At 30.5% G+C, this 52,365-nt stretch overlaps 4 protein-coding genes and 1 non-coding gene across 13 annotated transcripts; 3 read left to right on the top strand and 2 right to left on the bottom strand.

Annotated features, from left to right (window-relative positions):
* The first annotated feature begins 3,316 nt into the window (after window positions 1-3,316).
* Window positions 3,317-10,425, top strand: LOC127243944 (protein LUTEIN DEFICIENT 5, chloroplastic). Its single transcript, XM_051264189.1, has 16 exons — window positions 3,317-3,586; window positions 3,678-3,810; window positions 4,375-4,591; window positions 4,678-4,749; window positions 4,885-4,995; window positions 5,193-5,384; window positions 5,489-5,650; window positions 5,924-6,019; window positions 6,092-6,193; window positions 6,452-6,484; window positions 6,584-6,664; window positions 6,769-6,851; window positions 7,284-7,415; window positions 8,424-8,484; window positions 8,641-8,706; window positions 9,750-10,425. Exons 1-16 carry the CDS (start codon window positions 3,484-3,486, stop codon window positions 9,936-9,938), a joined length of 1,833 nt encoding a protein of 610 aa, XP_051120146.1. The 5' UTR covers window positions 3,317-3,483; the 3' UTR covers window positions 9,939-10,425.
* Window positions 10,426-17,071: 6,646 nt separating this feature from the next.
* LOC127243947 (brefeldin A-inhibited guanine nucleotide-exchange protein 5-like) lies at window positions 17,072-33,909 on the top strand. 5 transcript variants are annotated; one of them, XM_051264195.1, is made up of 34 exons: window positions 17,072-17,170; window positions 17,390-17,508; window positions 21,952-21,997; window positions 22,719-22,893; window positions 23,177-23,298; window positions 23,377-23,435; window positions 23,739-23,796; window positions 23,869-23,953; window positions 24,047-24,241; window positions 24,377-24,435; window positions 24,716-24,785; window positions 24,872-24,940; window positions 25,429-25,551; window positions 25,636-25,689; window positions 25,784-25,866; window positions 25,939-26,035; window positions 26,115-26,213; window positions 26,302-26,502; window positions 26,640-26,750; window positions 26,827-27,011; window positions 27,184-27,774; window positions 28,240-28,657; window positions 28,861-29,097; window positions 29,168-29,291; window positions 29,376-29,524; window positions 29,725-30,072; window positions 30,256-30,422; window positions 30,487-30,638; window positions 30,717-30,892; window positions 31,350-31,469; window positions 32,083-32,219; window positions 32,299-32,533; window positions 33,138-33,233; window positions 33,562-33,909. In XM_051264195.1, the coding sequence occupies exons 2-34, from the start codon at window positions 17,403-17,405 to the stop codon at window positions 33,622-33,624; spliced, it is 5,010 nt and encodes a 1,669-aa protein (XP_051120152.1). In that variant the 5' UTR covers window positions 17,072-17,170; window positions 17,390-17,402; the 3' UTR covers window positions 33,625-33,909. The 5 variants fall into 5 exon arrangements, with proteins under 5 accessions (XP_051120152.1, XP_051120151.1, XP_051120153.1 ...); XM_051264194.1 differs by having other exon boundaries at window positions 25,936-26,035; XM_051264196.1 differs by lacking the exon at window positions 21,952-21,997 and having other exon boundaries at window positions 25,936-26,035.
* A 2,224-nt stretch (window positions 33,910-36,133) lies between these two features.
* Window positions 36,134-38,470, bottom strand: LOC127243872 (uncharacterized). The gene is made up of 3 exons (XM_051264090.1): window positions 38,340-38,470; window positions 37,949-38,228; window positions 36,134-36,755 (listed from the first exon to the last, which is right to left on the bottom strand). The coding sequence occupies exons 1-3, from the start codon at window positions 38,403-38,405 to the stop codon at window positions 36,238-36,240; spliced, it is 864 nt and encodes a 287-aa protein (XP_051120047.1). The 5' UTR covers window positions 38,406-38,470; the 3' UTR covers window positions 36,134-36,237.
* A 5,388-nt stretch (window positions 38,471-43,858) lies between these two features.
* Window positions 43,859-43,965, bottom strand: LOC127244000 (small nucleolar RNA R71). The gene has a single exon (XR_007837077.1). It is a non-coding gene; the product is annotated as a small nucleolar RNA R71 (small nucleolar RNA).
* A 66-nt stretch (window positions 43,966-44,031) lies between these two features.
* Window positions 44,032-51,503, top strand: LOC127243824 (uncharacterized). Of its 5 annotated transcripts, none has more exons than XR_007837040.1 (5): window positions 46,143-49,946; window positions 50,150-50,200; window positions 50,445-50,496; window positions 50,930-51,048; window positions 51,269-51,339. XR_007837040.1 is itself a non-coding variant. In XM_051264009.1 (5 exons), the coding sequence occupies exons 2-5, from the start codon at window positions 49,803-49,805 to the stop codon at window positions 51,457-51,459; spliced, it is 438 nt and encodes a 145-aa protein (XP_051119966.1). In that variant the 5' UTR covers window positions 46,146-47,255; window positions 49,772-49,802; the 3' UTR covers window positions 51,460-51,503. The 5 variants fall into 5 exon arrangements, 3 of the variants coding, with proteins under 3 accessions (XP_051119966.1, XP_051119965.1, XP_051119964.1); XM_051264009.1 differs by lacking the exon at window positions 50,930-51,048 and having other exon boundaries at window positions 46,146-47,255; window positions 49,772-49,946; window positions 51,269-51,503; XM_051264008.1 differs by lacking the exon at window positions 50,930-51,048 and having other exon boundaries at window positions 46,146-47,304; window positions 49,773-49,946; window positions 51,269-51,503.
* The last annotated feature ends 862 nt before the right edge of the window (window positions 51,504-52,365 follow it).

Genomic DNA, 52,365 nt, shown 5'->3' with positions numbered 1-52,365 from the left:
AACTCAATAAGAATATACTTTTAGCATGGAGATAATATAAAAATAATAAATATATGTAGTATATTAATTTTTTGCAATATAATGAAAAATTTTGGATAAAAGAACAAAACTCTAATTCTTTAGAATTCAAATAATAATAATAATAATAATGACAAATTTCCATTATTCAATGCGTTTGACTGTTTGTCACTGAAAATAAGAAATGAAAAATATATTTTTCATTTTTTTATTTTTTTAATTCTCTCGTAGAGAAATTGGTAGAATTGAAAGTTGTGAACGGTGAGAGGAACTACTATTTTTGTCCCAGGAAAAAATATTAATTATTATATTAGTATAAATTAAACAAAAAAATAAAAATAAAAAATTTAAAATTTTTTGTAATATAAATATAATAATATTTGTAAAGTAAATTATACTAAAATAAAAATATTTTTAATATTAAAGACAATCACGACAAAAAAAAAAAAAAAACACAAAAAAACTATTTTTATGAGACAAAAATAGTATAGTTACTGTGAAACTGTGTTTTTAATTTAGTAACTAATCCCCTTATCATTTTAGTCTCGTAAATAGAGTTTGTCGCAAACTAGTCTCATAAGTAAAAAAATTTCGTTGTTTTAGTCCTCCGGCGTCGAAGGCGTCCGCGTAGCTCGCCGGAAGCCATGTGTCCGTCAGGTATCGTTGACACGGCAGACAATTTTATTTTATTTTTTTCATTATTTATTTATTTTTTAAAAAATATATTTTTAATTTATTTTTAATAAAAATTAAAAAAATTAAAAATAACATACAAAATCTACGTGTCCACTAGGTGTCGATGACCTGGCGAGGCACCTGGCGGATATGTGGATTCCGGCTAACCACGCGGACGTCTACGGCGCCAGAGGATTAAAACAGAGAAAATTTTTTACTTATAAGACTAATTTGCGACAGACTCCATTTACGAGACTAAAATAATAAGAGAGTTCAATTAATTAGACTAAAAGAACAATTTACCTTTACTATTATTGATTTGTATGTTTTTAAATTATTAATTTATATATTTTATTAAATATATATATATATATAGATACTCATAATAAATAATATTTGATCATATTTCTCTAAACTGAATTTTTTTATTTTACTAAAAAAATTAATCAATTATCAATTTTCCAAATCAATTTCTTTCATCTACAATTTAATTTTTTTAGTATTTCTTTACAATTTTATTTTCTGTAACTAGTACATTAAAATTTTTGAAATTTTGAAAATTTTAAAAATAAAAATATTAAATATGTATTCAATGTGTGAATAATCTTATTTTTTTATTTTATTTTATATATAATTAATCGGAAAATGTGTCCACTAAATTTTTATGGAATAACAAACTCACCTTTTTTTTGTTTTTAAATAGGGTAAATTATATTACACCCCTGTGTTTTAGTAAAAATGCCCAAAACACCCTATATTTTATTTATTGCGTAAAATTCTCTTGTGTTATTGTAAATTTTGCACGAAACACCCTTCTTATCCAAAATTAATATTTAGTTCTAAATAAATCCCTAAATTACGCAAGTTTTATACAAATAAAAAGCGCAAAATATTTTAAATAATTTTTTTACATTAAATAAATAAATAAATAATTTATTAATCCTTCATTTTATAGTTTTTGAAGACAAATTATAAAAATTATAAAAATAAATGATTGATCAATTATTTATTTATTTATTTTATTCAAAAAAAATTATTTAAGATATTTTACGTTTTTTATTTGTATAAAATTTAAGTAATTTAAGTCTTTATTTCGAACCAAACATCAGTTTTAGACAAGGAATGTGTTTCATGCAAATTTTCCATTAACACAAGGAATTTCACGCAATAAATAAAATATAGAGTGTTTTGTGCATTTCTAGTAAAATACAAAGATGTGTTATATAATTTATTCTTTTAAATATTAAGATTGTTCAAATAGAAAAAATTAAGAGGAGAAAAAAAAGAAAAGAGTGGTTTGATTTTGATTTAAAATAAAACCTTTTATTTAAATTTTAATTTAAATAATATTTTATAAAATAAAATAATATTATATTTTTTATAGAATATTTTCTTACATAAAATAATATTATATTTTATCAGTACAAATTAAATAATTCTAATAATTTATGTTTGAAGTTTGAACACAAAGCAAATACATTAATTGGAATCGTTGTTAAAATTGGGCCAAATGAAATTTATTTAATCCAAAAATAATTATTCTCGTTTAATATTATTTTTTATAAAAAAATAAAGTACATATTATATATATTAAAAATTGTGTAAGTAATATTACAATATAAATGAACAAAGTCATTTAAAAGAAAATAAAAATGAATCAAATATTACTTTTTTATATATATTTCTATTTTTATATATTACTTTTCCATCAATAAGTTGTTTACCATTTGTACGTTTTAAAATAATAGTATCATTTTCATAAATAATCATATCACTATAAAATTACTATTACTTTTTCATTATTATTACACAATTGCCACTATTTTTTACACTAATATTTTCACAAGGCAGAAAAGTCATTTACCAGCACTTTTTACCTATTATCTATATAATATCAATATTTTTTAAATTCTGTCTCAAATACAATTTAAACTATAGTTTCGAGGAGGAAATATTATATTTCTATATAAGGCCATCTCTAACCCATCATCTCCATTTATCCAATTTTAACTCTAAATATGCAGTTGCTACAGTAATTTTACTCCAACCATAACTCTAATTTTTTACTATTATTATTCAAATATTCAAATTTTCCTATTATTTTAAAGAACTTTTTATTTTTATAATTTAAAATAAAATTTAAAAAAAAATTAAAAAATAAAATAAAATTTATAATTTTTTTAAAAATTTTTTTTTTTAAAAATAGTGTTTGCTTGGTGTTACACTGTAGCAAATTTTAAATTTGGTGTTGGGAATGGCGCTGGATTGGAGCAGTTCGACGGCAAAAATAGTGTTGAAAGGCAAGAGAGCATGGTTGAAAATGCTCTAATAGAATTGGAAAGAGTATAATTGAAGTGGTAACCAATAAGATCCTAACTTTGTTCGTTAGTGTAAAAATATTTTAAAAACTTAACCACTTTTGTTTCGAGAACAAACCACCCTTAGTATAAATATTATAATCAAAATAGTAATAATAATAATAATAATAAATAAAATAAAATAAGTGAATAAAATATTAAATGTGACCAGAACTAACGTATCCTCCATTTGCGATAATAAAAATGCCACCACCGAACGGATACCATCATTTGTATGTTAGTGGGGACGTCCCTGTTCTGCTATTGCCACTCTATATTTCGTAGCGCCACTCTCTCTTACGCTTGAAACAGTAGTACCTTTTGCATCAGAAATTGTACTCCTGTCCTGGAAATAGCAAAACACCTTCCCGTATAGTCCTCCACGTTGCTATATTCCCACACGTTATCGTCTACGTCTCTGTCTGGTGCGACCATGGCGGCCAGCTTCTCGATCCTGCAGTTTTCGCCCCAAGGTCTTCAGAGCGTTGATTCCAGGAGGAAATTAGGCGGAGCTGTTGGTTTGAAGTCCAATGGTGGTACGTTATCTGGAGCACTGAGTGCGGATGTTTGGCTTTGTTTTTTGTTGAGTTTTGAGGATTACTGGTGGTGTGAAATGTGTGGGTGCAGTTAGGTGTTTGTATTCGAGGAATGGGAGAGGGAAGCCTGAGGATGACTTGAAGGAAGTGGAGAGGATTCTGGAAGAGAAGCGTCGGGCGGAGCTGTCTGCTCGCATCGCTAATGGCGAATTCACGAAGTCTACGTGAGCAATGTGATTGTACTTTGTGCTTTCGTTTTTTTACCTTTACTGGTAGGAATGATCTTAGTGTGGAGTGTGTTCATTAGTTAAAAAACTGTTAGTAAAGTTTGGATGTGTTTGTTATTGCTTTGGGTTTGATTTCTTTTTTGGAGAGAATATGTGTTGAATTTGATGTTTTGTTTGGAGTTTAGAAGTTTTGAAAATGATGATTTCTGCTGAAATATGAAATGCATCAACAAACTGTAAGAGATTCAACATTAAAAGGTTGGGCAAGTTTTGTAGCATTTGGGATTGTTGGACAAGAAAATGTATGTGTTATGTACCATGTTTATATTTATGGAATATCGAAATGTTTTGAGTGTGTTTGTTTTTGCTTCATTTTTCGTATCTTTACTTCAATATATGCTGATATTTTACTTAATTGGTAGTGTTGATATGTTTTCGTTGCAACAATTTCGTCATACATCCTTAGCGATGTTTTTGTCATTTTTCTATTTTATTGTGTGTAAAGTGAGCTTTTCTTACCGTTACAACAACATTTATTTGCATGTTTGTTTGCAATCTTAGCTTTGCTGTGAAACTCAAAGATGGTTTGTCAAAATTGGGCTTGCCGAAAGAGGTGCTTCAATTCATATCCAAATTCAACGAAGGTATGGAAGACATTTTAAAGATTCCAGAGGCTAGAGGTTCAATCAGTTCTATCAGAAAAGAACCCTTCTTTAAGCCCTTGTATGAGCTTTACTTGACTTATGGTGGAATTTTCCGGCTAATGTTTGGTCCTAAGGTTAGTTTGTGTTCTTTACTCTTGTCCTCATCTCCATTTAAGTTCGCCCTGCTTGCTGACTGACCAGTTTGATGTTTCTGTTGTAGTCCTTTATAATAGTATCGGATCCATCTATCTCAAAACATATATTGAAAGACAACCCGAAGGCTTATTCAAAGGTACAAGATTTTAAGATTAATTCTCTTGTGTATAATTCCTATTTGTCAACTAGTGAATTCCATCATTGTGGACCTAGTTGGGAGTTAGATATAGTGTTGTTTTCTATTAATTCAACTTCTTGGATTATGTCACAGGGGATTTTAGCTGAAATTTTGGAATTTGTAATGGGGAAAGGACTGATACCTGCTGATGGAGAGATATGGCGTGTCAGACGACGAGCCATAGTTCCTGCACTGCATAAGAAGGTATTGTATGTACTCAACCAACAACTAAACTTACAACCACCTCTACAGAAAAGTAAATGAACAAAAAAGTAGCGTAAACACAACAAAGTGTTATGTAAGCTGTAATCCAATGGTTGGAAAGTTTATGTGCTGCCTGCAAGCTCCCTCTCTCTCTCTAAATGTGTTTATTGATTTTGATTCATAATATTTCCTTTTAGTTTGTGGCTGCAATGTTTAAGCTGTTTGGAGAAGCTACTGATAGACTCTGCAGAAAGCTTGATGCTGCTGCATCTGATGGTGAGGATGTGGAGATGGAGTCTCTATTTTCTCGTTTGACATTGGATATCATTGGGAAAGCTGTATTCAATTATGACTTTGACTCATTGCAAGTCGACACTGGAATTGTTGAGGTATCAGCTTTTAACTTCATTGTCATGTTGTCATTTTTTAAATTTATGGTTACTGCAGTTTTATAACTAGGCAACTCTGTGGTATGCAAATCTTTCTGGTTCAGGCAGTGTACACTGTCTTGCGAGAAGCAGAAGATCGAAGTGTTGCGCCAATTCCAGTTTGGGAGATTCCCATTTGGAAAGATATTTCCCCGAAGCTGAGAAAGGTTAATGGTGCTCTGAAGCTGGTTAATGAAACACTCGATGATCTGATTGCAATATGTAAGGTAAATTTTGTTCTGCATCGTGCATTAATGCGGTCATGTTCGTTCTTTATATCTCCAGCTATGACAAACAATAACATGTTATCGATGAACTAAATCATGAGCATGGGGATCGAATTTGAGTTCTTTACCATTATCTCCTGAAATGTGGTTTTTCTGTTGGTGGCAGTCTAAGATAATTCTGACTGGCTAGGTTTTTTTTTGACAATCAATGTGATGTGCAAATGAAGTTATTGCCAAAAAAAATAAAAATTCAGTAACCAATTGCATTTGCAGAAAATGGTGGATGAGGAAGAATTGCAGTTTCATGAAGAATACATGAATGAACAAGACCCCAGCATTCTTCATTTTCTATTAGCATCTGGAGATGATGTATGTTGTCTTCTTGTAATACCGGGCAAAAGGATGGGTTTTCTGGTGAGGTCCTCATGCTGTAATTTGTAGGTTTCAAGCAAACAACTACGTGATGATCTAATGACATTGCTCATAGCTGGACATGAAACCTCTGCTGCTGTGTTGACTTGGACATTTTATCTTCTTGCAAAGGTATTAATGCATGTTACGATGTCATTATTGGGGCTATAATGCAAACACTTATTGGATTCAGTTCATGGAAAAAAAGAAATTATTGACTTAGGCTTATTTATTATTCTTTTAGTTAGTGTCAGATATGTACCTTGACTAGCATACCCTTGCCAAATACTATGCAACTCTTTCAAATTTTATCCTCCTATGGCTTCACTTACTATCTTAATCCAGTATTCTCACTGTTTCTTTTAACAACAATACGTTATTGAATTCCAGGAGCCAAGTGTCATGGCCAAGCTTCAAGACGAGGTTTGTTTTGAGACCTTTTGTTGGCTGCATCTTTGCATATTTTAGTTTTCATTTGAATAAGATTGACGTATTAATGTGTTCCTATTGTCTACTGAATAGGTTGACACTGTACTAGGCGATCGATTTCCGACAATGGAAGACATGAAAAACCTCAAGTATACAACTCGAGTGATTAATGAAGTGAGAGAATATCCTAACAATTCACATACTGATTTTATATAATATTTACTTCTCACATCTCCATTTTTTAAGTATGTTTGTTATCAATATACCCACCTTTACAGTCATTGAGGCTGTATCCACAACCGCCTGTTTTAATCCGCCGGTCTCTTGAGGATGATGTACTTGGAGACTACCCAATTAAAAGGTTAGGCAAATATTACCACCGAGTATACTAATATCTTGCTTGTGAATTCTCATCTCTTGAGAAGGTTTCCAGGAATTACAAGTTTATGTAACTTTGCCTGCTCATGAAATTGATCGATGGCAGCTCAAATTATATAGAATGCTTACCCATTATCTTCTATATGTTCTAGCTTAATCTGGAGAGAAGGGCAGTTCAAACAGAACTTGGCTTGTTTGTTCCCTTTAGACCTTAACTTTAGCTTATTCATGAAAGCTAAATATGTTAGGAATGGAACTACTTACCCGAATTTCTTAGCAATGTATTGCAGGAAATCAAGTGTTGGGGTTTTGAAACATACCAGCATGTCATATATTCCTGCTATTATTTGCTTTATTTCCAGATCTTCATCCTTGAATGGACAAATCTTATCACATATGCTCATTTGGTTTGTAGTGGCGAAGATATTTTTATCTCTGTGTGGAATCTTCATCGCTGTCCTAAGCATTGGGAAGAAGCTGATCGATTCAATCCTGAAAGATGGCCTTTAGATGGTCCAAATCCAAACGAGACAAATCAAAATTTCAGGTTTGATTCTTTGCTTACAATTAGTAACTTCGAACCAAAATAATATATTTTTTATCCTTTGTTTATGCTTTAACATGCAAAGATTCAACTATTAGATTCTGACTAATCAGGGAATTTATTACTGGTTCATGAACTACTTGGAAAACATGGGTAGGATGGTTCTCCGATTTTGACTATTAGATTTCAATTGATATGAGAAAATTCTTCACTGTTCCTTAAAAAGACTGGCAGGCTACCACATGTCATATATTGACATGTTAGACTCCATATGGATTGATCTTTCATTGATAGAGTTCAATTACAGTTCTCTGTGGTAAATTCGCTAGAATGCCAAACAAGTAGATTCCCAGCACAGAAGTAACATTACTACTCTTCGTGCTACATAAGTGTTTAAGGGGGTTTTCGAACAGTTCGTAGAATTGAGTATGAAAGCACTTTATAATTGAAGTATTAAATGCAAAATTAGATATGGAATGACAATAAAATCTTAGAAGCTCCATAATTCTGAATTCTATTAAGGAAATTAATTGATACAACTAAGTCTAAAAAATAAGATACGACGTACATTAAATAGATGGATTCGTAACAAAGTTAGTAATTTAAGCTTTTAGGTGATAGCGATACAGTCATTTATATCATCTAACATGGTATCTGAGCCTCTTATTTTGGTAATCAATATAATACAATTTTTCAATTTTCATAATTTATTTTAACATCAGAGTTTTAGGTCACGAGTTCGAGTCCCACCGACCCCCATTTCTCGCTGTTCATGTGCAAATTTAGTTTGGTGGCGTTTATCCTTCTTGCCGTGAGGGGGCGTGTTTGGTGGCGTTTATCCTTCTTTTTAGATAAATAATTAAATGATGTCGTGTATCCTAACAATTTAAACTTTTAGATGAGACGGTCATTTATATCATCTAATAGTAATATTCTGACCAAAACACACTACTGAGTAATTTTTTTAGCACGAGCTGATGGTGTAAAACTCCGCCTGCTTTGCCACTGCAGTTACTTGCCTTTTGGTGGAGGACCAAGAAAATGTATTGGAGACATGTTTGCTTTATTTGAGGTAAGTTACTTCAAACTGTCAATCTAGATTATATATTTAGGTGCTTCATTGGTGATATTGATTATCTTAGTTGACAACGTCATGAAATATGAATCTTCTCAGCTTAAGTACGAATTGTTGGAAGGTAATTTGACTGTCTTGAATTGGTGTTTGCAGACTGTTGTAGCCGTAGCAATGCTTGTTCGTAGGTTTGACTTCCAAATTGCACTTGGAGCACCTCCGGTAAGTAATTTTTTTCTTGAAACTTGACATCATACTTGTTCTGAATCATTTTGGTACAATTCCTGCAAAGATATGGAAATTATAGATATCCATTTGTTTTTACATCTAGTTCTGAATCCACTTATTGTTTATGTGTTTGGTTGCAAGTTGGGGAAGTTCAGTTTTATGGTTGAGTAATATGATGTTGGTTAGTGGTAAATTGTGCCTATGATCTAATATAAATTTGATTAAAATTAAATTTAAAAATATGCTCCAGATGTTCTAAAAACTATACTTATAATATGAATGTCATGTCGAAAGGGTAAATTAAATTTTTAGTCAATTTTATATTTTAGTTCCATAATTGGAACTTATCGCAAACTAGTTCAATAAATGAATTTTTTTTGCAATTTTAGTCCTCCGGCATCGGAGATGCTTACGTGACATTCATATGGCTCACCGGAGGACACGTGTCCGTCAGGTCAGCGACACTTGGCGGATATGTGGATTTTTTTTTTAATTTTTAATTTTCAAATGTTTTTTTGAAAAATTTTAATTTTTACAAAAAAGACAATAAATAAATAATTTTTTTAAAAGAAAATTTAAAAATTTCATGTGTCCACCAGGTGTCGCTGATCTGGCGGACACGTGTACTCTGGCAAGTCGCACGAGTGCCACGTAGGCATCTCCGGCAACGAAGAACTAAAATTTCGAAAAATTTTCATTTACGAGACTAGTTTGCGACAAACTCCAATTACGGGACTAAACCCTAAAATAAATGTTTATATAATATATATATATGTCTATTTACATATTTGTACATAACATAAATTAGTTTATAGCAAGTAGAAAATTTCAAATGTATACAAAAATCTTCGTTTATTTATGATAGAGGTAGAAATAGGAAAATAAAGTGGATCCCACTATAAACCTTTTGGTGAAATACTCGAAATGAAAAATGTTTGAAGAATACATGCCCTCTATTTTTCTCTCACAGGGACTGTAAAGTGAAATGTCGTCTTATATATATATATATATGTATATATGATCATGATACCCTGCAGGTTAACATGACGACCGGAGCAACAATTCACACAACAGAAGGTTTAAAAATGACAGTCACACCGAGGAGGAAGCCTCCCATTATTCCGAATTTGGAAATCCCAACTTTGCAGGTAGACTCACCATACAACATACCGGAGGTGAAACCTGTCTCGGATTACAAAGATGAAGTCCCGTCTGCGCATCCGTAATTGTTCGGTACGCCTTTATATCACATTCATTAAAATAGGTATATAGCTAAATAAGTAGTTACACATGGCTATCATCTTCACTAAACTACATAATGCGTGCAAGAGTTGCCCGAGTTATACGTCGCCTGCCTTAGATTTATAGTGTTGCATAATCTACATATATATATATATATATATAATCAATGGAAATGAGTGTTTAATTGTTCTGTTTCTGTGTCTAGACATAATTTGCCGTCTTCAGTGAATAAATTGAATTATTCTTTACTATGCCTATTTATGTGTTGCAAAACAAAATAGTCGAGTCTGGTGTATATTTATTTTTCACTTCAGGTCGCATTTTCTTCGGGTTTTTTTGTTTTAATTTTAAAATTTTACTATAGTGTATGTGAATGGATACTACTACCATGAGCTATTGTTTGTAATCTATGAATGTTTGGTACCTAAGAGATTTTTTTTGTGCATATAATGAATATTTTGATGTTCCATAGAGTTTTTTCTACTAATACATTTTGTCACTCCTGTTTGTTTGTAGGTTTAGATTTTTTAATCGGAAAAAATTGAATTTAAATAGTTGTCTAATATGATATAAATAGATGTTGCGAATTGTGAATGTAAAATAGATCTGTAGTATAATATTCCATCAGTCCCACTTTTTGTGTGCAGTTTTCTCTTGACACAAAAATTTAGGTAAAATATACTCCCGTCCCAATACAATAGTCTTGTTTACTATTTTTGTCCATAAATAACCATAATTTTACTCTAATACAAGGGCAAAATGTTTTTTACCTATATTTTTTTACTCAGTATCAATATAATATCAATATTTCTTAAATCTCGTGCCCAATACAACCAAGACTAAGACTATAGTTCCGGGACGGAGGAAGTAATTAGTAAGTATATTAGTAAAAATAATTGTTCTATAATAAAATTAATTATAAATTAAAATTAAGATAACTAAATAGTATAGTTAAAATTAAAAAAAAATTATACATTATGAAATTTAAAATGCAATTGAAGTGTATAATTATATATTTTTTTAAAATGAAAGAACAAATAAGGTGAGACGGACGAAAATAGAAATAGAGGACGAAAAATGTAGGAGTATAAAATAAATAATGGTTTGATTTGATATTTTTTTTTTTTAGAGAAAACAATTGGATACAACCTTGTGTTTTTGATTCAATATTTTTTTTAGCTCAATAAATAAGAATTTACATTTTGTTGTTTAGTATTTTAATTTGATGTATTTTTTTAGGTGGAGTATAAAAGATTTATGTCGATAATATTAAAAATAATATTTTGTGTTAAAATATTGATTTTTTTGTGAAAGAATAGAATATATATATATTATATTGAGAATGGTATCAATAGAATTTTGATTGGATAAACAAACCCTCAATATATTTATAGTTTCAACAAATTTACTTTGGACTTAGGTTTTGTAGAGTTAGTATCAAGTTTTGAATATTAAAATTTTAAATTGAAATAATTATTATAATATAAATTTGTATTAATGTAATATTTTGAATGTAAATTTTAATTTTACTTTTGATTTGGTTGCTTTTGTTTGAGGGTTTGAATGTTAACATTTTGGAGTCATGCATGCCCCAGAGAGACTTTTCAAATTTAACTTTAGAATTCTTTTAGTAGGGCTTTCGAAAAAAAATATGCACATCGTTGACATGAGTAGTTTATTCAATACATTTAATCTAGGGTAAATTATTTTTTAGTCTCGTAACTATATTCCCTTATCATTTTAATCTCGTAAGTGGAACATGTCGTAAACTAGTTTCATAAGTGAAAAAATTTCGTTGTTTTAGTCCTCCGGCGCTAGAGACGCTCGCGTGGCTCACCGGAGGCCACGTGTCCGCCAGTCAGCGACACTTGGCTGACACGAGGATTTTCTTTTTTATTTTTCATTTTTAAATTTTTTTAATTTTTTTAAAAAAATTTTACTTGTCTTTTTTAATATTTTTTATTTGGTCCAATTGAAAAAAAAATTAAAAAATAAAAAAAATAAATAAAATCCACGTGTCCGCCAAGTGTCGTTGACCTGGCGGGACACGTGGCTTCCCGCGAGCCACGTGAACAACTCCGCCGCCGGAGGACTAAAATAACAAAAAAATTTCACTTATGGGATTAGTTTGCAACAGACTCCACTTAACGGAATAAAGTGATAAGAGGGTCGATTTACTGGACTAAAAAAAAACAGTTAACCTTTTTAATCTATATTCAACTCTGATGGCCTAGCACCAATTCATCTTAGTTATTTTAGAAAGTAGAGATTAATTATTTAATGATTAAAATAAATTTAAAATATATATTTAAATATTTTTAAAATTATATCCCAATAAAATATATATAATAAGGATATAATTTTGTAGAGTATAAAATTTTATATATTACAATTAAATAAAAATAGTATATTTATTTATCATTACAACAAATTAGTTTTATAAAAGAATGAAGAGTTTTAAAGGTAAATAAATATTTATTAATTGAAGAGAGAAATAAAAATAAAAATTTTTTGAATGAGTCATAGATTAAAAATTTAATTAAATTGATTTATATTTTTTAAATGTGTTTAAAATTGTTAAATTTATTAAAAGTAGAAAGTAGTTATTTTTTGTGTGACGGCTAAAAAAGAAAAAGGGTTTATTTAGTGTTTGAATTTGGGTTTTTGGTTTTGTAAGTAGTGAAAAATTAAATTAATATAGTTTTTTTTGGTAATTGCAAACTAAAATTAATATTCATTTCGTTCGGCTGTAAGGTCATATTTATTTTTTGCGTGTTTATATTTAAATATTAATTATAATATCAAAACTTAGTACAAATTAAGGTAAAATGACAAAAATATTTTTATTAGTGTCTCATGATATTAATATAATAAGAACTGTACAAAAAATTATACAAATATAAAAATATTTTAAATAATTTTAGAATTTGACACTATTTATTTTCTAAAAATATCACATCAAATAATTTTATCTTATAAAACTCCATATTAATTATTAATTATTAGAAAAAAATTATTTTTAGTCTCTGTCAATTTTGGTTTCAATATAACTAAAACTTATCTTTTTTGGTTCCAATGTAACCAAAGCTAATCATTTTTGTCCCAATATAAATTTTTTATCAATTCTAGTATCAATATAACTAAAACTCATCATTTTTTATCTCAATATAATCAACGGGGTGTTTGGCAAATAGCTTTTTAAATAGCTTTTAGCTTATTGAACAACTTTTAGCTGTTTGATCAGTCAAAAAACTAATTTAGGTGTTTGGTAAATTAGCTTTTTGGAATAGCTTTTTGGATCCAATAAACTAATTTCTAAAAAGCTAACTTACCCAGCATTTTGAAATAGTTTTTTCTGTAAAATTTTTTTTATTCCTTATATGCCCATAAAAATTTATTATACATTTTACACAAATAAATATATTTTGATCATTTATGAATTATATTAGAATATTTTATTATATTATAGTTTACTTTTATAAATTTAAAATAATTAATTTTTATATAAAAATAATTTTAATTGTAAAATATATAAATTTATTAAAATAAACATAAAATAAAAAATATAAATATTAATAATTTATTTTTTATTAAAATTACATTATATAAATTTTATACTAAATATAAATTAAATTTATTAAAAATTATAAATATAATGAACTAATCGATAACTAACATAATAAATATATACACGAAAAATTTGTTATTTTATATTTTACATCATTTTCAATAAAGAAACTATTTATATATTTTAATAAAAATATATTATTTTTTAAATCTAACTGTAATAAAAATAAATACTTTTATAACACTTTTAGAATTTTCAATAACTAATAACAAAAAATTTTTAAACATTTTAAACTCAAAAGAATATAATTGAATATATTATAAACAAGAATAAAATAGAAATGTCCTCAATTGTCATTTTACATATAAACAGCTAATATCAAACAGTTTGTTTTACCAAACATTTGAATACAAACAGCTAATCGAATCAGCTAGTCAAACCAGCTAATTGAATCAGCTAACAGCTAACAGCTATCAGCTAATTGCCAAATACGCCCCAAACCTTATTTTTTTGGTCTCATCGTTAACAAACCGACGAAAAATGCTGACGTGGACTTGCAAGTCTTCAAATATAAATATAATGTTTGATTTCTTTTCACGTCAGTATTTTCCGTCGGTTTGTTGACGGTGGGACAGAAAAAAAAAATTATGTTTGATTATATTGAGATAAAAAATGATGAGTTTTGGTTATATTATGACTAAAATTGATAAAAAATTTATATTGGGACCAAAAATGATAAATTTTGGTTATATTGGAACAAAAATGATGAATTTTGGTTATATTAGAACCAAAATTGATAAAATTTTTATATTGGAATCAAAATTGATAAATCTTAGTTATATTTGAACCAAAATTGATTTTTTACCCTTAATTATTTATTATTTTCAAAATTTCAAAATCCCAAAATTCTCGTAACTCCTTTAAACAAATCTTATAGTAAGATGGGTGACCATTATTGAAAAGACTTCGGTGTTGCACTATCTCCAGAGGCGAAACATTCTTAACATGACTTATTATTATTAAATATATATTTTAAAAACATTATATTTAAGTTATTATTTTATTTTAAAAATATTAATTATATAAAATAAAAATATAAGTAAAAATATTATGGCTTGTCCACTCGACGTATTTTTAATGTTATGATCCTCGGTAAATATTATAAAAAATATACAATATATATTAATACAAAATACATAACATATATTATATTTTATTTAGTAAAAAGTCAATAATTTAATAGAAAATAATATTTTTTATAAAATCGACATAATTCTCTATATTTAATATAAAAAGATACATTTATTTAAAAATACAAAATTTCTTTTAAACATAGAATTTTTAAATTTTAAAAAATTTTAAGAATAGTAAAAAAAGTTAATATTTGATTTTATTTTCAATAAGGAAAATAATGGATTTGTCCATAAATTTTCTTCGAATTCTCAATATATATTTTATCTTCTTACAAGAGTTCATATTCAATATAAATTATTATTATTATTTTTATAATGTAAACAGTTTTTTTATTATCGTAAACGATCATTTTTATCATTTTAGAACTTTAAATGAACCAGGTATAAAAATAGTTCCACAAGTAAAAAAACTTTCACTAAAATAATCGTCCGATGTATCACTGACACGACGATGACATATGAGGCGCATCAACGCCACATTAATAACAGTGGGCCAATGTGACAAATTTGACACCAGATGACTATTTTAACAAAAAAAATTTACGAAACTATTTTCAGACATTTTAAAGTACTAAAACAATAATAATAATAATAATAAAGTTAGATACGAAATTATAAAATAGTTTACATTTTTTTAATATTAACAATATAATTTTCTATGCTTATATAAAAAAAATTCAAATTAAAACACAGGCGTGTTTGTTTGAAGGATTTGAGGGGATTTACACTATTCATGCAAAAATTTTCCACCGAAAACATCAAATCGAACATTTATTTTTTATTTTTATATTATACTAAAAATCAATTTTACATTCAAAACATCACATCAATACTTATTTATATCACATCATACAACTATTCAAATTCAATTTTTTTACTATTCAAATCACACTCCAAAATCCAAACCCCCGAACAAACACAGTATATTCTGACCATATAAAGAAAGCCATAATTTCATACCAAGCAAGCTTTGACCCTTCAACGTGAATTTATTTGTATTTTTATTTATATATTTTTTAATATACTCCTATAGTTTACCATATATAAAAATAATATTTCATTTATCTCTTTAGAAAATATATATTTATTTTTCTACGAATTTTAATATATATTACTCTATATTTTTTTTAATTCAAATTGATATTATTCTTATTTTTTAAATTGTCATAAAAATATTTTTGTATTTTAGTAAAAGAATACATCGAATATTTATTTTGTATATTTTTTTTTATAAAAGACCAAAATAATAATTATTATTTATTTTTATTAAAAATCAGTGTCCAAATTACATAATTAGACAACATAGTGAGTATAATTTAATGATAATTACTGATAATTTTGCTATAAAATTTTTTATCTTTACCTCCATGATGGATAAAGTTCATATGAGTGCTTTAATGTAAATAAAAAATATTGATTATTTTGTATAATAAAAAATGATAAAATGTTTGCTTACCAAGTGGACAAGTAAGTAATTTTAAAAATAGAGAAAATATTATATTTCCTCCGTCCCAGAACTATAACTTTGGTTGTGTTGGGTACGAGATTTAACGAATATTATTGATAGTGGATAAAAAGTATAGGTAAAAGACATTTTTGTCCATGTGAGTGTATTAGTGTAAAATGTAATGACAATTGTGTAATAATAATGAAAGAGTAAATGTAGTTATATAGTGATATAATTATTTATTGAAATAACACTATTATTTTGAGACGGACAAAGATAGTAAACAAGACGGAGGGAGCACTTTCTTTTTCTGGCTATTGTGTTCAGATTGTCGTATTGTGTTTAGATTACCTTAGACCCAACAATTTAAAAAAAATAAAATATAATTAATAAATAATTAAAAATATACTAATAAAATAATTATCTTATAATATAAATAATTAAAAAATTAAAATAATTAATTAATTTAATTAAAAAATTTAAAATGAAATTAATATATACTCTCTCCGTCCCATTGAATGGTCGTTATTTTCTATTTCCGTCCGTCCCAAAACAAGATTATCGTTTACTAATTTAGTAATTGTACTGCTTACTTATCGTAATAAATACATTTTTAATTTTGATATTATATTAATACTAATAGAGATATTTTCGTTTTTTTCACTGCAATCCATTATAATACTAATATTGAAAAAAATAAAAAAATAAAAAGCAATTAATCGAGGGAATATAATAATTTTCAAACAAGTAATAGAAGAACAGAATTAATGAGAGGTTGATTTATATATATATATATATATATATAGGATGCGCAATGAATGCATTAATTGTGATTACTAAAATGAAGAAAATCCATTTTCAAATTAATATTAATATTTAATAATAATACAAGTCAAAATAACGTCTCACTTCGCCATTTCCAGAGTCTCCCTCCGCTCCCAAGAGTTTCCCGGCGAAGATCTTTGGAACGCCTCTCCTCTGTTTCTCCCAACGAAATCAATCATCGAGGTAAAAACCTATTTATTCGTCGACATTTTTAGAGGTTAATTTGGATGAAGAATCGAACCGCAATTTCCTGCCTTCAATCATACTATACGTGTTTAAGTTTTCTCCTTGGCGATAATTGACTGGAAAAAAAAATTAAAAATAAAAATCTGTTGTATTGTTTGTTTATATTTTTTATTTTTGGAGGAGTGATTAAATTAGATTAATTAAATTAAAATTAAGGTGATTGCGAGGAATGGCTGGGGATGGATTTGTGCGGCGGGCTTTTGAGGCGTTGCTGAAGGAATGCGGCGGCAACAGGAAATACAGCGTGCTGCAGTCGGCGATCATGGTCTTTTTGGGTAAGTTTCAAGTGTGCTTTTATTGGGTTTTGGTTTTCTGGTTTCTAACATATGTGAATAAAATATACTACCTATGACCCACATTGTGGGTGTCTTGGTTACTGTAGATACAATAATTTATGATAAATATAATTAGTAGATAATTAAAAATATAGTAGTGAAAATAATTAATATGTAATATAAGTCAAATTATAGAATAAGATTAAGATTACTAATTAATTTAATTAAAAAAATTAAATTAAAAAATTTAAAATGAGATTAAATGTTTAAATCATTTTCCAAAAAAAAGAAATTGACATGAGATGTGGTACCGACAAAACCGGCAACATGGACATGGTAGGTGGGACGGAGGGCATATATATATATTATTGTATTGGTTGGTTCTGACATTTTGGAAAGTTTATGAATGAATTAATGAAAGTGATAGAAAAGTTTTGGTAGATATAATGTAAGTAGTTGTGGTATGTTTGTAAATAAGAGTTATTTATCTGTAGAACAAACAAAGAATGAAAATATTTGAGGGACAGGGAGAATTTATTTTTATAGGAAAATGTATATTTGCTTTATATTTTTAATGTAATGTATTAGGTGTAGAGAATTAATATAAAAAATAATATTTTATGTGGAATAGTTTCACCTATTTTTTTAATAGATAGAGTATATACTCCATGTATCAAAACAATAGTCTTATTTTTTTCTGTCCTGAAACAATATTCTTATTTTAACAGATAAAGTATATACTCTCTTCTCTTCGTCTCAAAACAATAGTCTTATTTTTTCTATTTTTGTCTTTCCGAAAACAATCCCATTTTAATAGATAGAGTATATACTCTATTATCTCCGTCTCAAAACAATAGTCTCATACTTTAAAATTATCCCTACTTTTTCATTATTATTACACAAATATTATTACTTTATATATATACACACTCACAAGAACATTTTAGTCTTTTACTGTTACTTTATACCCACTTTCAATATAATATCATTATTCTTTATATCCCATGCCGAACCCCAATGAGACTATTGTTCCGAAACAGAAGGAGTATTATATATTGTATGTGAACATAGTACATATTATATTATATATATTTTTTATAATATTAATCAAGAAGTCAGTGTTACAATTTTTTTTGTTGGAAGAACATATCCATGGACATGGTCTCACTTTATTCATAATTTTTTTTCCCCAAATCATCTTACACCCATTTTTTTATATAATTTATTAACAAAAAATCAACCTTTTATTCTAAGCCATTAAATCAAAATCTATTTATATCACATCAAAATTTTAATGTTGTCAAACTCCAATCCAAATATTAGGAACACACCCCTGGAGTTTGATTTGATATAAATAACTTAATAAATGGTGATTTAAATAAAAACCAGAGGTGTGTTCTTTCAAATAAAAAATTTTCATATGCTTCTCGATTAATATTGTAGAAAAATATACTCCCTCCGTCTCACATTGGGTGTCTTGGTTACCGTAAACACGAGAATTTAGGATAAATATAATTTTTAAATAATTAAAAATGTATTAGTGAAGACAATTAATTTATAATATAAATAATTATGATTAAGATTAACATAACTCATTAGTTTAATTAAAATCAAAAAATTTTAAATTAAAAATTTTAAAATGAGATTAAGATGCGTAATCATTTTTCAAAAAAAAGGAAATGACATGAGATGTGGGACGAACAGAAACGGCAACATGGACATAGTAGGTGGGAACGAAGGGAGTAATATATATTCACACAAAATATATAATATAGATACTCCATCCACAAAAAAACACATCTTGGATTTTATGTAGGTTTTAAATGAAAAATAGATATAGAATATGTTTTTATACGACCGAGATCATGAATAGTGTGGAAATATTTAGAGATATAAAAATGAAATTATCATAGATCGAGTGAAAAAAGTTGGTTGAAAGCTCAACCTAACAAGGTATTTTTAAATGACTAATGTTACTGTGTTAATTATAATTAGTGAATACAGTGCTGACAACACAACATATTTACCATCAATAAGCATTGGGGTTTATTGTTTTTGTGATTTTAAACACTATGAAAATACATCATTTCATCTTACAAAACATCATATTAAAATACCATTCAAACAAAAACATAAATCAACATTTTATTTCAAATCAATTTCAAACCACAACCAAACAAATACATACAACACATGCTAGTCAACATGGTGCTAATTAACGAATAAGCACACTAACCAGTCATTTCAAAATACTTTAATATACAAGTTTAATAGAAGTGCGTAATGGTATTGACATTTATGCCTATGTAAGTATAAAGGAAAATAATATTTTTGTAAAAATTAGGGGTTTTTTATATTTATATATAGATTACTTTTACAAAAGTGGGACAAATGAAAATAGTAAAATAGATACATTGAGTTGGAACGGAGAAATATATTATATCACACTTCAAAATCCATATAAACACCATCTAATTTATCTTACTAAAAAACTTCAAAACCAAAAACCCAAAAAAAGAAAATTTTCCAAAAACTCATACAAATACACATATATCTTTTGTTTTCCTGACAAAATTTCTCTAACACTCTTTGTGATTATTATTACTAAAAGATACAATAAAGGGATACATTCATATTTCATATAATGTATATATTCTACCACTCACAAAAAATAATAATTTTCAATACTATATATTATTTTTTACTATTACTGACTTGATTTTCCATACTTTAACATAAAAAAAGAACACCTCAAACTAAAAACATATTTTTACAAAAAAAAGAATAAAAACATATAATTTCACTTATTTTGGTGTCAAACAACTAATCTCAACATGTTTTGCTATTGTGATGATGGATATTTGATATTCTTAATTTATTTTAACTGTTGGGTTTGTCTTCTTGTGTTTTCAATTTGTTTTCACATTATTCATAACATATGTCCTTTGAAAAACACCACATTAACGTCTCTTTTCCATATACTATATACTTCCAGTTCAACTTTTTTCCATTATCAAAACAATCCAAAATACTAAAGGTTTGTTTGGTTTAGGTTTGAATTGGGGTTTTGATTTGGACTTTTTGTTTAAATAATGTTTTGATGTGATGTTTTATGAATAAAATAGTTTAATTTTTATTGGGAACCGTAGGCTGAATAGTGGTGATTTGTGTTGAAATACAATCCAAACACACCTCAAGGCTCCATTTACTTTTGAGTGTTATTTTGTTTTTAATCGAGTTCTTTACCATGTCATATTCACAATTATCTATAAAAATACACAACAAAACACAAACACAAAGTCAATGTATAAACAAACCCCAAATTATTTCAAAACACAACTAAACGAAGTTTTTATTAGTAATTTGTCTTGGTCCTCAAGATAGATAATTATGTTTACTTCGTTCGATTAATATTGAGTTTGTTCACTTGTTTTTCTCAATGAACATTTCACTTTTCAATCCCTCGGCTTCTCTCCAAAAATTATTACATTCAATGCTTACTTTTCATACAACACATTGCATCTGATAACTATTTCACCAAAAAAAAAAAAAAAAAACACAAAGTAAACAAACACAATGTATATTGTTTTTTTAAACATATATTTATTTCTTTCTCTCTTTATTTACTTTTGAAAGAATTTAAAAATTTAGATATACTAATTTTAAATAAAAAACTTGTACACTTTCTTAAGTGCATCCCTTGTTGGTTGCCTTGCTAGTTTGCATTGTCCTTATTCATGTCATTGTTTTCCGGTCTCAGGTGATTGTTCAATGTCTAACTTAAAATATCTGTTTTCTTGTCTTATATGGTTGTTCAGTATAGAACTTTAAAATTGTTGTAATGGGTCCATTATTGAATCATAAATCAATTTGTAATGTTACGGGGTCTTCATATTACGGTAAAGAATGCATTTTGGCTAGTAGTACACCTTCATGACTTATATGTTGCTTCCACAGATTGAGTTTGGTGATTAGGTCACAATGATGTTGTGAGTGCTTTATAGCCATAGCTTGGCAAATTTAAAGCATTGAGGTTCCAAGTCAAAGACAAAGTAGTGCATTAGCCCAAATATTAATTCAGGCTAACAAGCACACGCTCCTAGTGGAGAAGAAGATTACTCTCCATAACCATGCAACTAGTATTTATAGAGGTCCTATTTATACTATGTATGATTGTCTATGGTCTTTGCCAAATAGCTGAATATATATGTATATATTATACAAATGTAAGGAAAATTTAGCTCGTGCCCACATAAGTGGTGTTTTTTGCATGATAATCTATAATTCATCATTCAATAGGTTCTTCTTGTGACTATTGATGCTTTAAGTAGTTAACTTGTTTATCCTCTTTTTGTATTATTATGTATTCTTATTTTAGTTTTAATAATGCAAATTGGCACCTCAGAAATTAATGTATATTGGTTAATGTGCTTTGATGCTCAGAGAGTGGAAAGGACTTCAATCAGCATTTAGACATTGGTGAGACTAAGTAAGTTTTACGGGTAACTCAAATTAAAGGTGTTCTGATTACAATAACTTTTAAGTTTGGTTCTTGTGGAAACTACCATCACACAACTTGTCTCTGGGTATTGTTTTCTCTTTTGTCTTCACTTTACATGCACTTTCCTGTCAGGATTACATTGTTTTCATAACTTAAACGGTAGAAGCTATGTACACTGAGTAACCTTCCTTAAAATGAGGCCTCACTTGCGGGAATAAAAATGTCACCTAAGTTTAAATGTTTGATTAGACAATGTATTTAATTCAGATCCTACTACTCTCATTTGAACTGCAGTTTGAGTTAGTTGAATGTATTTTAAATTCATCAATTTACAGTCATTACATATTCTTGTCTCAAGATTGTGATTGTAAATCAAGCATCTTCAATCCAATTGTAGCCCTAACATATCTATTGGTAATAAATTAGGCTCTAGATCTTTGGCCAACATAATTTATAGGTCAATCCAAGCATACTCAGTGTTATTTGATTTTCCTGTTGATCAATATTTTGGTTCTGGGCTAAGGAGTCATTCTATGATTTTTATTTATTTATTTATTTGTATAACCCCAACTAAAAGAAACTAGAATTCTCGATAGATTGAAGTGTACTATGTTTTATTTATATATATTTAATTTTTATTTCTATTTTGCAATGCTTTCTCTATCTCTGCTGAAAAGTGCTTTCAAATTTGTGACATGAATTCTTTCAGCGCCCCCGAGTATGAATCCAGAGCTGAAAAGGAAGAGATGGAATCGTCAAGCCTGTCTACAAACAGTGGAGGAAGTATTGCTGAAGCTGAGGCTGAACTTGCTCTGAACCCACTTAGACTTGCCTTTCAAATAAAGAACATAAAAGTTGGGGAACTTGCATTGGATTGTCTTCAAGTATGTTCTTTGTTTGATCATTAGTGCTTTATTTATAGAAGATTTCCCTCACCAAAGTAGATACAAAAATTGAAACTTCACAATCTGAAAGTTGACATGCAGCTGATACAGCTTTCTCACATTTTCCCAGTCAATTTGTGCTGTTTTCCTTTCTATTGCATGCTATTGCTATATGTAATATCTTTTCTTTTGTAGATATCACAACCTTTGTAATTCTATTGCTTCTTCAGTTGTGGAGCCAATTTTTGCTTAGGTTTCATTTAATTCTCTTTTCTCAATACAGAAACTGATAGAGTACAATCATCTGGAGGGTGATCCAGGTCTTGAAGGTGGTAAAAATTCGCAAGCATTAAGTGAAATCCTGATAATGGTCTGCACTTATACAGACAATTCAGCCCCGGACAGGTATGTATTGCCATATTGAGAATGATGTTCTAATTGTTTGGAATTTCGGACAGTTAATCTTGAGGAAATTAAATGCAGCATCATACTTCCAACATTGAAAGTGCTTCTTACTGCTGTAGCTTCCGACAAATTGAGAGGTATGCTGTTTTAATTGGTTCAACACTGTCCAAATCTCATTCAAGTTTCTTCAATTAACAGATTTATGTTTTCGACTCGGCACTTATTATTATTATAAAAATTGATCACAATGTTCTAGACATATACGCATATTAGTCATTAACAACTCTAAACTTTACACCCAGTTTACCATCATCCCCAATTTCCTATGGACAACAGATATTTTTCGGATTTTAGACCTATCTCAAGAAAATCAAGCATTCTATGACTATGATGATATAGTCCTTCCTTATTTATGCAATTTCATGACTGTTTTCATGCAGTACATAATGAACCACTTCTGGGAATCGTCAGAGCTTGCTCTACTGTAGCTCTTAATAGGTACTCCTTTTCATTTGAAGTGTTTGGTTGATTCATGCATCATTTAACACTTTTGCTAATTTGATTGCATAGAAAGAATCCTATAATCCAAGCATCCTCAAAGGCCATGTTAATACAAGTGCTTCAAATCATATTTAGACGATTGGAAACTGATTTGGTATGTAATAAATTCCTATAATCTTCCCCTTCTTGTCCATAGCTATATTGATTGAGAGTACTGATGTTCATGAGTGATTACGGTTTTATTCAGGTATCTTCAACTTCTTTTGTACCCAAAGAAGCTCATTCTGATGATGGTTCAAACTCAATGATCGAAGCATCAACTGAGGATCATAATGAGCCATGCAGTACTTTGGACAATTTGGTATTTGTGAAGCAAAGGTGCAAGACATTTTATGCAGCTTCTGAAGGAACTAAGACTCTCGTTGGTGGTGCTGATATTAAGGTGCATTGTTGTTATGACATATGTTCATTTTTACTTCGATTTGCATCCTTTCACAACAATATTATATTGCCATCGTTAGCTTCGCTAAAATGTTCCTATGCTAGTTGCAAATTTTGTTAATAAGATTTTCTGTAGGACTTAGAAGCCATTCTTAGGAAGGCTGTGAACCTCGAAGATGAAGAAGCTGATTTAAGGTATTGAGACAATACTCTTTTTTTTGGAGAGACAATTTAGTTTATTAACAACAACATAGTAGAAATATATCATAGAAGACAGCAGAACCTAGGGAAAGTACTGGGACAATACTTAACTTGCTATTTTCTAGTTGAGTTAGTTCTCTCTGAATGCAGTCTTGTTCAAGGGAATGCATGATGAAAACTTTGGAATTACTTCCGTTATCCAATAAAGTCTGCCACTGCATCTCAATTCTAGTTATATGTATATCTTTTTCCATAAATTGTTAATCTATTTCAGAAAAAATGGTCCAGAGGGCATGAGTGTTGAGCAACATGATGCCTTACGTGTTTTCCATATGCTTTGTAAGGTTTGTATATATACTATCTTTTTTAGGTTCTCATTCTAAGCTCTCATGTGCAATTAGTTTAATTTAATACTACGATATTTTGGCAGGTGGGTATGATAACGGGAAATGATGCTGTTACTGTCAAAATGCAGAGTTTGTTATTGGAGGTTCTTCAGGTCAGCTTTTGGTATTTGAATTTGTAATTTATATTGGCTGGGAGCATAGCAAAACTTATCTTATTTGTTGTTTCGTATTTCCTGGCAAGGAAGACTATTGAATATCTGCTGATTGTGATCCCTTGATTTATGTATGGTTTGGGATTTTAAAAGTGCAAACAAGGCTTCTGGTGCCTTTTGAAATTCCCACATCTCGATCTTTTTTCTTGTTAGATTCTACTTCTCAGTTTCAGCATGGTTTTGCTTCTTGATTCACCACACCAAATTCTACTAGCAATAACATGTTTCCTAATTACTCGAACTTGTTCTTCGTGAGTTAGGTTTGCTATCCTGTGTACATTTTGTGTGATGATTGATGAAAACAGGACAGTTACAGTTTGTTGAATAGGAAAATCAAAATACATAGCAAATTAATTCCCTGTTTGAATCTTTGTGACTCCTTCATTTACAAGTCTTTGGTTCACATAGTTTCACCTTTCTGTATGCAGGTTTTATTGGAAGATATTGGCCATTTGTTCGCCGAGAATATTCAATTTATTGACTCAATGAGAGCTCACCTTTCATATGCACTATTACGAGCATCAGTGTCCCAATCCCCTATCTTATTTCAGGTTATTGAGTACATGAGCTGTATTTGATATTTTTAGATTTGTTATTGTCATGCTTCTAATAGTTTATATTGTATGCTGTGGCAGTATGGGTCAGGAATTTTCTCAGTTATTTTGCTACACTTTAGGCAAAGTTTCAAGGTAAATGTAATTCAAATACAAAATTTGTAATCTTACATATATAAAAAGTGTGATTCATTTGCTTCTTCAAGCTGAATGCATTAATCCTTTCCAGGCTGAGATTGGATTCCTTTTCCCTTTGATTGTTTTAAGATCTTTGGATGGATCAGATCTAATACGAAAACAAAGTGTTCTTCGGTATGCTTTCAAGCTTTTAATGCAATGTCAACTATTTATTTGTGTATTCCTCTAACCTAATCAAATTAGCAGGGTCATGGAAAAGGTCTTCAAGGATCCTCAGGCGCTCATTGATCTTTATATAAACTATGATTGTGATCCTGAAGCACCAAAACTGTATGATCGAATGGTATGGGGTTTTGATTATTGAAATCTTTACTCAATGACATGCACTTAATGCCATTAATATATGATCCATTCTTGTTCAGGTTGCCACATTATCCAAACTTGCTCAAGCTACACAAAATGTGGATCCAAAGTCTTCAAATGCTTCGCTAACTGCTTCAATTAAAATGTCATCACTAGAGGTGTTCTTCCCATTCTGTTAGAACTTTTTTCGTTCTGCTATCTTATACAACAAAAATGGGATATTCACACATATACTTAATGCTCTAGGGTCTAGTGAATATACTTAAGTCACTGGGGATATGGGAAAAGTATACTAGGAAGTCCAAAAGCAAACTTAACAGGAGGGAATCTTTTGAAGGAGAAGTTTCGCCAAGACAATTTACAGAATCAAAATACAGGGAAGATTCACCTGATGATGTTGGGAGGTTGCAGGCTGAGAAGATCACTATTGAAGCTGTTATTTCTGAGGTTTGTGGTTTTGCTAACCTTTTGTATCTGTCCTATGGTGTGCAATCCCAGAAACCAAGTTTCATTTTCGTTTTACTAAGTATTATTTTTAAACTATTTAAGAGAATCTCTAGTCTTATACATCTCCACATGAACAGTTTAATCGGCACCCGGGAAAGGGCATACAATATTTGATATCCAGCCAATTGGTGGAGAACAGTCCTGCTTCTGTTGCTCAGTTTCTTCAAAATACTCCCAATTTGGACAAGGTACACATGGTAGCCTTGTGTCTTAGGATATGTGGTTGCCAATCAAACTAATCATCTATTGTATTTTGATGTCCAGGCTATGATTGGGGAATACTTGGGACAACCAGAGGAGTTCCCTACTGCTGTTATGAATGCTTACGTAGATTTCTTGAGCTTTTCTGGAATGAGATTTGATATTGCAATGCATGAATTCTTTAAGGGCTTTCAACCTCTTGCTGAAGCTCTGAAGTTTGACCGCATAATTGAAAAGTTTACAGCTCGGTATGTATTCCAAGTTTCATAGGCAAAACATTTACGTATATTTGGTCTAGAATTGAACAATTTTCTTTTCGTGAAAGCTAAATGTGTACAGCATTTGATAGGCTTAGGACCATGAAACTTAATCAAGTAAGGCTAGCATATTAATGTAAGGAAGTTCTGTTATCCTTTCCAGATACTGTGAAGAAAATCCCGGTCTATTCAAGAATGCTGATGCAGCTTATGTCCTAGCGTATGCAATTATAATGCTGAATGCTGATGCTCACAATCCAATGATGCAACCAAAAATGTCTAAGAGTGGTTTTATAAATATCAATGCCACTGGTGATGATGAAGAGTCTGCTCCTCGAGAGCTCATAGAGGAGATCTACGATTCAGTCGTTAAAGAAGCAATAACATTGGATTGTATTGCTAATGGAAGTAATCTCATTAATATTCTTAACCTGTCTCTACCTAAAACTAGCTCATCCACTGGTGTGAGGTCTGAATCTGAAAGTGAGGCAATGATCAAGCAAATACAGGCGCTGGTTAAAGCTGAAGGTGGAAATAAGGGTGTGTTTTATACTTCACACAGCATTGAACTCTTATGTCCTATGGTCGAGCCTGTAGGATGGTCATTACTGGCTATGTCTGCTGTTATCATGAGTGAAGTCGACAATGTACCAAGATTTACTATTTGCATGGAGGGATTCAAAGAAGCTATACACATCACTAACGATCTCGGAATGGATACCATGCGCTATGCATTTTTGACTTCTTTGTTGAGGTGATTCTCCTTTTCTAAATATCTTTGGGTGTGTTTGGTTGGCGGTTATGTTGTCTTTGGGTTTTCAATGGTAAATATTTTAAATTTGAATAGTTGTTTAATGTGATATAAATAGGTAGTGATGGTATTTTGAATGTAAAGTTAATTTCTAGTATAATATAAAACCTGAAAAGTATTAGTTTGATATGATGGTTTTGGAGCAAAAAATTGGGGAAAACCCCGACCAAACACAACCTTGCTTATTTTCTATTGCTTATGCTCGAATTTTTTCTATTACATGGAACGATTATAGACTTCTTAGCATTCTTACGACGATTATTGACTTCTAAGCTCCAGTGTAACTAAGATATATCGTTCTCTTCTATTTAAGGATGGGAAACAACACATATATATTTTTCTTTATGTTTGAATAAGTACGCAATATATATATACATATATATATGAATACAATGTGTGCTTGTGCAGATACAACTCCTTACATGCACCTAAAGACATGCGTGGAAAAAATGTAGAAGCACTACGAGCCCTTCTTGCACTATGTAATGCTGACATATGCGCTCTCCAAGGATCTTGGTTGGCTGTTCTGGAATGCATATCCCGGCTTGAATATTTTGTGTCACATCCTGTTATGAATGCAATGGTCATGCAAGGTTCAAATCAAGTTGCTAGAGATGTCGTTCTCCAGTCCCTCAGAGAGCTTTCGGGAAGACCAACCGAACAACTATTCTTAAACAGCATCAAATTGCCCAGTGAATCTGTGGTGGAGTTTTTCGCTGCTTTATGTAGTGTTTCAGCGGAAGAATTAAAACAGAATCCACCTCGTACGTTTAGCTTGAGGAAGATTGTTGAAGTTAGCTATTACAATATGGCTCGCATACGCATGGTATAGTATCTTCATCTTACTCCTGATTCAGTTCTGATGCTTGCTATGGTGCTATAGGTTTTCTTGAATTTCAATTTCACAATAAAGGTTATTTTATGCTTATATGTTGGCCTATGTCAAGTTGTCTTAAATCATATAAAAAATGCCAAGCTGTCATTTTCTGCTCAGTCATTTTGTTATAGTTCCATTCATTCGATTTTCAGGTTTGGGCTAGAATTTGGACGATCCTCGTCCAACATTTTGTCTTTGCTGGGAGCCATGCTGATGAAAACGTCGCGTTTTTTTCAATAGATTCTCTACAGAAGCTTGTCATGAAATATTTGGAGCGTGACGAGCCTGCAAACTTCACATTCCAGAATGGCGTTTTGAAACCACTTGTTATCTTGCAAAGAAGCAATAGAAAAACCATACGGAGGCTTATATTGGATAGCAGCATTCAAGTATGTGTGCAGTCTTTCGTGGTTCGATTGCGGGTGTTTTAGCATAACATATTCTATTTTTTATCAACAGATAGTAAGATCAATGGCTGGATGTATAAGATCTGGCTGGCACAGTGTCTTCATGATTTTCTCCAATGCTGCTGCCGACAAGGTTGAACCCATAGTCGAATTGGCGTTCGAGAATGTGGAACAAGGTTTGAATGAAAAACTCTTTTAAATTACTATATGTTACATGAAAGATATATAAAACTCATACCTGACTTCAAGTTATAATGCAGTCATCTTAGAACACTTTGATCGGTTTATGGGACATTGCTTTATGGATTGTGTGAACTGCCTCATGGATTTTGCCAATAATAAAGCCTCTCGAGGTGTAAGCTTGAAAGCTGTGGCCCTTCTTCACATTTGTGCTGATCGTTTTGCTGAGGTTTGTCCTCTGGTGTTACACATCTCTTCATTTTAAGATTATATATATTTTTACCTAAGTCTTTATCTTTTCTTATCGTCTTGCTCTAATTTCTTGACATTTAACCTAGCCTCCGTCAATAAAATTTCCACTATTGCACAGATAGGAGAGAGTTTAGGATGTTAATTTGTTAATCTTCTTGTCGTTTTCCTTATGTTCAGAGCCTAGTACAAGGTGGTCCTTTGAAACACAACTCAGATGAAGCTTCCGGTGTTGCCGAGCAATATTGGTTCCCAATGCTAGCTGGTCTTTCTGGTCTGACATCTAATCGGAGTTCAGAGATAAGAAATAGTGCAATCGAGGTTCTGTTTGATCTGATGAGCAGGAGAGGCAGTACATTTTCACCTTCTTTTTGGGAGAAAATTTTCCGGCAAATACTCTTTCCCATATTTGACTGTGTTAGACATGCTCAAAACGAAAGTTATACATATCCCGGAGACGAGTGGCCCCGTGAAAGCTACATTCATGCACTAAAGCTGCTATGCAACCTCTTCGGCAATTTTTACAAGGTATCTAGGCCTAGCCGTTGTTCGTGACTTTTGTTGTATTACTATCATATTTTGATTCAGTGTTGAGTTCCTAAGCTGATTAGTTACAGTATGTGAATGCATTTGTAAATCCTTTAGTGAGATTGTTACCATTTTTTGTTGTTTTTCAATAATTCATATATAGACTGTTTCTCATTTACGCAGGAAGTGTCCTTTATGCTGTCCCCGTTGCTCGGCTTACTGTTGGATTGTTCTAAGAAATCAGATAAAGTGGTAGTTTCAGTTTCTTTGACTGCATTAGCTCACCTTATCGAAGTTGTTGGGCACCAGTTTGATGACGATGACTGGAATACATTATTAAAGACTATAAGGTGTGTCTCTCTCTCTGAGCTTTATTTCGAGGATGAACTATTTTGCTGATTGATTTTTAATCAGGGATGCTTCGTACACAAACCAACCCCACGAGCTTCTCACCGAAATGGAGTTTGAGAACAAGAAGAAATCAGATGCAGCTTCATCGAAGAACAGTGTTGATGAAAATGTACTTCATTCCGATCAAACAATCACTCATACAGAAGAATCTGAAGGTTGGTTTGCAAATTGCCACGATGGAATTAGCTAAATCTAAATTCAAAGTCTTCAAAGAGTGATATCCTTTTCTGCAGGCACACAATCTCCTTCTCGAACAGCTACAAGAACTGCCGATGGGGAGAGTCTTCAGCGCAGTAAAACGTTAGGACAAATGTTCTATGGAAATGCGAAGAAGGATCAGTTCGCAAGAAGTTTTACGATGAAAGAAGATGATCTTGCATATGATGCAATGGCGACGCATTCACCCGAGGTCAGTGCTCAATACAATACTTCTGCAAATATATAGAGTTAAAAGTTTTGCAAAATAAGTATACGAAAGGAAATTTTTTGTTTGGTACTTAAATAGGCTTGATCCTTAAACTAACTTATGTTATCTTATTTGGTCCACTGCTTCTTGTGTTGTTTAGACACACTTAAGGGTGTGTTAGTTTGGGGGTTTGGATTTTGAGTTGGGATTTGAATAGTAAAAATTTTGAATTTGAATAGTTGTATGATGTGATATAAATAAGTGTTGATGTGATGTTTTGAATGTAAAATTGATTTTTAGTATAATATAAAAAATGAAAAATAGGTGTTTGATTTGATGTTTTTGGGGGGGGGGGAAAATGGAATGAATAGTGTATATTTAAATCCAATCCCTCAAACAAACACACCCTTAGTTGAAAATTTGAACTCTTACAGAAATCTTAATTCTTTTGTCTTTTAAGTTTGTTGATTCTAATAAGGATCTAGAGACAATAGGAGAGGACGGAAGCTTGATCCAGAGAACCATAAGGGCGAAATGCATGGCGCAGCTGTTACTTCTCGGTGTCATCAATAGAACTCAGGTATGAATGACTGCTTTCTTGATTGCTTGATTCTCGAAAGGATGTTTTCCAATGTGGTTTACGATCAACTGTTTATAATTTGTAGTGATAAATATTTTATTAGTCTGACACCGTTTATCGTTTTGATCATTTTATAAAAATAGTTCTATATCTAATTCGCAATCATTGAAAAATTCATTGCAACCAGAATATTGCCGAGTGTATTGATATTTAAGTTTGTATATTTATTCAAACTTTATTATTTGTATGTTTATTTAAAAAATTAAATCCATTTAGTTATATAAATTGTCATATGGTTAGTCCATGTTAATGCGGAAGTATCATATCAGCACATGTGACAATCTTTTCTGTACTAGAGCTTTTTAACGACTAAGATTAGATATGTGACTATTTCTGTATAGAACTAATTTAAAGAATCAAAATAATAACGAGGACTTAAAATACATGCATCCCTAAATTGTAAGTTTTTTGGAATCCGAAAATCAAGTGAGAACAATTCATGAAAGGATTTTGAATTATTTTCTTCATCGCCATTTTATTTAAAATTCCGACACAACATTTACTGACAATGAAAATAATACATGATGTCTGCCGGTTATTTGTAAACTTGCAGAAACAATTCTGGAGCAAGTTGAGTCCCGAAAACAGAATCACCATGATGGAGATACTGTTTTCTGTGCTGGAGTTTGCTGCCTCATACAACTCATACGCCAATCTCACATTGCGCATGCAGCGAATTCCTGGCGAAAGGTTTTTGTCAAGCTTGTGCTTAAGTTGTTTCCATGGCTGAGTCATTTCCTATGTAATAAAAGAATCTTTGTCTTGTCAGACCACCCCTGAATCTTCTGCGCCTGGAGTTGCTCGGAACATGCATATATCTGGACATTCTGCAGAAGACAACAGCAGCAGAAAATGATAAATTCGAAGGACTTGCTGAAGAAAAACTCGTTTCTTTTTGTGAACATGTCCTAAGAGAGGCAGCTGCTTTTCAATCTAGCGTAAGGGAGATGACTGATACGAGTGTTCATCAAGTTTTGGAGCTTCGATCTCCCATAATTGCTAAGGTAAGATTCATCGTCTCTCAAACTTTTTTAAAATTTTGCGCATAATAGTTAAATGTTACATTGTGTAAATTTTATTGCATAATTTATGTTCGTATTAGCAAAAGTATGCCTAAAAGCTCTTTTTGGTTAGGATTTCATACATAAATGTAGGGGTATTTGATGCATTAGTATAAAGAAGATCTATGAAATTAAATTTACTTAAACATATATATTCTTATTTCATACATAAACATAGGCCTTTTTTTTATATTATTATTTTTCGTGTTTTTAGGTAAAATAGTTGTTGGATGTGATTATTCTTTATGAAAAATAGATATATTTTTGTTGAATTGTGTGATTACATGGGAAAAAAATTAGCAAGAAAACCCAACCAACAAAATGTGTTTTTTTTGGAGTTTAGCATATATATATTTTTAATTTGTTCTATGAGATGAAATAGTACATTTTTATAAAAATCGTGACTGTTGCATGGTAAAAAAAAAGCTTCTTTTTGTTGGGAGTTTTCGACTATCACATATTGTATCAGAAAAAAATTTAGATCGGAAACTTCTTTGCTTCATTGAATGAGTTAATTTTGACCTAAGCTCGATTTTTGATCCGCCAGGTGCTGAAAGGTATGTGCCAAATGAAACCCGAAGTCTTCAAAAACCATATTACGAATTTTTATCCTTTCATTGCGAAACTCGTCTGCTGCCAACAGGTAACTAACTACGAATGAATTTCATCTCTTTGTCGAAGAATCATTTCAGTGTTATATGTTTACGTATACCTATCATCATTGAGGTTGCTAGATCATTCTGCACAATTTGATAAAAATTTGAAATTTTTTTGGTATGATATAAATGTATAATATAATATTTTGAATGTAAAATTGATTATTCCACTGTTTGACATATATATATTTTTTTTTTGGTGGGAGGTGTGGTGGGGTGGAAATGATAATGGGAGGTTGAAACTAAACTTTATAAGACATCATGGTATATTTTGTCCTACTTCGAGAATTATAATGACACTTGGTGCCATTTCAGATGGAAATTCGAGGAGCGCTTGGCGAACTTTTCACCATGCAGCTCGGCAGGCTGTTGATGTGAGTGTTTTCTTGAGGCTAGGTTGGATGTTCATACATGGAATATGGGTATTGCCGATGTTCGATTATATTTCAGAAAGATCTTTATATATCTTTTTTCGTTGTCTTGTTTTTTTTTTTTTAATAGAATTTTTGTCACTGAGGCCTTTTTCGTATATTTATATACTTCGAACTGCAGAAAGAGATGGGTTCAAAAGCTATTTCCTTTTTTCCCCATCTGAAATTTTTGTAGCTTAAGATAAAACAGTTGATTGGTGAATTATTTTAATTTTCAACGCAGTTCTTTTTATTATTATTATTATTATTTCACTATTTATTAATAATTATTTTTTTCAAAATGCTTATATTATATCAAATACATCTATTCAATGTTAGTTTTTTTTTACTACTTTGAAAATTTTCAACTCTAAAGATGCAACTAGTTATGATTTCAAATAAAAGTCGATATTATTTATAATGCATAGTTTTTAAAAAACTATATTACTTTTTTACAAAATACTATTATTTAGGCCAATTTAACATTAATATGATATTGTCTTATACTAAATTTAATGTGAAATTTATAAAATGTGATTTAAAAAAAAAATACTTTTGGAACCTGAGTTTGGGGCCAACAATGTTTTCTTGAAGACTTGAACCGATAAAAGAAATAACCGATGGGTTTATCCTCTAGTGATATTTCAATAATATTCAACAATGGTTTTTTACAACCATAATATATTGGGAGTGGAAATCGAAATCTCATATTTAAAGATTTAAAGAAAAAATTATACTTTATAAGTTTCCTGTAAATTCTAATAATATAAGAGTTTTTGAAAAAAAAAATCTAAAAACGAACTTGTATACGCTCAGTCTAAAACAGACAATATCATATTCAGTTGCAACAATTAATGGCAGCATTGGGGTGCAAATCCAAAGTTTTATGATTTTTGTTTTAAGAGGAATTATTGAACTACAAACCCAAATTCTACGTTAAAAAATTTGAAAAAAAAAAATAATTTTCACGTAAATTCCACTAATATAATTATTTTTTTAAAAAAATTCAAAAAGAAGAATTCCTATATGGTTGGTTAGTCCTAATACAATTAATGCCTAATGCTATTCAACTAATTTCTTCAAATCTAAATTTTTTTTTGAAGAAAGTCCAACAAAAGAGAATTTGTAGAGGCTTGGTCAATCTTAACAACTAATACCTAAGAACATCTCCAACCAGTACTTTATTTTTACGTACAATTGATTTACAGTAATTTTAACTACAAACTTTAATTTTTACTCTAAAAATATATTTTTTATATATTTCTCTTTTATATTATTTTGTATAATTTTTCATTATAATTTTAATTTATTTTTACATTATTACTAAAAAATATATAATTTATATTTTATTTATAAAATTATATATCACCTTTAAAAAAATAAATTATATAGTATTATTTTTCAAATAAAATTATAATATATCATTTAAAATAAAATAAAATTATATATCACTTTCTAAAAATAAAATTATACTCCCTCCGTCCCATATGTATCTATCTATTTACTTTTTGCACGGAATTTTATAAATATTAGTATTATATTGGGATGTAATAGAATAAAAGTACAAATACTAAATTACCCTTATTAATATTGTATGATATAAATGTAATGATATTTGTGTAATATATTATAAATTTGAAAGGTATTTATAATGTTAGGTGGATAATACACTTATTAAAAAAGAAATGGATATTTTGTTATGGGACGAACAAAAATAGAAAAACAGATATATTGTTAGGATTGAGGGAGTATATCATCTCAGAAAAATAAAATAAAATTATACCAGCACCCAAAAATAACAAAAATACACAAAATACTTCACTTAAAACTAAATTTAAATTTACATACGAAACCTATAAAATATAAAATATAATATTTTTTTAATGAAAAAATAAAATTCTTTTATGGGTGTTTTTGTTTGGTAGATTGGATTTTAAATACATTATTCATCTATTTTTTCCCCCCAAAATATCAAATCAAACACCTATTTTTTATTGTTTATATTTATAAAAATCAATTTTATTTTAAATACATTATTCATCCATTTTTCCCCCCAAAATATCAAATCAAACACCTATTTTTTATTTTTTATATTTATAAAAATCAATTTTACATTCAAAACATCACATCAACACCTATTTATACCACATCTTACATCTATTCAAATCCAAAAATTTTACTATTCAAATCACAACTCAAAATCCAAACCCCCAAACAAACACTTTTATTTATGTAAAAATATAATACAAATTAAAAAAAATGATAAAAATACTTCTATTAGTGTTTTATAATACTATTATAATAATATTTGTGCAAAAAATTATACAATTATAAAAATATTTTTAATATTAAGTACAATAATATAAAAATAAATGAGATATTTAAAATCGGACGAAGAAAGTATTATTTAACCACAAATCACACCCTAAATTAGCTTGAAACTATTGTAACACACTCAAAACAAGGCTTCCAAAAACTTAACAAAACAAAAGTCCTAACATTCACATAGTTTACCATGCCACTTAAGTTCAAGTACCAGATATACTTAACCGTTAGATCAAGCTATACATCGGTTCCAAAATCATATCCAAGTACCCTCAAACAACGGTTGCGTCGCTACCGTAGATTCCCCGAGCATATTCACAAGATCGGAGCACTCTCCGGCGCCCTCCGACCCAATCTCCAAACCAAGCTCTTGTTCTAAATCATCGGACGCCGATATCAAAAGAAACTCGCAACCTTCATAGTCGAGGAAATCCGGAGGATCGGCCGGGTGATATCGCCGATGCCCAAAAATCCCTTGAAGCCGCGCCGGATATACGGCCTTTCTTTTTTTGTCTAGTCCTCTAAATCCACTTTGCACGTGATGGTCGGGATTCTTTATTTGGATTATAAACGACGCCTCGCGTGCTATGTTTAAGGCTTCTTGCGGCCCCGAGCCCTCTACATTGCCCTCGACCGGAAACTCTAACTTGTACACTAAATGAGTGTGTGTTTGGTTGCTTCCCCGGTTGTGACTAAGGATCGAATACACGCCTTCCCCGGCCGCTCTTGCATCGGGTAAATGCCGTTGTCCTTTCGTCGTTGTCTCGTATATTTCTAAAAGAAAAATAACATTTTTGTTATGTACCGTATGTTTTTTTTTTTTAAAAAAAAAATAGCATTTTTGTAATAAAATTTTTTTATTTCTAATTTTATTTTTGCCGTTACTAATGACATTAAAGATAAAATTTATTAAAAATTTCGCCCTAAAGTTCATGTACCTATATTCACTTTTTCCGTTGGAATGACACTAAGGATAAAATTTATTAAATTTCGCCCAACTTTAATCTAAATTTACTTTTCACGTTACTAATGGTATTAATACTAAATTTAACCAGTTCATATACCTATATTCACTTTTTCCGTTATTAATGATATTAGGATAAAATTTATTAACTGACGCCCTAAAGTTCATGTATCTAATTTTTTATTTTTTATTTTTTTGTTACTACCGACATTATGAAAATTTATTAAATTTCACCAGCCATAATATTAGCTAGTTAATGCCATCTGTACTTAATTTTTTTTTTAATTTTTTTTTTAATGACAGTGAAAATCCGCAGCCGCTACCCGAAAATGCGCACTAGTAAACTCACGTTGCATTTCATATACTCCCTCCGTCCACAAACTAATGTTACGTCTAACAACTATTGTCCTATTTTAAACACAAATTTTGCATTTTTACCCCTTCATTCATTTATTACTTTTAATCTCTACATCTACCATACCACCATACCATACAATTAAGGACAAATTTGTCAAATCTTAGCAAAAAAGACAATCACCTTAAAAAACAGTGCAAATATATTTTAGGACAATAAAAATTGGACGGTGGAGTACGAACAAAGACTATACCAAAGCTTTGGTCTCATAAAATTTGATTTCAAGTTTTACTATATAATTGTTTTGCTCTCCTAAAATTTGATTTCAATTTTTACTATATAATTTGTTAGGAATCCTAATAAAAATAGATTATTTATTTTCACAAAAAATTAAATTCGATTTTAATATTTCATATATTGTAGAAGGAAGACTATACCAAGGTTTTGCTCTCATTTCAATTTTTACTTATAATTGTTAGGAATTCTACAAAATTTTAAATTGAAAAATGTTTTATAATCCATTGTTGTGCATGAAAATTTTATTTTTAATTGGAATGCATTAAATATAAAAATAAATTAATAAAATAATATTATTAATTTAAGAGAAAAAAAAAATATTATAAATATTGAGTGAAAATAAAAAGTGACCTCCTTTGAGTGCATCCTTCAAGTGTTGTATTTGTTTTGTGACCATTTGTACGAATCCCCAAAATGGCCTCCTCTCACTCTCCTCCGGCAGCCTTTTCCGACCCATTATTATATACCGAACCGCCGCCGCCTGCGGTTGCGCGCCGCCGTCGGAGCTGCCATCGCCGCCGCCGGAATTTTGGGGACGCAGAAAGAGGTAGAATTGCTGTACGTCTGATTCTCCATGTGCTGCTTCTTTCGCCACTTTTGGTCTGTAAAAGAAGAATATGTCTCCTTTTTCCTGTTCATTGATTATAAATTAAATTTAAATTCTAAAATAAATAAAATAAAATAAAATAAAAATTATATATATATATATGTAATCAAAATAATCGAAATTAAAATTAAATACCAGAATGTGGAGGGAATTGGTGTTGGGTTTGGTTTCGATTTTTATTTTGCTATTTTCTTCTTCCATATGTTTGGCAACTTTTAATTTTTTTCATTCACTGCCCTAATAATGAATTTCTATTAGTTTAATTTCAGTATTTATTTATTTATTTCTTAATAAGGGATAAGTACGAGAAGGGACTTTTAGACACGTTGGCAAGTCCTTGCAAATAAAACAAACGCGCTGAACGACACGTGTCCTCCTCCGATCCTGCCTGTCATGCTTACGCTGTAATGTAATCTTATCGCAATTTATTTGTATCAACAGTGCGTTTGACAATCGGCTGGTTTGACTAGCTAATTTAATTAGCTGATTGTATTAAATTATTTGATATTAGCTATTTACACGTATAATGATAATTAAGAATATTGATATATTTTTTTAAAAATATTTAATTTTTTATTTATTTTGGTTTAAAATTATAAAAAAAAAAAATTGTATTAATTATTAAAAATCATAAAAATATTTTAAAATTTTTATTTTTATATTTTAGATTTGAAAAAAAAATATTTTTATTAAAAACAATAATAATTTTTTATTAAAAATATGTAAAATATAAAATAATAAATATTTCGTATATATATTTATTTTCATAATTATTGTTGATTAAATTTTAATGTAAAATTTATATAATAAAAAATATATAAATAAATTAAATATTTATCTTTTCTATTTGATTTAATTTTAATAAATTTATATATTTTACAAATAAAATGATTTATATTTAATAATTAAAAATTATTCCAAAACACTGTGTTGATTAGCTTTTCATAAATTAGTTTTTTGGGTCCTAAAAGTTCATTAAAAAAAAAAAACTAATTTATCAAACATATAAATTAATTTTTTGATTAGTCAAACAACTAAAAACTCTTCAATAAACTTAAGCTTAAAAGCGGTTAAAAAAATTCTTTCTCAAACACCCCTAAATCTAATGAAATAAAAAAATAAATAAATACAATATTTTTAAAAAAATTTTTTGCGAATCTACAAAGAAAAGTATTCTCTCGGTGCATAAACAGATAATTCATTTGTTTTTGGATATGATTATTTAAATAGTGTAAAATTAATAAATTATTAATATTAAATTTATATGATTTTATTATTTTTTTTATATGAATAGTATTGTTTGTATTTTAACAATATGAATTTATATATTATTAAAAGAAAATTTGTATATGTGTTTAAATATTTATCACTAGTATATAATATGAATATTATTTTATAAGAAATAAAAATTTATATATAAATAAATAAAAAATATATTTATAATTAATTTAATTAATTTTATAAAAATAAAAAATTTAAAATATATATAAAAATATTTATTTATTAAAGAGAAATATAAAAATAAATTTTTTTGAATAGATCTTACATGTAAAAAAATTAAGAATTTAATTTAATTAATTTATATTTATTAAATATATTTATTATGGATAATTTACTATAAATAAAAAATAATCATCTATGATGAGATGGACAAAAAAAAAAATCATTTAGAATAGAAGTATATATATATATTCAAAATCCATCTATTCATTTTTATTATTTTAGTTTGTTATTTTTAATAATTACAAATAAATATGTATTTACATATATATATATATTTATATTTATATTTCACTAATATTTATAAACACAGGTACATATATATTTATATATAATTACAATTTTCATATTTACATATACATTTATACTTGGCATAAACAATGACGTTGTACTATCGAAAATTTGTTGAAATATACGTACAGTCTGAATACAGTGCTAAAATTAAAAAAATCTCGATTTAATTTCGAAGTACAAGTTTGTTTAAGTACATGTACAAGACTAGAGAGAGTCAATCAAGTACAACTTAGAGTCAAGTCAACACTAGTATGATATTGTCCGATTTGGGTTGAGCTCGTATGGATTTGTTTTTGGATATCTTCCGAAAGACCTCGTACTAGTGGAGTTCACTTAGGACTTATAATAAGGTGTGAATTTTTCTCATAACTCCTAACGTAAGACTTGAATTTGCACCCCAATACTAATTCTTACATAGAAACAATTTTGACCTTCTATGGGTATTGTAAATATATTCAAAATTCACTATTTTTTTTTGCAAAAACAGACTGTTTCAATAACCTTGCAGAAACATACTATGTTTCCACCAGAATAGTTCATTTTGTATGTATATATATATATATATATAAAACACCTGTTCTCAATGAAAATTAAAGATGTTTTCGCGAGTTCGTGGAAACACCTATGATTTTTGCTAAAACATATTTTTTTGACGTGAAAGATAATAGTTTTGGATTACATATTTTTTATTCTTTTTTGAAATTATTATGATCTTTTGATAGTTATTCTTTTTATATATTACTATATTATGATAATATATGTATATATATATATTAACAATGTATTAAAATATATCAACTTAAAAAGTTTTATAAACAACAAATAAATAATATAAAATACACTTATAATTTGCAATTTGAAGTGTAGAAAGTAATATAGTACTTTATTGATGAGAGAAAAAGTATCTATTTTTGAGTAAATATATCAAAATTATTTTACATATTCTCACTATTAAAAAAAAAAAAATACTTATGTTGAGATGGATAAATATCTTTCTTTAAAAAATGAAATTAAAAGAATCACACTATGAAATTATTTTTTAATTATTTTTTGTAAGTTTTTCTATATGTAAATTTTGTATTCTTTTTCTAAAAATTATTTTCTCGCTCACTCACAAAATATACATATATATATATATTATTACAAAGTAAGCAATTTTTACCTACATCGAGTGCAAAATTATCTTTACATTATTTCTAACTATTTGTTACAATTAAAATATTACTCGCTCCTTCCCAGCTTAGATGACTCATTTGGTTAGAGACACTGTATTTCAAATAACATAAATTAATAAGTTATTAATAATAAATTATGATATTATTTTATTATATTTTATATGAGTAGTAATTTTTGGTATTTTAAATATTTTAGCATTATATTTCCATAAAATATATATAATCGGATATTATTTTTGTAAATAATAAAATTTTATGTAATACAAATAAATAAATATTTATTTATTTATAATTAATTTAAAATTAATTTTATAAAAAATAAAAAATTATAAATATAAATAAAAAGTAATACTATACTATTTATTAATTAAGGAGATAGATAAAAATTAAAAAATTTTAATTAAATTTATTTATAGTATTTATTAAGGAGTATATTTAAAAAGTAATAAATTTACTTTAAAAAAAAAAAAAAAGTCACGGAGACAAAAATATGGAAAATGGTAAAAAAGGAATAGAGTATTATTTTTAAATTCTACCAAAAGTAATAAATATTTTATTCTTAAAAATTAATAAAATATTAGTTATAAAATTCAAAATTTCTTTTCGGTCCAAAAACAAACAAGAGAATCATAACCCAAAATCCAATCCACCATTCCTTCCGCCCCCAAATTGCCCTGACGCTAATTTCAATTGCGATGTCCCTTCTCCTTCTTCTCCTGCAACTTAAGTCTGCATTGAAAAATTGTAAGTTCATTCCTTCCTCCACTGTTGATCTTCCATTTATAGAAGAGCACAAGTGATGATAATCTTGCTGCAATTTTGAATTTTTTAATATTTTAGCTGTTTTGTTACTATATTTCAGTTTCAAGCATTTGTTGCAATTTGTGCTTGTTCACTGTTTTCTGATTGCAATTTAATCTACTGATAGTTAGAAATCGCATGCGTTTTCTATTTATATCATATGCGATATTTGGGTGATTTTGATTGGATTCTACCTAATTTATATGCGAAATATTTATTTGCTGTGTGCAGAGGCAAATATTAAATTTGACATAATTGGCAGAAAAAATGAAATAAAATTAATTAAAGGCCCAAAAGCCCATCTACAAAATAATTACGGCAAAAATCAAATAAGAAAGAAAAAGACACACCTATTTGGGGAGGAGAGAACGGCTAGCGCAGAAACGCATAGGGGCAGAGACAGATTCACAGACCGCGCAGTAGCAAATCGACAGAGAAGATTTCCCCTCCCACTACGACTTTATCCTTCTATTTTGTTCTTTGTTATTTGATTATAAAGTAGACATTTTTCTGGTTTGAGGGATGATAATATTTTGGTTCTTTTGTTTTGGAGATTCTTGATTTTCTTTATAAAAGTTCTTTTTGATTATCAATATTTGTCTAATTTTGAGAATAGCGTTTGTGATTGTTAGATTGATTGAATATTTTGGTACCGATATTTAAATTAGTCTGATAATCTAAAGTCAATTCAGGTAGGATATCCGTAATTGTATTCGCACTTGAATAGGTGACAACCGGGTTGAATAGTTCCTTCTCGGGGGTTAGACAATCAAATCTAATTGCTCATCTTAGGTAGTAATTGTTTTGAATTGGGTTTTTCTAGATTGGAATGCGGTTAGGCAATATTCTTATGGGCGCACCTAGGTTTATTTGCTTAATTAGGGGTAGTTAACGATCGTACCTTAATTACCTACACTGTAAGGAAAAATTGGTTGTCAGGGCTTGTTGATAACTATAACCAATTTATTGATACTTTAATAAGAATTAACTTTATTGAATTTATGATAAAACACAAGTGTCATAACTGCATCACCCCTTGAGCCAGACATCCCCTTGATAGTCCGTTCCCCTTTAATTTAATTGTTTTGTTATTTTATTTTAATTAGATAATAAAAGAAAAATCATCATTTATTTACTGCATTAGAATACGAAAGATTGAATCACACAATTCCTGTGGAGACGATCCCTTCCCTTGTATTACATTAAATTGTGATCACGGATTAGGTGAAATATTTGATTGACTGTGCGACAGGTCAATTTTTGGTGTCGTTGCCGGGGATTGGCGCTCTGTTTTACTCTTTTGTGTTATTTTAATTTATCCTTTTGTTTATGCCCCGTTCTTCTCATACAAGTGAACTGATATTTAATCTTGAGATCGAGAAGGATGAGCGAAAACTACGAAAGGAAGCCAAGCAACGAAAAGCTGCTCAGGTTGCGAAGCTGGCAGAATCTTTAAACCACCTCAAAATCTCTAGCTCTAGCGACTCTGAAAGTGATCAAGAAACTGTCATGGCTGAAGATACCCGCACTTTAAGGGAGTTGGTTGCTCCCGACTTGGTGCAACAGCCCTTATGCATTAACTTTTCAACTCTGAATAACACTATTGCTTTTGAACTAAAATCTGGCTTAATTCATTTATTGCCTTCTTTTCATGGACTTGCAGGTGAAGACCCTCACAAACACTTGCAAGAGTTCGACGTGGTGTGCTCCAGCATGAAACCACCAGGTGTTACTGACGAACAGATCAAACTCAGAGTCTTCCCATTCTCGCTCAAAGATGCTGCAAATGATTGGCTCTACTATCTCCCACCTGGAAGCATCGACACGTGGAACGACATGAAAAAGAAATTTTTGGATAAGTACTTTTCAGCTTCCAGAGTTGCGATCCTGAGGAAGAAGATATGTGGCATCAAGCAACAATAAGGTGAAACGCTCCATGAATATTGGGAGCGATTCAATAAACTTATCATTAAATGTCCACAACATCAAATTTCCCCTCAGTTATTGATTCAATACTTTTATGATGGTTTGTCATTGATGGACAGGAACATCATCGATGCTGCAAGTGGTGGAGCTTTAGTAAATAAGACGCCGGCACAAGCTTGGGATCTTATTGCGAGGATGGCTAAAAACACGCAACAATTTGGTTCAAGAAATGTTGGACATATGAGCGGAAACAATAACGACCATACCATCCAATCGATACAGCACCAACTTGCTGAGTTGACGAGCTTTGTTCGCAAGATGGTCGTGGAAAAATTCAACCCGAGTGTCCAGGTCAAGGCGTGAGGAATATGCACGAGTACAGGCCACCCTACGGATGCATGTCCAACCCTTCAAGAAGGCTATGCAGTGGATGTAAACGCTGCAAACTATGGTGTTAATGGGCCTCCAGTGTACAATCCATACTCCAACACCTACAATCCAGACTGGAGAGATAATCCAAACCTGCGCTATGGAAACGCACAACAGAGTAATGCTCATCAACCATTTGGAGCTATGCAGCAGATGCAACAGCCTCGTTTCTATAAGAAACAGCCGCCCCAACCACCCACAAGCAACTCCAGTCCGTCTTTGGAAGACTTGGTGAAGTGTATGGCTACCACTACCCTATAGTTCCAGCAAGAGACGAAAAAGTTCCAACAAGAGATGAGATCGACAGTTGACAAATTACAAGGTGAGATCAATCAAGTGTCAGAGGAGGTGAAACAACTACGTGAATGAGGAAATTGGCCTGCTCAGCCTGAGCCAAATCCAGCAAATGTCAGCGCCATCACTATTTGCAGTGAATGACGATTGAATGTTCCTCCCGGCCTAATCCAAAGAATATAAGTGCTATAACCCTTCGTAACGGAAAGGAATTGGAAGGTCCATCTCCTATCTCAAAGGGACATAATGAAGATCAAATTGAGATGGAGATTGAAAAAGAGCCGAACTTCACGAAAGGTACCTTCTAACTCTGTTTCTCCTACTGAAGCTAAACCAGCTCCTTTTCCTAATAGGTTGAAAAAGACCACAAAAGGCGAACAAACGAAAAGAGATGATGAAAATCTTCAAAAAGGTGGAACTTAATATCCCGCTCCTGGAGGCTATCAACCAAATCCCCAAGTACGCGAAGTTTTTGAAAGAACTGTGCACTAACAAAAGGAAATTGCGAAGGGACGAGCACATTATAGCAGGTGAGAACGTTTCTGTTGTTATCAAAAGAAAGGTACCACCTAAAACAGGTGATCCAGGTATGTTTTCTATCCCTTGTAAGATTGAAAGAACTGAGATAACTAAGGCTATGCTAGATCTAGGAGCTGCTATTAATGTCATGTCTCGATCAATATACGACTCTTTAAATCTAGGGCCTCTAAAAGAAACAGGAATTATTATTCAACTTGCTGATCGAACCCATGCTTATCCCGATGGTATGATAGAAGATGTATTAGTTCTAGTGAATGAATTGATTTTTCCTGTTGATTTTTATATTCTGGATATGCATGATGCGCACTGCTCTAATCCACCGCCTCTTTTGTTAGGAAAACCTTTTATGTGCACTGCAGGAACAAAAATAGATGTTAAAAAGGGGACACTCAGCTTGGAGTTTGATGGAGAAGAATTTCATTTCAATATTTTTAATCCCGTCAAATGTCCTGTTGAATCTGAATCGTTATATGCAATTAATGTTATTAATTTTGTGGTGCAGGAAACTTGTGAAGTTTGTAATGAGAATAAACGAAGAACTGTGTTGATAAAACAGTTAGAGAAAAAATCAACTGGAGAGAGTAAGAAAAGAAAAAAGATTGTCGAAAAGTGGAGATGGATTCCCAATGGATCACCATTGCTGGCAACGAAAAAATGTCATAAGGAGAATCAAAATTTTAAGCCGAAGAAAAAGTGTATGGCCAACAGACATCGCTTCAAATCATACCACGAGGGACCCTCACTTGATCCTATAAAGTCAGCACCCGTTGCCGATTTTAATGTTCTGAATTGATACGAGGCGAAGTCTAGCTCAAAAACTATAAAGAAAAGCGCTTTTTGGGAGAGACAACCCAAATAATTTAATGGCTTTATTTAATTTTATTTATTTATTTTATTTAATTGCTAATAATACTTTTGATAATTTTGTTTGATTTTGTGTAGGTCTTTTGAAACTAATTAGTAGGTCTTGGCGACACATCAATTTTCTTAAACAAAAAAAAAAAAATTATTAAAACCCTTTCTCTCTCTCTTCTCCCCTCCTCGCGCCGCCGGTTTCTCCCTCCGCCAGAAGACGCCCCTCCGCCGCGCCGAAGCCCTCTGCCTCCGCCTCCGTTCTTCTTCTTCTTCTTCCGCACCAGACGCAGCCTCCCCGCCGCGGGTTCCTCCCTCCGCCAGAAGACGCCCCTCCGCCGCGCCGAAGCCCTCCGCCTCCGCCGTTCATCTTCTTCCTCTTATTCTTCTTCTCCCTCTTCTTCTTCCTCTTCTTCTTCTTCTTCTTCTTCTTCTTCTTCTCCTTCTCCTCCAGGCGCCGCCCCTCCTCCGCCGGTTCCAGGTTCCCACGGCACGACGCCCGCCGCGAAATCCCTACTCCACCGAACCTACGCCCTGCGACTCCACGCTGCCGCAGATTCCACACGCCACCAGACGCCGCCGAGCCCTTCGCCGATCGTCCTCTGCCAGACTACGATCTCTTGCGCGTCGCCCTCGACTTCTTCCTCCCCTGCTCAGTCATCTCCTATCACCGCATCCGATCCTCTAATTGGGTAATATTTCTTCATCCCTTTGTTCTAATTCTTTCCATTTTTGGAGATGGATTTATTGAGGCTATGCGATTGCTAAAATTGGAATCGAGATTGAAATTCAGTTCCTATGATTGGTGTTTTATAATGTTTAGGTGCGATGATCATGGACTATTTGTCTTGAGTTAATAAGGTTAATTGGTTGCTTGAGTTAATGGGTTGTTAGTTGTTTGATTTGCTCGATTTTTTATAGTCTACGTTGGCTTAGTTGATGGGAATGAAATTGAATTGACTTTGTTGAGACCTAAGATTGAATCCAAGCCCCGTGATACCCCTTGATACTTACTCACTGGTTGTGAACATTAGGCGGTTGAATTGATTTGGTTTGTCGAGATTTGGCAGAAATCCAAGCACTTACTCTTTTGGAGCAATTTTGTTTTGACATGGTAGAATTACAAACCAGACATTCTTTGCTCCTTTTGGGATACTTTGCTGTGTTGGTGAGTTTGTTTTTCAGGAGCCGTGAGATTTTTCAAGCCCACTGCACCACCAACTCACAAGGCCTTGGCAAGGCAAGCAAATAACACAATGCAGTTTTACAACTCTCTACGGACTCCAAGGAAGTCCCTCTCTTCTTCTATTGCTTTCTTTACCTTGCGGACAATGCATACTTTAGGTGTGGGGAGAGTTATGCAAAATTTTGGGCAAATTTTTCATTTTTTGTGCTACTTTTTATGCCTGATTTGCTGTCATTTTGCATGTTTTTTAGATTTGTCTGAAGTGAGTCAAAGGTGATTTGTGTGATAGGTTAGTTTGGCATGACTAATGACATTTGATTGGTGATATGTTGAGTTAAGTCGACGTTTGAACCCTGTGAGAATTTGAGCTTATGTTCCAAAAGTCACATTAGAAAATAAATTGCATATATTCAAGCTTTTAGAAATTTCTTTCATGTGTGATTTGTAGTGCTCAATTAGATGACCTAGAACTTGAGTGATTATGCATGTTGAATTTGCAACTATCGAGTCTTGCATTTTGAAAATGATAAGGGCATTAGGTATCCTATTAAGCCTTTCTTTATTACCCAGCACAATATATTCCCCTAATTAGCCCATTTGAGCCTTCTTAGCCTATTTTTCTTTTATAATAACATGTCTTTTACCCTTGTACCCTTCTTTTGATTAAGCCTTCTCCGATTTGAATCATATGTTAGAATGAATTACTTTAAGTCCATGTTGTGATGCACTTTATTTCTTCGCAGTAGTTAGAAACGAACTTTGGGTACAAATAAGTCATAGTATGAAGGAATAACTGTGGGTTATGTAGGTATATATATATATATATATAAAGGCAAAAGCCAAAAAAAAAATAAAAAAAAGGAATAATAAAAAAAAAAAAAAAAAAAAAGAAACAAAAAAAAAAATACAAAAATAAATAAATAAATAATTATCTTAATAAAGTATTTTCATTTAATTTCATTATTAAAGTTTGGGTAGTGAATAGAGTACGGATTTAATTGTTTATGCCGATTTGTTCTTCATGTGCTAGCATCGTGTTCTTATTGTGTTCTTTTCTGACATATTTTAGCTCTTGTATGTCTTTTTTCCTACCCTGACCATAGGCCCCGTTACAACCCTTGTTGAAAGTCCCTTTGATTCTCTATGCTAAATTCGAATATCTTAAGTAAGGGAGATTTGATTTTCACTCAAGCCTATAGAATAATCTTTTGTTGCACTACCTGAGTGTTGAGCCAATTATACACTTAATTCCTTCAGAGAGCATGTGAGAATACACTTTATCTTGTGAGATTGACTTGGCTTGATGTGTTAAAATTCAGATTGAATTGGTTGTTTTGGATTCTCTTGTCATATCGAGTTGCCTGCAATTTCTTTGGCTTATTTCGAATTTATGCTTGAGGGCAAGCATGATCTAGGTGTGGAGAGAATTGATAGTTAGAAATCGCATGCGTTTTCTATTCATATCATATGCGATATTTGGGTGATTTTGATTGGATTCTACCTAATTTATATGCGAATTGTTTATTTGTTGTGGGCAAAGGGCAAATATTAAATTTGGCATAATTGGCAAAAAAAGGAAATAAAATTAATTAAAGGCCCAAAAGTCCATCTCCAAAATAATTAGGGCAAAAATCAAATAAGAAAGAAAAAGACACGCCTATTTAGGGAGGAGAGAACGGCTAGGGCAGAAACGCACAGGAGCAGGAGACTGACAGATTCATAGACCGCGCAGGAGCAAATCGACAGAGAACATTTTCCTCTCCCACTATGACTTTATCTTTCTATTTTGTTCTTTGTTATTTGATTATGGAGTAGACATTTTTCTGGTGGTTTGAGGGGTGATAATATTTTGGTTCTTTTGTTTTGGAGATTCTTGATTTTCTTTATAAAAGTTCTTTTTTATTATCAATATTTGTCTAATTTTGAGAATAGCGTTTGTGATTGTTAGATTGATTGAATATTTTGGTACCGATATTTAAATTAGTCTGATAATCTAAAGTCAATTCAAGTAGGATATCCGTAATTGTATTCGCACTTGAATAGGTGACAACCGGGTTGAATAGTTTCTTCCCGGGGGTTAGACAATCAAATCTAATTGCTTCTCTTAGGTAGTAATTGTTTTGAATTGAATTTTTCTAGATTGGAATGCGGTTAGGCAATATTCTAATGGGCGCATCTAGGTTTATTTGCTTAATTAGGGGTAGTTAACGGTCGTACCTTAATTACCTACACTGTAAGGAAAAATTGGTTGTCAGAGCTTGTTGGTAACTATAACCAATTTATTGATACTTTAATAAGAATTTTAACTTTATTGAATTTATGATAAAACACAAGAGCCATAACTGCATTACCCTTTGAGCCAGACATCCCCTTAATAATCAGTTCCCCTTTAATTTAATTGCTTTGTTATTTTATTTTAATTAGATAATAAAAGAAAAATCCCCCTTTATTTACTGCATTAGAATACGAAAAAGTGAATCACACAATCCCTGTGGAGACGATCCCTTCCCCTGTATTACATTAAATTGTAATCACGGATTAGGTGAAATATTTGATTGACTGCGCGACAGGTCATCTACCAATAATTTTGATTCCTAAGATATGGACGCTTCGGAGTTGGAGACACGAACTAATTCCACCTCCGTGGCGGTGGAGGAAGAGGAAGAAGAGGAGTACGTTTTGCTTGATTTGGATGGCGTTTCCGACCACATTAGCATTCCTCCCAATGCGCCATACCAACTCTCTGTACGTACTATTTCAGTCCACTCTTATTCTCTTACATTCACACGTTTGAATTCACTTCCATAGGTTTCGATATACAATCAATTACATTGATAATTGACGTTTGAATTCACTTCCATAGATTTTGATCAACAATCGATTACATTGTTAATTGTCATTGTTTTGTCGTTGTCTGAATATGATTATTATTTGAACGATTTATGCAGGGCCTGGACACTCCCAATCCGATTATGCTGATAGATAACAAAATTAAATTGGTGAGTCGATATCCATCCATTCGATTTTTCACCTGATGCATACTTCCTAGACGATTCTTTGTGCTAACAAAATTTTGCTTGATGGTCCATTGCTATGTTCTCCCCTAAAATTCGACTGATCAGATGAAGTTGTTGGCAAATCCATTAGAATGCCTGAAACAGTTAAAAGAAAATTGACATTTGATTGCACATATTCATTTATAATTTCTCTGACTCGAATCCACGTAACCATTTTGTATTTCAGATAGGAGAATATGAAGAGACAATTGGGACTTGCCTTGTTTTCAATCAATCCGGTAAGCAGCCATGTTTATCATTGTACTATTAAATCGTGGCTAAGATGCACAAAACTTACTGTGGTTTCACGAAATTGCGTCAAATCCCCTATACTTCTAAAATTGCGTCAAATTCCCTCATGGCTTCATAAATTCTGCGTCTAACCTCATCTACGGTTCTTATTTAACGATGTTTGACCTAAATGCTTTCAAATTGCAAATGAATTTCAGAATACCGATTTTTAAACCTTTAAAATTACTAATATATTCATTTTCTTTTATATTTAGTGTCACATAATAGTAAAAATAAACTCTTGAAACCGGAGAGAAACAACTAATTATGAGTGTATTTGCTGGTTTTTAAGGTTAAATATAATAGGAATAAATATATTTGTAATTTTAGGTGTTTAGAAATTAAAATTTTGAAATTCATTCACAGTTTAGACTCGTGTAGGTCAAACACCTTTAAATAAGGACCATTAAGGGGTTAGATGCAGAGTTTATGAAACGACAAGGGAGATTGACGCACTTTTAGAAGTACGAAGGACTTGATGCAATTTCGTGAAATCACAGGTGGGTTTGGTGCTCTTTAGCCTTAAATCTCTTAAGTTGATAGAACTTTGGTGGGATTATCCTTAAACCTGAGACTCTAGGATCATCACCTATTTAAATATTAAAAAGCTGAAATTGTATGCATTACAACATACCAACGACACATATTGAGGTTTTTGTTGCGTTTTTTAAACTACAAACATCTTTCCGGCTTATACCACATGTTTTTATTCCTCAACAGATGGATCTCCTATTGTTCACCAAGAGACAGGGCCTTCGGAAGCCAGCCTTTTCTCCGGAAAATACATAATAGATCCCAACGAAACCCCGGCCAAACAAGTAAGTGCAGTTGTTTCCCTGCACAAAATTCTCAAATTTAGACTATTTTCAGAAGTTAATGATTCTAATGTAGAAAAACCAAGCAGGCAATGAACAAACTTCAGTTTAAATTATAGATTCAAAAGTAGGATTTTGTATTTACTTTAGAAACTATGTTTATCGGAACTATTTTATATGCCCATAACCTCCCCTACCAGGAAAAATTAGGCCTCCGGGCCTATCCCGTCCCACAGGGGTTCGAGTAGACAAGAGAAAGACCTCATAATATATTTAGTTTATATAAATACTACAATAGATATATTGTGTATAATATATGAACAAGAATTTGGAATGGAAAACTAGGGGAGTAGTGAAAGTTTAGGACTTATTTAGATTGAAGTTTTGGAATTTTAGATTTTTTGTTTTGATCGGATTTTTTTTTTTTAGAATAGTAAAAAGTTGATTATTTGATGTGATGCTTTTGTGAGAGTAAAAGGATATTTGGTGTGATATTAATGTAAGAAATTACGGTTAATGAATAGTGTGAAAAGTTCCAAAAGTGTATATAAACAAAGCTTAGTTAATAAATCACTCACATTCACACTGTGTATTCACATTTTTAGATGAATTGGTTTTAGGTATGTGGTATGAAGAATTGTGTCAAAAAGTATAAAATATACTCTATTATTTTAAATATTTGATTTTTTGACTTTTTTTGTAATTAGTATTTGAATTTTTTTTTTTTTTTTTACTTTTATAAAAAAATTTGTGTTATTTATTACTCTCTCTGTAGACACGAGAATTTAAGAGAGGTATAATAAATAAAAATAATTAAGAATGTATGAGTGAAATTAGTTATCGTATAATATAAATAATTACATTAAGATAACTAACTAGTCTAATCAAAATTTAAAAATTAAAAATTTTAAAATGATATTGAAGGTATAATTCTTTTTAAAAATAGCGTTGTAAGAACATAGTGGATATGCTTTTGGGGTTTTTGATTTATTTTTTAAAATA

Source organism: Andrographis paniculata, unplaced genomic scaffold (genome assembly GCF_009805555.1).
Source record: "Andrographis paniculata isolate CXL003 unplaced genomic scaffold, ASM980555v1 Contig98END, whole genome shotgun sequence".
Lineage (NCBI taxonomy): Eukaryota > Viridiplantae > Streptophyta > Magnoliopsida > Lamiales > Acanthaceae > Andrographis > Andrographis paniculata.
The sequence above is the reverse complement of the archived record's forward strand: the minus strand, read 5'-3'. Positions and strand labels throughout refer to the sequence as shown.

Coding starts and splice junctions, on each gene's coding strand:
- LOC127243944 (XM_051264189.1), top strand. CDS start 3,484: ATGGCGGCCAGCTTCTCGATCCTGCAGTTTTCGCCCCAAGGTCTTCAG. Junction 4,996..5,192: donor TTCCTGCACTGCATAAGAAG/GTATTGTATGTA, acceptor ATTTCCTTTTAG/TTTGTGGCTGCAATGTTTAA. Junction 6,852..7,283: donor GGAGACTACCCAATTAAAAG/GTTAGGCAAATA, acceptor TTTGGTTTGTAG/TGGCGAAGATATTTTTATCT.
- LOC127243947 (XM_051264194.1), top strand. CDS start 17,403: ATGGCTGGGGATGGATTTGTGCGGCGGGCTTTTGAGGCGTTGCTGAAG. Junction 26,503..26,639: donor TTGAAGCTGTTATTTCTGAG/GTTTGTGGTTTT, acceptor CCACATGAACAG/TTTAATCGGCACCCGGGAAA. Junction 29,098..29,167: donor TATTGGATAGCAGCATTCAA/GTATGTGTGCAG, acceptor TTTTATCAACAG/ATAGTAAGATCAATGGCTGG.
- LOC127243872 (XM_051264090.1), bottom strand. CDS start 38,405: ATGGAAGAAGAAAATAGCAAAATAAAAATCGAAACCAAACCCAACACC. Junction 38,229..38,339: donor CCAATTCCCTCCACATTCTG/GTATTTAATTTT, acceptor ATCAATGAACAG/GAAAAAGGAGACATATTCTT. Junction 36,756..37,948: donor GAAGGATGCACTCAAAGGAG/GTCACTTTTTAT, acceptor TTTTTCTTTTAG/AAATATACGAGACAACGACG.
- LOC127243824 (XM_051264009.1), top strand. CDS start 49,803: ATGGACGCTTCGGAGTTGGAGACACGAACTAATTCCACCTCCGTGGCG. Junction 49,947..50,149: donor ATGCGCCATACCAACTCTCT/GTACGTACTATT, acceptor CGATTTATGCAG/GGCCTGGACACTCCCAATCC. Junction 50,201..50,444: donor TAGATAACAAAATTAAATTG/GTGAGTCGATAT, acceptor TTTGTATTTCAG/ATAGGAGAATATGAAGAGAC.